A 71,433-nucleotide genomic window follows, 5' to 3' on the forward strand; every position below is an offset into this window, starting at 1 on the left:
GGGAGGTGAAATTGAGCGGCCCTGGCCGTATTATTTCTTCTCCGTATGGGAGCTGGCCTCTCGCGGTCTCTCCGACGCTCTCGGACCGGGAGGGGGTCGCTGGCTCGGTGACCATTACTGCCCCGGGGCCAAAGCAAATGATTTGCCTCTCTGAGGCTTCAAAGGGGAGCAATTACACTTAAGTAACCAAATGAAAAGATAGCCCAGCTTGGCAGCAGTTTGGGGGAAACAGTGGAGGCCTTTGAGGGAAGAGGTACCACACCTCAGGAGTAATATGTAACAGCTCGCATCACAGAGAAAAAAAAAACAAAAAAAAAAAACAGAGAAGAAGAAAATAAACAACAGAATATTCTGCCACTGAATTCAGAAGAAAAAAGGTGCTGAAACTTGCCCAAACCAAAACAACAACATCATTTAGAGTGGTTTACCAATCCAGCCGATAGCTCTTAAAGCAATTGTGGCCATATTGAAACACAGACCCAACCACTGGCCACTTTGGCGAGCGTGTCACATAAACACGTACTGTACGCAACATTACACTGTGGCAAATTTGGAAGAAATTAGATATGACAATTATTTTTATTTGTTTTTCTTCAACTTTGCTGTCTCTATCTGCTTTGTTTTTGTTTGTTACTTGTGCCTCAGAAAAGCTCCAATCACTCTTTGTTTCTCTGCTGCTTGTGTTTGTGCATATTGTCATCACTGTCAGACCAAGCTTTAAAAAAAGATATGCAAACGTCTCGCATCCAATGTTAAAACAAGATATAAATCATCCCTGTGCTGAATTCAACAATGAATAACATTAATTGCAATCTTGAGAACCATGAATCGTGGTTCTGTGAGTGGCACACACAAAGTCAGCCTCTCCCTGCTGATAAAAGACTTGAAAAAGGCCCTATTGAGTGAAGTGGAGACTGGGAGTTTGGTAGGGGAGCTCACCTGTGGAGAGGAGTCTATAGCTGCATAGAAGGCCCAACAGCTGCCAGGGTTGTAAGTCTAGGCACCTAGCAGAGCCGCAGAATGGGAAATGCAAGGCGCTCTTTCAATGCACTGCCACTTAGTAACAGAAGGCATGTGCCAAACTTGCAGAATGAGAATGAAAACTCCCCCTTCGGAGTTCACTAAATATCAGCAGCGACTCTCTTTTTATCCCCTCCCCTGCTCCCCCTCCTTTTCTCCCTCTCCTTTAGTCTATTATAATTCCTCCATAAAAGAACAATGGTTGACTGAAAGACCCCCAAACCACAGAGATATACCAACAATCGGCAGGGAGAAGGAAAAAGAGGGGGGACTCAGCTGAAGTGTGGAAGCCATCAATTACTGAGGGCCTAAAGTTAACATCCCAGCAGGATATGTGCATTAGAATGCAGATATAGGCAGGCTATGGGCAGCAGATGCCTAGCGGAGCGGTCAAAAGAGCACCGTGAGCTCACGAGAGGACATATGCAATGTGGGAGACTCTCGCCTCAGAATCTACAGAAGAATAGAAAATTAAATTGAATGATGATTGTAGTAGCGGCTCAAAAGAGCCATTGTGTGGAACTAACTGGAATCATGGGTTTGAAATGTGACAAACAACTGACATCTCACATTATGGATGCCAGTGCACATGGCTGTGGTGGAGCCTCAATAAATCTCACACATCATCAGCGTGATTGCCATGGATGTGGGGTTCGCCGCTGCAACAAGTGGCCCCGTCGGCTCCAGTCAGGTCAGAGAAACGCACCGTGATTCCTCCGCATGCACTGCCCTAACAGGATTTTCCCCTCTCACCACATCTCTCTATTCTGGCTGCTCAGCAAGACTCAGCCCTCTGGGCTTCCTCGCGCTGCTAATTTACACTAGCCTGCAGGCTACCTTCACAGTCAGAACAGTGCAATTGTATTTTCAGGCTCATTAAGCAATGGCACAGAGAAGGGGAGCTCTTACCCCCCATCTACTTTCCCGTCCACGCTCTGTTCAGTGGGGGAGAAAGGGGAGTACAGAAGAGATGAAAGGTGGGATAAAGAAATGGAGCAAAGTGCTGAATTATAGTTGTGAGGCTCTATCAGGTTGTTTGTGTTTACTACATCGGTTCTTTTGGGAGTCGAGGAGGAGGATGAGGAGGAGGAGAGTGCACAGTCGCCGCTCTCGATCTTCTGAGAACCAATCCGGCTGCTCGGTAGCAGCCCTATTCAGGATCAACCCATGCTTGTTTATTTGAAAGAGACCCCGCTTTTTTAACTTCCCACCCTCTCTATTGTTCCACTTCTCATGGGGAGGACTTTGAAATTGTAATCTCAGGATATTCAAACACACACGTTTATTCTGACCTTTGGTGCCTGCAATAACATTATTACTGTCAGACAGGCATCGCCAATTTGGATCTATGCTGCATTCAACCGCTTTGATTTGAGCCTTTTGTTGACTTGTAAAAGATTTATACGACGGGTTAGATTAAGGAACGAGGGCTGAAACAGGTGACAAACATCCATTTTTTGCCATCAAAATAATTAAAGGAAGTTGTGCGTATTTTCAAAGAGCGAGAGTCTTGCAAAAAATCTATTTAATCCACAACTAATCAGTAACTGCTGAAAAACATTTCCTGTAAACAATCTAATTAGTGTCTTTTGTTGTAATTAACCTCATGCCTGGTCACTTGAACCAACTATCTAAAAAAAAAACACTATAAACTGTCACACATTTAGACACGTGAGATCAGAAAAGACACATTTTCAAGCATAAAACTACATTTTGTCAGTTTCTGTCATTATTGGTGAAATGATTCTTGTTTTCATTTCCTTTTTGGAGCAATAAAACAATACATCTATTATCAATGTAATCCATCCATCATTTTGTGAAATTTGACTGTTCATTCAACTATAAAGAGTGGATTATCATCTCACTTACAGTGTTGAAATGAAACCAAAGAAGAAAATTGGCTGCAACAAATTTCATATATTTCTCTGACTGCCAGCTGATACATTTTTATGACCTGCAAAAGAAAAGATCTCATATAATATATTCCCAATCGCTGTAATTTATTCAATAGTTGCTGGTTTTGGCCTCATTGGGATTTGAATCCAGCAGCGAACGAGAAAATTGATGCTGCTGCCTTGAGTCTTTTCTCTCAAATCTACTGCATCACAGTTTTGGCTGCTAAGAGCGTATGAGATTGTGGCGACATTCTTCGGTTTGTGAATGAGACCACAGAGTAGCCACACAAAGTTCCTCGTCCCCAGTCCTCAACCTAACTCGCCCACTCGCATTGTCTCTAGACTTTCCTCAAGAATGTGGATTTCTATGGCCGACGGCAAGCCAGACAAAATTGCCAATTGCATTGTCACCTCTTGTGGTTTTTCTCCTCAACAATCTCCATTGGCAGCAGAGTTCAGGAGGAACCCTCTCAACGAAAACATCTGTTTCTGAAGATCCTGGAGTGGGAAACAGTGTTAAAGATGTTATTCAAAAATGTAGTCATCAGTGTATGTACACTGAACATTAATTATACATACATACAATACATTAATTTCAGCTTGAGTTCAAAATGCAATCCCCACCACCGTGGTCGAGAGAAATAAACCCCGTTGTGTTTAAGGTTTGGATTCAAAACAGCAGCTATAACAGGACATCTCCTGATTGCTTTTTTACAGCCCAAAAAAGAAGCCATGATGAAGGCAATTTGCTTCCTTTGCTTCAGCACGGCAAGAATATTTCCCTCATTACCCTGCATTCAAACACAGGGCACACTGATGCCACAAGAGGAAGTGGCTTTGGCAGAAAATGTCAAACCAGCGTTTAAGTGCAGGATTGAAGCCGGTCTGATGTGGATTGGATCAACTTGTTAAGTCAAATGAAAGGTCAAGATATTTTTCCACAGCGTTGAGCAACCGTAAGAACAGTTATTTTAACTGCTGTTAAACGGAGAGCGTCACGCTGGTCACCTTATGTGAGGCAGGCACACGAGTCGAGGTGTTGACAGAGAGAGAAAGCTAAAATATTACACAGAAATGTAGATAGTTACCTCTCGATTTCATGCAGAAATATTTCTCTCCTACGTCTAACATCTGATCACTTGAGGCGAACAACTTCAGCACAATATCCCTCCCTCCTCCTGCTGTTTTCCGACAAGAAAAGTGAGAGCGGAGTGATAGCGACGTGTCGGGACGCACTCGCTTGTCCTCATCTGCTCTGCGCTGTCATGTCAGCAAAGTGTCCATCTCGTTGAGGCCTGTAGCTGCAGGTCTTTGTGCCACTGTCGACACATCTCACAGGGATTGGGTTCCACAGCTCGCTCACTCCTCTAAATGATATGTTTGTTTGTCGGAGGGCCTCAATACAGCAGGGAATTCACACATTGTTGATGGAGGACAGACACTAGGTCGTCTGGACTCCCACAAAGTCTGGTTCATCAGCTGGTGCTGCACCTGAAGAGTCCAGTCTCGATTGGATCGTCTTTTACCAAGCAAATATATGCACGTTAGAACTCGTAAAGTCGGCAAAAACTTTGGTACACAACTTTGACGTCATATTTACAGAAACCGACACGTTCTCACTCCCAACTCGTCACATTCAGCAGCTTGGTCAGTAGCCTTCAAACTATGACACCCTACCGAACCCTCTAGCATCGGTTTTGCATGTGAAGAGTTCCGAGGTCAAGAAGTAAAAATATGTAATAAGTAACATCCGGTTAGACTTTTAAAATAAAGCCTGCTGACAAACAGTTCACATATTATGGCGTATGACCTTTTGACTGTTATTAAACAGCTGCAGTTTGGTTAGAAAAAGATCATGCTTTAGGTTAAAAAAACTAAATTCAGTCTTGTAATTTACGTAAGTGTTACGTAACGGAACATTATGTAATGTAACATCAGTATGTCACTTACATAACGTTAACTTACCTACCTAACATAACTTAAGGACAAATCACCCTTTGTCACGAACAGAACGCAAAGCCCAGTCTCTGGAGGGCAGGTCCAGAGTATGACCCATCTAACCACCCCAACTACCCCCTGACTCAGACTTTTCTCGCACTTTCTGCCACTGCACTAGAGGCGCTTCAAGAGGTGAAGCTGGAGTGATAACTGTGTCAAACTTAGAAGCGTATGGCCATTAACCAGTCTGCTGTTTTTGACTTGTGAGTGATAACAGGCTGGCAGAAACATGGCCGACAGAAGTAAATGTTTGGTTGATGGTTAAAAGCTTTTTATTAATTTACCTACTGCATATCAATTTTTTGCTCACGTGATTTGTAACATGTTATTAGGTTGTAAACGAGAGGCCTAGTTAGGAAAGTTATCAGCATTAACCCTGATAACAAGTGAGGTGAAGCAATAAACTACAACACTTCTTCATTGTAGTGCCCATGTTGTCAGAAGCTCAAGATCACAGCAGTGAAGAATGACTTCGAAAATATTTCAAAATGTGACCATCTAAGGAGTACGTGAATGCACTATAAAATTGTTCTCTCGCTTGGCCCTTGCACTTTATGAACTGGTTAAGTGGTTTCGTCGAAGCATGAGAGTACTGAAAACGACCCCCGCGTGTACACGTAAAGAAGTTTTCATTTCTGGTGCCGGCTGAGGGGAAAGTGCTTCCCATCGAGCTCGCACCGACCTTGAAGGACAGATCTGCTTTCAAACTCACTAACACCTTCTGACACAGTTCACTCGCCTGCATGCTGTTACAGAAATGTCTTTTGGGGTAGGGGTGAGGGGGCCCGAAGCTAAATACACTGGACCAAACACCAGGGGAGGAGAGGTAAGTGCACTTCTTGTGTAGATTTATCTCTGGGTGTACCTGGATCGGATGAATCTCTGTATGAGTCTGTGTGCTCCGCGGGCCGACTCTCATCCCCCTCTTGCACGACACTGCGGAGATGAGATAGAGGGAAGGGTACACGGTCGCTGGGATTTAAACCCAAACCAGCTGGGTGAGGAGAGGCCCCCGGTGTGTGAGGAGACAGAGGGCCGGCTTTGTCAGATAGAAAATGAAGGAGCCGGCTCAACATCAGGATTTACTCAAGTTGAATCGTCAAACAAAGTTGTGCCTCTCACCTGATGAGGGCTAAATTGTTCTTTGCACCTGAGGGCTTTAAGAGGCCAGCCGTTAGCTGTCTCAGTACTGAATTTTGAAACTGAACTTTTGTTTTATGTTGGGTTTTTTTAGGAAACAACAGCAAGAATCCAGTGAACTTCTTGTAATTACAATGTGAGTCCAAAAGGTTAATTATTCATTATTTCATCTAATTAAGCAATTAAGTGGGAGGACTCATAAAGTAATTGGGTGGAGTGAAAGATGTTGTAACTGATCAATCCATCTCTCTTGATAACTTCTTAATATACGATACGTATATACGATAGTAGATTGTGGAGCTCTCAGTGGGGTCTTTGGTTGGGTTGGACTAATGATGTCCAGGAGGCCACGGTGTGCTGCTGACACTTTTAATGAGATGTCAGCTGGGACATGCTGAAAGGGAAGAATTTAGATTAAAGACGTCATGAAGTTTAGGGGAGTTAACATCCCCGGAAACAACACAGTGAGCTGTTTGGGGGAGAATTATTATTATGTGATAGAGAAGAAAGAAACTGATAACTTTCAATGGTGAAAAGTAACTGAGTACTTTTTAGTCACATATGTGTGTCTTAGTTTTTAGTTGCTTTGCAGATGAAAACATAAAATCAGCCTCTAAAATATGATTATTGTAGCTTTATCTGTCTGATCTGACCAACTCTAATTGTAAAATGCTGGTAAATGTTCAAGCAGATGTAAAAATGATCAAATAATGTAACAAACATTCTAAGAAGACACTTTTACTTTATTTTTCTGATCCACATTGGTAGTTTTTACTGAAATTAAATCTTAAATGCAAGACTTGTACTTGTATTAATGTACAATGTACTAATTGTACACATTTTACTGACTACGTGAACTTTAATTCAGCAGTAGTTGTCAGAAATATCACCTGAAATTAAAAAAGATGGCTGAGCACAAGAAAATTCAGTCAAATTCACATTACAAACTCCTGACAAAATGAAGTTTTTCACCTGGTGTAACGTCCATGATGATGATGATGATGATGATGATGATGTTGATGATGACTTCAATGAAACATGTGGATGAATCCCTCGTCTCTTTCCTGAGTAGACGTGAAACAGTTAACTGTCAGCTGGCTCCTCGCAGCTCCGTGCGGAGGACTATGAAATATTTGGAGGACAATTGGTTAAGTGGAGTTAACTGTTGCCTTTTTCTCCCCGAGGTATCTTCCTTTTTGATCCCGCCGAGCCTGGCGCCTCGCAAAACACAACTTGTCTGGCTTATTAAATAGTATGACCTGGAGAAAGAAAACGCCTGTTGCTTCTCAACTGAGGCCATTGTGAAGCGAGAGGAGCTCATGACAGGCCTTAAATTGCTGTAATGCTGTGTGACCAACACTCATACCTAATCAATTTCTACCGTGGTGGCTGCGCACCTTTTCTTATTTCATCCTCGCTTTGATTGTTTTACTCGTTTTTAATTTTTAATGACTTTATTCTACCTGTTTTGTGAATTTAATTTAATTTAATTTAATGTATTAATTGATTTCGCGTGCTGTATTAAAAATCAGTGGATTTAATATTTATTATATCTTCTTCTTTGATAAAGCAGCACTTTGATATCGACATGAGACTCTTTAGATCCTGCTCAGCTTTACGGTAGCAGAATAATCCAGTGAATAGCATCGATGGAGTGGTCGGCTAATGGATGTAAATGGTCAAGAGAGTCCTCCCCACTGGTTAATTGCGCTAAAATTGGTCTAAGCTACTTTGTGAGGGCCATCAATGGTCCCGCACCGCATGGGGTCTGTATGATTAACTTCTCCTTCCTTTCAAAGGCCTCTTGATGTTCCCTTGGAAGGCAGCGGGCCAATCAAAACCGCACTCGGAGACGTCACAAGGCCAACGCGAGGAGCTGATTGGTGCGCGCGGGGAGGGGGACCAGCCCCTGTCCTTTTATAGACGACCCCGTACAGCGCGTAAAAGCTACCGGGCACCGCTGACAGCGCGGAGAAGCACATTGGACAGTGTACACCTCAGCGACTCCATTCCTCTGAACGGGCCACACGGAGGTGCATGGCCCCATCCCCCTGTATCATGATGAATCCTGTGCAGGGGTCTCCGTCCCAGGACGCCAAACAGCTTCATCAAAAAGAGGAGACGGATACGGAGGGAGAGGAGGTTCAGCCTAAAGACATGACCACCGAGAAAGGATACAAACTCCAGCGGAGCAGCCTCCCGTTTAGCGTCGAGTCGTTGATTTCCAAGAAGACCACCTGTCGGACTTCTTATCCCCCGTCAGATTTAGCTCTGGTCCTGCCGCAGCCCGTGGCCGGGCAGGGCGGCGCGCAGTTCTCTCCAAGGACTCTTTACGCGGAGAGGAAAGTTTCCGCGGAGAGTTCGCAGGGTGTTTCCAGTAGTTCCTGCGAGGACAGTCCGCAGTGTTGTGAGAAAGATCAGAGCACTTGGTTCCAGACGTCCTCGTTTTCCACTCCGCCTCGTAAGTCCGTCCCTCTGCTGATCTGAACTCTGAAACACACTGCGTTTATTCATGATCTACTGTAGATAGGAGAAGAATATCTAGTGTTGTTAGGTTATCTTTACACAAAATTATATTTTATTTGTTGTTTCATAGTGATATTAATATTGCATGTAGCTCTGCAGACTGTGCGTAAATGTATTTCTGGCATTTAGCGTTTTGTTATGTCCTAAAAAACGCAGATAAATGACGGTAAAGTGTCACTGAAGCACATATTTGGCTGCTGTGCTGGCTCTGTCTTATATTTCTTAATATATGTTCAGGTCATATATGCAATCAAATATAAAAATCTGAGAGTCAGCTGATTAAACTTTACAATTCATGTTTGATCGACGGGATGTTTGTGATGCAGACTGACGCAGCAGTTTTATTTGTCAACAAAAATACAGTAAAGCCTTTATAATAGTGTGTGTTTCCTTGCTGCGTCATGGTTGTGTTTTCATTTAATAATAAAGACTCAAATGTTCATAAGATTTCCCACGACAACAATTGAGTTTCAATTTAATCTCACCTCGGCTGTTTCTCCTCTGTCATTTTTCCTCTAACAGGGAGCTCCAGTCCAACTCAGTGTACTTTAAGGAAACACAAAAACAACAGGAAACCTCGCACGCCCTTCACTACCTCCCAGCTGCTGGCGCTGGAGCGCAAGTTTCGCCAGAAGCAGTACCTCTCCATCGCCGAGAGAGCCGAGTTCTCCAACTCTCTCAACCTGACGGAGACTCAGGTCAAAATATGGTTTCAGAACAGGAGGGCGAAAGCCAAGAGACTGCAGGAGGCCGAGCTGGAGAAGTTTAAACTGGCCTCTAAGCCCGTCCTGCCCGCCTTCGCGCTGCCGTTCCCCCTCGGAGCGCACATGGGGTCCCCGACATGGGGCCCGTCGAGCGCCTTCCCGAGGCCCAGTCTGCCGGTTCCAGGACTGTTCAGTGGACCCGTCACTTATGGGATGTACTATTTGTCTTAGTATTACAGTGTGTGCATGTGTGCTTTTTAAGAGAAAAAATGTCTTCTGTCATGGTTGCAATACACTTACGAGCGAGGATGATGAGTTTTTCTACATCTCGGGAAACATTTTATGTTTTCAGGTTGGAGAGAAATTTTCTAACCTCCAGAATAAAAAAAAAAAAGGGACACATTTTGAATACATAATTGCGTGCGTAATTGGACTCAGTGTCCTCTTGCTTGACAGCGTCCAGTTCTGTGGATTGTGGATTCACAGGCCTAAATTACTTAGGCAATACTCCAAAAGTAAATGTCAGGTTTTTTTAAACGACATGCCTTAAATATCTCATTCCAGTCCGTCCGCCGCGCTCCGCAGCAGTTTGAGAAAAGGGACATTCACTGTGTGTCCAGGCATGAAGGCAATGATGGACTGAGGCGGAGGACGAAATGTTTAAAAGCAACAGAAAAGTACTTAAACGGTGTCAGTGCCTTAAGACCAGTGTATCACTTGAAGTATTTCTCCTCATTCAGCGTTGACTGTTTCTGCTCAAACTGCAGGTTTTTTCCTCACACTCCTGTCACGACTTCTAGATTTTGTAAACGTGGAGCAAAAATTATATTTTAGAAAAACTCTTGTATTAGATCTTTTTTTTTTTTTTACTCTCACAACGTGGCCTTTACGGGAGTGATAATAGTTTGTTGTTTTTTTTGTCTGAGGAATTTTGCTGTAAATGTAAATAAAATGTGTAGTGTTCATAAAGCCCTGCAGCCTCGCCTGAGGAGCAGCAGGAAAAGTGGTATTTATTGAATATCTTTGTATCTGTACTGTGTACATACATCACTCTATCTAAATGTTCAGTTACTTGTAAAAACTGATTTTTAGTAAATAAACATTATACAAGACCTGAAAGTGGCTGCTTTGTTTTGCATCATTCTCCAGTGTTTTTTATTTATTTATTTATTTTTTATATGCATATAGGTCTGATGAGTGAGTTTATTTAAAGTGCTCCTCCCAGAAACACGACATTATCAAAGATAGCAGAAACATTTGTTTATTGGTGGGTTTTTAAATTTTTTTTAATGGAAACTGCTTTTTGGTAAACACGTCGAATATCGGCCATTGTTGCCAAAACCTCATCGCCTGACCGATGTAATTATTAGAATCATCTCATTTGAAAATGGTCCAATAATTACGTAATTAAGTCGTGCCATTAACCTTTATACATTTTAATCCAAAATAGCGTACAGACGTACATTAAATTATTAAACATGAATACTTTTGCGAAATTATCTGTGAAAGTAAAAATCAGCTGCAACAAACACAACTTTGTGTCTTCTTTGGCACTTCACACGTCAATGTTTTCTTTAACTTTTAATTAATTTAATTTAACTTTAAAATTTGTAGCCTGTGTGCAAAAACACCTTTATTTTAATCCAACACATCTCATCGTTTCAAACGCGTTGAAAATCAACGCAAGTGTGTGAAAATAGATTTGTTCATCAAATAGAAAATGTTTCCAATAAAAAAAGTGCAGTTGTAATGATATATAGTCAATATGTAGTTACTGTCCACCTCAAGAGGCCGATGTTCACCTGCTTATTCTCATCATGCCCACAACAGTTTCAGAAATCTTGCGAAATTAGCACATATTGCGGAGAAAACAAACATTTTTATGAACGTGATGTTGATGGATCCATTTTTCATATTAACCTATTGTTCGGCACACTTTAGGTCACACCTTGGTGTAGCCTGTCACTCTGTACCAGTAGGTTAAATGTTATATAATAATGCTGACTAACTAGGCCTATATAAACCAGTGTTAAACAAGGGTTATATTTAAAATATATATTTATATGTATGTAGAATATTTCTTCCCATCCTCCAATTTTTATTTCCACGCTCTTTTGTTCTTGTCACACAGCCTCTGCAACAGAAAGAGATCCTGTGTCGCCTTTATAGCCCAAATAAAATCACAGGGACGCGACTTAAAGTTGACTTTGGTATATTTACAATTCCCCCCACTAAAGTGCAGATATACTGCCGGCTACAATATCATATAGTAATAAAGATATAGTGCAGATGGTGTCTATGAGCTTTCGACGAACAAGTGAAGGTGGTGTGAGTCGCTGCACTCAGCCCGTCCAGCAGGGGGCGGTGGCGGGCTCCCCGCCGCTCCCGCTCCCGATGAAGAAGAAGCAGTTCCGCTGCTCCGCTCTGTCTGTCACAGCCAACACTACCGTACAGCGAGGTGAGTACATTAGCTGAGCCGTCCACTGAATGAAAGAACATCTAATGAAAACCTGTTTCAACAATGACTTATGCGGCGGACACATGTAACATTGTGTGCGAGTTTGCAAAAGCAAACGTGACGCTCAGTCGGTGTTTAGTTAAAACCCTTGCGTCACAGAGAGGCTTCTCTGACCTTGGCTAGCAGGCTAACAGAGCTAGCTACCGTTAGCTTGTTCTGCAGGGGACTTGAAGTGAACAAAATGTCAAGGGCCCTCTGTCATTGTTTGCCTCTCGTCAGAAATGTGCTTTTACCATTTTATCTTCTCCGCTAGTTATTAAAAACATACTTTACATTTTTTGGCTCATGCAGTCGGACGCTTTTTATTCGTACCGTTACTTTAAAACTAGCGTTTAAGTTGGCGTTTCATTGCATTGATGGCTAACAGCTAACTTACTTGTCTACCTGCATTTAGCTTTCCTTGTCAGCGTAGTTTAACGTAAATGTATGATGTCTAACTGAGACACGGATCCTGGAGTAAACCATTACAAGTGAACTTGGTGCACTGAATTGAGTAACTGCATTTTGACATCGCATTGTGCATTAAATCGGTAGGAAACACGTTTATGTCTGTGACTTGGCTACTGCTCTGCTCCATGTTTTAATTAAAGACATTTTAATCAGTTTAAATACACATGAAAGCATTCTATCGGCAGCTTGTAGTATAAATAACACTGCAATGTCAATACAAAGGTAGGCCGCCATTGTTACACCTGCCACACATGAACATATGGTCATTTAAATGCTGGTGCCATATAACTGTACACATACAGTCAGTATCCAGTTAATTAGATGCACCTACCTAAACCAATGTTGTCTTATAGAAAACCATGTAATAAATCCTACCTTCATGAAGGTCACATGCTCAATTTGGGGAGAGTGGGAAAGACAGGAGGAGGATACAGGGATACAGCGGCCACAGTACTAACAGCTTTACTAATTGAGATATGAATATTAATAATACTGAAAGTACAATAATAATAGCAATCATCATAATGATGATGATGATGATGATGATGGTAGAAGTCAAGCAGGACCACAAAAGCAGGGCCAACCACCATCCATGGGAACCTGCGAGACAAGACAGCACAGAGACTCTGGAGAAGAAGACAAGACAGTAAAATGTATTAATGAGACATGAATGTGTACATACAGAGAGAAAGAGAGAGAAGCTCAGTGCCCCGGCGGTCTAGACCTATGGCAGCATTCTACTTTTGGAGACTGTAGGAACCACAAGTAACCCTGCATCCTGAGAGCGCACTGTGCAAGTGGGGCAATAGGGTGCTTGACGTCTTATAATGAAAGTTTGTCTGGACTAAAAAAATTTCCTTCTACCTTTCAGAGAGTCAGGATGGCAGGCCGTCGTGTAGCCCTGAAGGCCATTGATTGGGTGGCGTTTGCTGAGCGGGTTCCACCCAACCAGAGGGGCATGTTCAATGCACTGAAGACTCGCAGTGATGCCATTGCTGCCAAGTGAGTTTTACACCGACAACAGGCTTAAAAAGGATTCAAAGTCCCTGCTGTGAAGTTATCTTCCATGCCATGAGAGAGTGGTGTAGGTGATACAGAGCTGAAGTGTCCACTGCTCACCTTTTGTGAGAAGCTCTGCAAGGTGCTAGAAAGAGAATCACATGTAAATACATGAAAGACAACCTGCACACTAAGATCTATTTATGAACATAATGCAGTTCCTTGTGTGTGGATGTTCCTTTTTGTAGTTACGCAGTAGGGCTAAAGCCAATATTTCATGCTTGACATTATGTGTGGACATTCCTAAAATATAATTTGGCCAAACTGTTAAGGTTATTATGAGCAGCTGAGAACAAAAGATCACATCTGCAGTCAAAAACTGTTAAATTAGCGCACCAGTCATTTTATTCTTAGCTTCTTTTAATGCTTTTATCAGGTCCTCATTGCTAATTGCATTTGGCAATTACTTGATCTCCCGGAAAAATGATCTTCCTACAATATTTGTCTTTTACACACTGTCTAGCTATTGTTTCCTTTTGTTAATCTTTTTACTTTTTAATCAACCAACTACCTTCATTGTCATTTCTTAAACCTCATCTTCTCTATTTATACCAGACTAACTTCCCTGCCAGAGACTCCTGCAGCCATTGACTGGAGTTATTACAGGGGCGCAGTGGCCAAAGCTGGCATGGTCGATGACTTTGAGAAGAAGGTGAGTTAACGCGACTGGGTTATTCAACATGTCATGAAAATTATGCAGTCTGTCCACAATATGTAGATTGAAATATCTCTTCTGACCCTACATAGCAACTGTCGCTTGAATTGTAGGAGGCCTGTGTCCAGCTGTGCTCAGACATTTCCAGATAACATATAAAACACATTCCTGGATCCAAATTAATGGTGAATTAAATTGAGCATAAATACATGGAATCATCTGTAGAGGCTCGTAGAATTTAACTGACCAGTCAAAGGTTGTCACTTTCAGGATATCTTGAATTTCCTTTTTGTCTGAACAACTTGAGGGTTGCAATGTGAATGCGAGTCCCATTTGGGATTTGTTGAACATTTGTTGGATTGCGTTACATTGGTAAATCATAGATGTCCCTCCTACACACAGTTCAAAGCCCTGCAGATCCCAGAGCCTGTTGACACACAGACGAGCGCCATCAGCGCACAGGAGGCTGAATCTGTAAGTGATTGCATCAAACGAATCCATGTATTGCATCCCTGAATTTCAGCTGTGCTATTGTATAATGGGTTGAATTTTACTGTAACAACCAAAACTACTTTCAATTATTTCACTTTTCTGTAACAGAACAAAAGTGCATCAGCCTACGTTGAAGGATCTAAGGCTCGCATTGCTGAGTATGAGGCACAGGTGAGACAGTATTTGCATTAGTTGCTAAAACACTTCATGGCGACTTCAGGAAATCTTTATTTATAATGTCACCATTTATTTTCTGTCTCTCACTCTCTGTTCTTTTGTATGTGGTCTCAGTTGTTGAAGTTCCAGAACATGATCCCCTTCGATCAGATGACCATCGAGGACCTCAACGACACCTTCCCCGAGACCAAGTTGGACAAGGTCAAAAACCCCTACTGGCCCAACAAGCCCATTGCCGATCTGTAATCCTATTACTGGACGTTTACCTCACAATAAAATTATGTATTTTAAAGAGAAATGTTTGATGTCCTTATTTGTTAAACATCTGAACAGAAATGTAGCCTATCTGAGTTGTGTTGAAATCTGGGCCAAATACAGTAAAGGCAGCCTGTGATAATGTAGCTACTGTCCACCAGGGGGCGATGTTGGTTTAGTTTTACTTCGAAGGATAAGCTTGGCAGTCAAAGTGAGTATTTATTTTGAGATACAATATGATGTTACAATTAGTCTATTTTCCTCTTGGATTGGTATTTGTTGCCAAGGCTACTGTCCCTCTGTGATAGGTTTGACGTAATGACTTTCATCAGTGATGAAGCTTCAATTGTACATTAGCATATAATGTATTGTAAGTCAAATATTCACTGATGTCCAAAGTTTTTCATGTGGTCCGATTGAAACCGTCTAAAGTTCATTTGTTAGTACCATATGTCAATCATTCCTTATGATATCCAATCACGGATCCACTGGTTGTGTTCCTCAATTATAATTGGACACCGGCAGTTTATTTACATAGAAGTGGGCGGGACATCTGCCCTTCGCCCCAGCTTTGCATTTTGATTGGTCCATGGTTACAGCGTCTCAGTTATTGATTGGCCAGAGTTCCGGGTGAAGTAAAACAGGAGGGGTTTGATGAAAGCTGATTTCCGTTGTATGTTATTTGACAGTCAGTGACGATTGACGGGAGTCCATCAGCTCAGGTAAACACCTTCTATAATAACCTATGTGTTACTTAATGACATGTTTTCAGTATGACACGTTTCAGCTCAGGATTGTGTGATTTACAGAGAGTGTTTCTTTAGCGTTGGTGAGTAACGAGTGGTGGAAACAGGAGCTATCCGCTCAAGTGTGTCAATAACGGTATAGCTCAGTCAGATTGCGCCTGTGGAGGTCAAAAAGAGAAAACAAAAATCATACGAAAACTTTTCATTTAAACCATTAATGATGATTTGGCGTGTAGCAATCAGCGATAAAGACCACAGCAGACCACTATCGGTAGCATCGGTAGGAAGCTAGCTAGCGTTATCCAGTGACAACGTTAGCCAGAAGAGATTACGTTATGATGTGATAGTCAGCCAGGTGCCCTCTTCACTGGATGCTGGAAAAATGTTTAATTCTGCCGTTTTCAATCCCACAAATTTAGCCAAAATGCTAACAGTTGTATCGCCCTAACCGCTTAATGATCCCCCCAGAAGAAATCACTCACTGTACACTCGTCCGAATATAAACAATAAGGCCTAACTGTATCTATTGAGCCACAATCACCCTACAGGCTTCATGTGACTGTTAGCTAGCTGACGGTACACCACTGCGTCAAAACACCCTCTGCTGGTGTGAATTAGCTACATTTCATACGAGCTTGAGGTTTATTGTAAGAAAGCTGGGCTTTTTAGCCTTCTGTCAAACTGTTCCCCGTCGGCCTGGTGTGTTTACAACATAACTAAAACAATCCTGCGAAGGGTCTTCACGAGGGGACAGTAAGGTAACACCTCTGTGGGTGCAAATTATGCAAAACTATTTTGGCTGGAGGGAAATATGAGCTGATGTCGCCCTCTGAGTTCACCTTGGTCAGTACTTTGCTGCTGTTTTGCATGAGGACTAATGTTATGTTATTTATGTCCCTATAAGGTCCCGTTTGCTCAAGTTTTAAGACGTATATCCATAAAGGTATAGGGTGAAAGTGAAGTGTATGTTTGGCATGACTTCAAGGGTCAAAGGTGACAGACCAGCTAAGGTAGTTGGTGTAAGTTTGAGAGTAGCAAATGTTTATCTTTCACTTTTAAATCTTTAATATATGGATGCAGTGCAGAGTCACAGCATTTTGTAGTGTTTCTTCCAACAATACATCATCCAAATGATGGATTCATACGCGCTTACTGGCTTGTTATTGTGAATGTCATGTCCCAGACTAGAGGGTGTATTGTGTTAGGTGAATACAGACATGGTTGTGTTAGTAGTCGGCCCAGGTCTGCCCCTGGACAGTGGAGTCAACACTAGCCTCATTGTTGATGTAGAACAATGGGAGTAGGCCTGCATGGAGGGAGGCACGGCTAGGAGGCTAGAGGTTGGCTACTGTCTCGTCCCCAGGGCATAGCAGGCATCTGCTTTTCTTACAGTGTTATTACCACACATGAGCCCATGTAGAGACAATCTGAAGCAAAGTGTCATGTGTAGCAACAAGTATTGATCAACTTTCTCAACGAGAATGATGAAAGCGTTGGTACAGAGATTGCTGCACAAGAGTAGAGCGTCCGAAATGATTTTTAGCACTGTCACATCCCCAAATCTACAGAGCTGGGATCAGTTCTTGAAGAGGCGAATTTTAGAATAAAAAATCATTTGCAAATTATGACTGGATACCTGCCAAAAACAATAAATGAGTAAATCCAACCTGCTAGCGTTGATTTCACACTCTGAAAGATTGACAGACATGTATCCGGTCAGCTGAAGATGTCGAACACAAATATCCATTCACTTACACCCTTAATCATTGCATGCAGCATTTTGAATTCTCTTAAAAATGTTTGTTTAGTAGAGACATTTTAATGTTAAAAACAGGTGCTGAACACAGAATAGTCAACATTAATGCTGAAGATTTTCATTTGAGAGATTACAGTGTGTCCCTCACACCAAGCATCCTGTTCTGTGGTTGGTTTGTGACTCACAGGGTTACTTCATGTAACATGACACTCCATTTTCAACCTATCACTGATTGAATTTCAGCCATACAGCAGCACATCCACCCCCTCCCAGCCACTGATGCTTTAGATTAAGCAGGAAATACACCAGATGAAAGATGCAGCTGATGCCAGCCTCTGTTGTTACTTCATATGTAGGCTAGATGTTATTGGGACTTTGCTGCTTTCCTGGGCAGAGATGTTCTGCCAATTTAAACAGTCAGTATCAGCATAAAACATAGTCATTGTTATCAATAACTAAAGATTAGAGCTGAAACTATTAGTAAATCAATCAGTAAGTCAATTGACATTTTCTGATTGCTGGGATCTTTTATTGACCAAACAATGAATTATCTGTTAAGTTATAATTAGCTTAACATTGAAGATATATTGGCTTTTTTTTAATACTTGGGCTTTGTAAATGACTAAAACCATTTATTGAGTACCAAAATAGTGAATTATTTTTCTGTTGCTTGATTGTTGAGTGGTTTTCAAACTGTGGTCCAACAGGGGTCCATGAGTTAGTTGTAGGGGGTCCCCAGCAGAAAGAGGAACAAGGAACAAGGGCAGATATGGAGTTGACCGTTGTGATTGAAATTGTAATTTCTAGAGATCCTATTTTGATCAGTTGACTACGTCGACCTTTTTAATCTTCAAACTTAAAAACAAATACTCAGAGGCAGGGCCAGCAATAGTCTTGGTAGTGCCCTATCGTATTATTTTTAGGGTTAGAGAGGTCTTTTGGGCCCTCTCATGACCCAGGGCCCTGACCTGGTGCCCCCCCCCCCCCATCAGCAGCCCTGACAAAACTGCCTGTCAAATTGGCGTTTCGTGGTCTCATGTGCATCTATTGCGAGGGTCCTTCACATGACACATTTTTGAAACCCCGGGATTATTTGACTAACTGTTAGTTTGAACCCATTGACTGATTATGATTTAAAAAATGACCAAAAGTTTTGTTTGTGTTTGTTTTTTTAACAGCAGTATTCAACTAGACTAACCAGAGTAATAATTCTGAATCAGTTTCATCACAGTGTATTGTCAAAGTAAATGGCAGTCAGTTATTTTTTACTCATTATCCATCAATATGAATTTGAAACACATTAAAATCTTTTAGATAAATACTCAGGACACAGAACCAGAGGCCTATTTGTAGTCTATCCTATGGTTATGTTAATGTCTTTTCTCTAATGGTCTTCAGGTTTTGGCAATTAGCCACGAGACGCCTGCTTGTTTTAAAAGCTTCTTCATGCAAGTGCTGTAGCCTACTTTGTATGCCCTCAGCAAACATAGAGTCCCTGTTGTCAGCCAGCTTGTTTTCCCTCCAGCCTCACTTTCTGCAGAGTGGGAATGGGAAATCGGTGAGCATCAGCGAGCTAAGCTAGCATAGCTGTTTATTTGTCCATAGACAGTGAATGAAGCTTGTTGTCCCAGCCACTGTACACACGGCTGTGTCAGCTGAATCAGTCTCCACTGGCAGATGTGGGCAGCGAGGTGGTATGTAGCCTGCCTGGATGAACTTTAGGAATTATTGCTTCGGTGCAGCAGCTCAGTAACCAGCATCAGAGGATTCTGGTTATACTGGGCTACTTCCAGTACAAGTGGACGGTAATATTAATGTAAAAAAGGGGCAACCTGAGTAGGAGAAATATCACAGTATGTGTATGTGTCTGTTTCTTTGCAGTGGCAGTATTTAGGTGAGTAGTTTAATTTTTTTAAGATTCAAAAACTTTATTGTCCATTAATGGAAAAAATATACTAAATTAAACCAAAGAAAAAATACCACTTCAGTTCTATTAATGCAGCATCAGGTAATATATCAAAGGGCAAAAACATTCAGTTTTTGAAGCTTTCCTCATAAAGACATCAAGTAGTACGGTAGTGACAAACTCTTCATCACTACAGCAATCGCCCAAGCATAATAACATGAACACATAAAAAAATTAACGTGCTCAGAAATTTTAAGAAAAGAAGAAATTGTACCCGAAACTATACTCACAACTTTTTATTTTGTTGTGCTACCTTAAATGATCTCTCTTAATCCCACATACAAGTGTTACCAAGTAATTGGGACAGTAAGAAGATCATCTCATAACGTCAATGGAGAGGGATTGATGGATGGATGGATAAAAAGAGGGGAAGGGGTTACCATCTGGATAGGTTTTTATCTGTCTAGATAGCCTGCTGTGTGTGTGTGTGTGTGTGTGTGTGTGTGTGTGTGTGTGTGTGTGTGTGTGTGTGTGTGTGGGTGGGTGTGACACAGACAAAGCCTGGCTCTGTGTCCTCTGCTGCGAGCGGCTGTAGGATGCAATAATTTGATCCGTCTCTGATTCTAGTACTCAGTCACGGTGATTTTAAGGAGAGATTAAGTATGGTTGTGACAACCAGACCGTTAAGAACACAAATGGAGACTTTCAAACCCTTTGCCCTGAGGCAAGGCTGTGTGCTAATGGCTTTATATTCTCTCTCATGTCTAACAACATTTGCTAGTTTTTCCTCACTGTCTTTGCAGCAGCTTGGAGCTATGTAGTGTTTGTGTGTGTGCATGCATGTCCATTGTAACAATAAGACATTGTCTTGATGGGGGTCTGTGGGTCACAGGAAATGAGAAAGGCCTTAAAAGGCAGATGTTGGGGAGCAGCCACACAATGAAACTCTGCTGAGTTCTGTGTGTGAGTGAATGTTTGATGACGTGAAGTTACAAGTAAGGTAGCATCTTTCCATTGATGCAGCTGTGAAGTCAGGAAAAAGATTTAAACTTTTGTACATGTTTGCATGAGTGAACACAGGGGTGTTTTCTGTGTTGATAGACATTTTTCATAGCAGATATTTTAAATTTGCCATAGTAAGAAAAGCACAAGTGGTGCTAATATCATTAACAAAGGCTTCTTTCTAGTCAAATGTTCCTGTAAGCCATAACAGCATTACAGTAGCAGAAGCAGTTACATGGAATTTAGCCTTCATTGATTTCCATATTCACATCTGTGCTGTTCCTATGATAACATGTCAAAATGTCCTCCATTAAAAGAGTAGTCTGCATGTCTGTTTTTGTTTCCAGTGGCCGTTGATGGAACATCCCTATGAAGAAACAGGGTTACAATGGGACAGAGTACCTCGGAACAAGAGGTCCAAGGAGACATCCCCAAGGTTGGCGAGGTTGGTTTGTTCACTGTATTTGCATAATGATAAACCACAAAACTTACATACATGTACAATGAAAAATGCATCGCTAAAACAGGGCCATCCGAGTTCATAGAGAGTCTGCTCAAAACTAAAGCTGAAACTCACTTTTTTTTTCTTTCTGCACATTATCTTTTACAATTAATTAATCCTTTGGTTTATAAAATGTAAAAAAAAAATGTTAGCAAATGGTCATAATGCCCAAAATGACATCTTCAGCTTGCTGTTTGTTGTCAGACCAACAGTCAAAAACCCAAAGAGCTTCATTTACTATCATAAATCAGAATCAGAATCAGAATCAGAAATCCTTTATTTGTCCCGCAAATGGGGAAATTCCTTAGTCACAGCAGCCAAAGGACAGTATCACACTTAAACAATAATAAAAAGTAAAAAATAAACAATATAATAGAGATAAGAAATAGAATTAACTCGTATATACATAGTATTTACAATATGAACTTGGTATTTACAATATGACATAGTATTTATAATATGAACAGTGTAAGTATAAGCAGTTTGGTATTTTTATTTACAAACATTAAATAATAAATATGGGTATTAAAAAATTGTCCAATTAGTGCAAACCAGAAAGTGTGTGGATATGTGTAGAGTTTTGTATTGCACAGTGCACATGTGAGGTCTACTGGGAGCAGTGCTGGTTGTACAGTCTAACAGCAGCAGGAAGGAAGGACCTGCGATACCTCTCCTTCACACACTTGGGGTGTATCAACCTGTCGCTGAAGGAGCTGACCAGTGCGGTGATAGTGACCTGCAGGGGGTGGGACTCCTTCACCAGCAGCGATGACAGCTTGTCCATCATCCTGCTCTCTCCCACCACCTGCACTGGGTCAAGAGGGCATCCCAGGATGGAGCTGGCCTTCTTGATAAGTTTATCAACTAAATGACAAAGAACATAGACAAAACCTTACATTTAGGAAGCCAGAGCAGCAACATTTCTGCTTGAAAAAATGACGTTAACTACTACCATAATCGAAATAGTTGCCAATTAGTTTTTTCAATCCACAAATCAATTAATTGACTAATCATTGTAGCTCTACTTTAGATACACATAAAGACTGTCACAAATAGACAATATGTTATGTATCTTATGTTAGCTACATGTTAGCTACATGTATATATATATATGTGTATATATATATATGTGTATATATATATATATATATATATATATATATATATATATATATATATAGACATTGAAGCCAACTAGCAGCGCAGAACACAATAGTAGCTCTCATAATAGTAATCTATCTGCCTTACTAGCACCAAACTCAACTCGACCTTTTCCCAAAATTGGTCAGATGAATGTGGCTGCTCTTCCCCAGCTGAGCGTGACAGTTCGAACGACCACAATCAGCGGACATAATGTTCCCACAATGAGGCAGACCTTCCCGAGTCAGTGGGGATTTTGAACTTCCCTTTGAAATGAAGATTTTGTGTTATTTGTCTCTGTTGCAGACCATTAACGTGACAGTCTACACAGGCTATGCTCTCTGTCTTTCTCTTTTTCGCCAAGCCAAACAATTATTCTTGTACTTCGAAAATAAGTTAACCAAACCCAGACCTTAGCCCAAAGCTATACACTTGAACTCGACCCAAAGCCCCAATACATTGTCCAGACCCATCTGACTTGGTTTGGATAACAGAACTTCACATGAGAAAGAGTTATTCTGAATAAGAATTCTAAGGAGGCACATAAATAAATATCCTAATTTAAAGATAGAGATGCGTTGTTTTAAATGTTTTTCTGGTATGTCTTATATGCCCATGATTGCCTTTATCATGTGAGGACACATGACAACATCCTCACACAGCAACATGTGACACATTGCTTATGACACTCAAACTAAAACTGGAGAGAATGCTGTGTTTTTTTTTTTTAGTTACACTTTCAGTTTGTTAATCTTTTGGAGCCATCACGTTAACACTGTGAACACACTCACTCCATGATTTCCAAACTCCATCGCACCGACTTGAAGCCTCCAACCAAAGCACATTTCTGTTGGCACATGCTGCCTATGCACTCACCCATCTGTCAGCCCCGCTGTCAATATTCCCAGTGTCCAGCTTTGGCTTTTTACTGCCAAATAACCTTTAGCTCCTCACACACTAATCAATAACTACTGATAACAGACATGCAGTCTCATTGGCTGTTGGCCAGAACACTAAAAACATATTACTCTACTCTAACAGTACTGTATCTGAGAGCAAACACACACACAGTACAACCAACAAGATTATCTTGACCAGAATCTTTCCACTCCCTACACTGATAGTCCTGCTTTGATGAGTCATTAACTGCTTAGTTTGATGTTACTGAACTTAAGTGATAGAAAATGTCTTTAATGAAGCCAAAGGGAAAAGCTGCTCTGCTTACTATGAATATATTTGCTCTATGGAGCTGTTTGTTTAATCAAAGACAATGCACATGATTAGAAATAAGTAATTTCCTACTTGTTCTTGTGCTCTCCTCTTCTGGGCATCTTTCATTCTTAGCTGCTTCCTGTCTCCCTCTGCCTCACCCAAAGTCCAGCGCCATCAGTTTTCATTACATCTTGTTTGAGCCTATGGGCCTCGTATGTAGAAGCTACATCCTCTCACAGCAGCAGGATTCCATATTAATGCCTTTCTGTCAGACTCCAGACCAGTCAGAGCCTGACAGGTTTTTTTTTTCTGAGGATTGGCTCTAGTAAAGGATAACTTCACCCCAAAATGAAAATTCAGTCATTATCCAATCACCCCCATGCTGATAAAAAGTCAGGTGAACTTTCATCGTCCACAAAACATTTCTGGAGCTTCGCAGCAAAACAGCGTTGCAACAGAAAAACATGAAATGGCTCCATACAGCTTGTCTAGTGTAATCCAGATTTCAGTAGGCCTTGAGATCCCAAATTGATTTGAAGGGATGTTATTTCCACCCTTTTTTAAGCTAAAATCTTCACTGTAGCTGCTAAGCTAAAAGTGTTAGTTCGCATCGCGTCTGATGTTGGTGCACATACTCTTGGGGCTTTCAGAGTCATAGATTCTGCCTGATGAGTTGGGTATGGAGCTATTTCAAGGTGTTTTTTGGTTGTTATTTACATTTTTAAAACCAGTCCTCAGCTACTTCAGTTGTTAAGGAGACACAACACTTTGCATCTGCATGGAGCTGAGCAGATACTGATTGAATTTTGTTTTTTGGGTGAAATTATCGGTTAAGAATGAATTCAGTTTAGTGTTACATGCATTCTCTGGATCTCAATACCTTTTATTGAAAAACTTCACTTACCTGGCCTTTACTGTGCCACCCAGCCCTGCTTTACAGTGTGCCAGATTGTAGTCTGTGAACCCAAAAGCTCCACATCTGGAATCATCAGTCTGCACATAGGGAGTCGAGCAAGGAAGCTCTGAGTGGTGCTTTGGGGTAAAAAGTGAAAGTAAAGGCTCAGGAAACATGATTACACATGTAAGGTGGGGAAGGTCAGATAAGATTTTACATCTTCATCCCCTTCTCTCGTTTCCCTGGCACTATTAACCAGACATTCCTGCCTCCAGGGCAAATCCCTTATTCCCACATTCCATTACACTTCAGTGGAATTGAAGCCTTCAGGCCCAGACTCACACAATCTTTCAATCTCACACCCGCAGCCAGCGGTTATGCTACTGAGCAACTAGCATGCTGCCTGTAGAGGTTGTGGTTGTTTGCTTGAATTAATAATTTGTATTTCTCTGTTAGGACGGGTTTGATAACATCAAGACGTTTGTGGAGGAGGAACTACAGACGAGCATGGTGAGTTTCATTGAGATACACTGGTCTGTTCCCATTGCTTTCATTCAGTTGCTGTTGGGTCACTACTGCAGTAAATCATGTTGCTGCCACATGTTTACCCACAAGAAGAGAACGTCAGAAAATAAGAATTAGCCAAATAATATTTAGAAAGCACAGACATGTAGATGAAATAATTAAATACTTAAATACAGTAAAGTAAATATAACTTCAGTGCAGCATCAATTACATTTTGTACCCTACAGACACACACTAACACTCCTCCTCTTTTGTTTCTCCTCTTCAGATGGTGGGGATGGTGATTGGTGCGGGCATCGCCATAGTCCTTATCGCCATCCTCATCTTCTTCATCTTGCGGAGGATCCAGCTTCGAAGTCAGTAATTGCTAAGATCCCCATCGTCACCAATGCACTGAAAAGAAATAATGATGGTAGTGAAATATGAGATCTTATATGTATTTCTATGGTAATTTGTCATTTGTTATATTTCACAGACCTGGAAGCTCAGGAGGCACCAAAATACCGCTTTCGCAAGAGGGACAAAGTCATGTTCTACGGGCGAAAGATCATGCGCAAAGTGAGTGTGTGGCTGACAAGAAATACTTCAACAGTTAGAATGCATATCACTGCTGTATTTATCATGGGCTGGCGCTGACTTACACTGAGTTACATATCTACTACAACTGCAATATCACAGGAATGCCTTTTAAACCAACATGTCTCCCAACAGGTCTCGCAGTCTACCTCTTCCCTGGTGGGTACATCCTCTTCATCTCGGCCACGCCTAAAGAAGAAGCAGAAGATGCTCAACATTGCCAAAAAGTACATCAGAAAGCTGACTTTCACCAAACTATTAATACAGTCATGACCAGTTCAGTGTTGGTTGTTCACACTCTTCAACATCACTTCTTCTCGTCTGTCCTCCTGTGTTTGTGCTGTGCAGGATCCTGCGCTTTAAGAAGGAGGTGCCCATTCTGCAGGCCAAGGAGCCTCCTCCCTCAGTGCTGGAGGCCGACCTCACTGAATTTGATGTGGCCAACTCCCACCTCCCCTCCGAGGTGCTCTACATGCTCAAAAATGTCCGGTAGGTTGGTCTTCTTTGTGAAGTCTCTTTAATTGTGTTTTTATGTACTAAAGCTGCCACATTTGGTTGATTACTCCAGTGGCTCTCAGCTGGTGTACATGACCCCCACCCCCCGCACTGGGACTTTTAATTCACAGAATCCTGAATGTGCCAGAATGAAAAAAAGGGGTGTTTTTGTGTGTGTGTGTGTGTGTGTCCAATCAGAACTCATGTGCACACAAACTCTCACAAACGCACTCGATAAAATCTATTTTAAGGCAAATTAGTTCACTGGCGCAGAAAATGTATTGATTAAATGATAATGAAAATTGGCATTAGTTGCAGCCTTATTATGTACTTGTGTAAAACAAAATCTTTTAAAGGCCCAAACCTTCATACAGTACAGAGCTGCTTTGCATGATTGATAAGCAACTCCTATGAAACATTGGCGTCACTTCTACAGACATGCCTGTGAGATGTGTAGCTCTGTTATGAAGCGGTTGCCAAGCTAACTGTGCTCATAAAGCTCAGTTAATAGCATTCCACGGAAGTGAACACAGATTTTGTAAAGAAAAGCCTAGCATTTTCGAATATATAAACCCAGGACAGATTCACACCTGTACACACCTGTTTGCGTGTGTGTACAAACCTCCTAACCTCTGTGTTGTCCTTCACTGCAGTGTGCTGGGTCACTTTGAGAAGCCCCTCTTCCTGGAGCTCTGCAAGCACATGGTTTTTGTGCAGTTCCAACAAGGGGAGTACGTCTTCAGGCCGGGCCAGCCTGACAGCAGCATCTACGTGGTCCAGGATGGAAAACTAGAATTGTGCCTTACTGGAGCGGTACGCACTTATCCTGATTTACTGTGAATTTCATGCATGTGACAGTTTCTGTGTGTGAGGATTTTATGCTCAAAAATGTGCAGCATTGAAAACTTACAGGAGCAAATCTACTAAGGGGCTTAACCACGGGAGTTCTGGCTTTAATAACGTATTAGCATCTATTAACATTTGACTAAGATAATCTCATTAGGGAACAAGGGGAATGTGGCTGTTCGCAAAGGTTGATTTCTTAATCACCATAATAATAAGTATCCTACGGACAGTCTCAATGGCATTTAACAAGTTTTAAATAGAATATTTTTCCTTTTTTTATCCAGGTGTTATCTGTATCTCTAAAACATACACACATAAGTTACACATAAGTGTAATCACTCAGAATCTTGGAACACTGAATGAATACAAGTCACTATCCACTGATATTCAAGTCTTCTTCCTGTCTGTCCAGGATGGCAAAGAAAGTGTGGTGAAGGAGGTTTACCCAGGAGACAGTGTCCACAGCCTGCTCAGCATCCTGGATGTCATCACAGTAGGTCACACCCACATCTTGCAACACACACACACACACACACACACACACACACATCCGCACAGGCAGACAACTGCGCTTCGTCACACCTGTACACACACTGGCTTCCCCAATACACACACATACACATTATGCATAATGAATGAGATACATTCCTGGATATGAGTGTGTTAGAGCCTCACCCTCTTCCTTACACCTCACATCAGCCACCAGCTGACTCACCGAACCTTACATACACATGACTTGTACGTTGCTCTTTAGTTGTAATCCAGTGGAAATCCTGCATAAACTGAATGGAATCAATATGATGTCAATATTTATCTTAGACAAAGGGTTTAACATGATGACCGGGAAGATTTTTTTGGTTGAGACTAAGATTAAAAATAACATTACTACTAGAATTGCCTAGAAGATGCAACCCTTCCACATCAGTGCTTCTTAAAATGTGAATGTTTTGTGAGGTATTCTGTGTGATTTTTGTGTGCAGGGCCACCAGAAGCCTTATAGAACGGTGTTGGCTAGGGCTGCAGAGGTTTCCACTGTTCTCCGTTTACCTGTCGAGGCCTTCCTCTCTATATTTGAGAAGTACCCTGAGAGCCTGGTGCGAGTAGTACAGGTGAGTCGAGGGTGTAAATCTACACATTGTTGATGTTTTTTTCTTTTATTTATATATCGTATATACAATGTGAGTGTGTCTGTGAGTTCTGTTTTGCTCTACCGTATAGTTTTCTGAAATATATACACCCATGAAGTAATCAGTTTGTGTTTGATGTATCAAATTACTCACTTCCTGTTGGTTTGTCTCTGTTCAGATTATCATGGTTCGTCTCCAAAGAGTAACAGTCCTCGCCCTGCACAACTACCTGGGGCTCACCAATGAGCTCTTTAGCCATGTAAGTTGATCACACACACACACACACACACACACACACACACACACACACACACACAGACGTCCAGACACACACACACACAGACACACACAACACACAGTGAACCAGACAGTCCCTTGCAAACATCTGGGGGTGATGTGGTTTGGCATTTATCAGGAATTCTGCATCATTAGCCCAGTACACATCCTGTTTTTATTAAGATCTGAGTCACCAAATGTTAATGCTGTGTCTCTCTATCCACTCTACCCCCATCTTACACAAACAATCTCAAAAACAATCTCACACACACACTCACAAATGAACACAAATGTACATCTTTCCATTTGCATTTGTCCTGTAGGAAATGCAGCCCTCACGTCTGCCACCTCCCTCCCCTCACCCGACTCGCACCAGTCCCATCCGCCATGGCAAGCGCTTCGGCAGCCTGACGGTGCCTGAGGAGCACCGGGAAGCTGCCATTAAGGGCGAAGCTGCAGGTAGGGAGCTAGAAAGACTGAGGCAGGATGATTGAATGTTGTTTGTAAATGAATAACTCAGAGCTCAAGTCACTCTAAGAGGTTGAGAAAATGCATCTTATTACTTTCTGTCTAGACTCTCCATCTTCCTCCAGTGATAGTTTTGTGTTTGGGTTCTTGTTACATTCTGCGTCTGTGCTTTACTGTATGTACAGGAGGGGAACAAGGGAAGGATGGCACAACAGTGCCAACTCTGAGCAGGACCATCTCCATGCCAGTGGACATTGCTGGTGAGGGATTTATCTCTTGTTGAGAAATAACGTTTTCTTAATGTTATTTTGTTTTACCAATTATCAGGGTGAGCTTTATTTTAGCGATGTGCTATTCTGAAAAAGTACTTGCATTGAAACATTGTTGAGGAGAAGAGTCAGATTGGAAACGAACACAAGACGTTTCAGCACACGTGCCCTAAAACCACCCACCTGAGCTCTTCTGACGTCTGTCTACAATACGGAACATGTAACTGATCTTTGGGCATGTTCACACCAGTCATAATAAAAGCATTTATTCAAGTAATTGACACATTTAATGTGCTTCTCTTGCATGAACAGTTATCAGCCTCACTGTAGCTGCAGGCTCTCTGTGCTCTTTCGAATAAAGCACAGTGCAGTTAGAAAGACAAGCCAATCTTCAGGTAGGGGCACGTTGGCACAGACAGATTTATGGCTATGATGACAGAGGTTGACACGTGATAGCCAGCAGTGAAGGCATGCCACGGAGGCCTGGTATGACACAATGAAGTGAGGGCAAACTGCAGTCTGTTTACTTACTTCTATTTACTCATGTGTTTGTGACAATTAAGGCAAAGAAGTTCCAGAGATTTGATTTGTTTTGATCCTGTCAAACTCTTTGCCCCTGTGCCCAAAATCACTGTAGCCTCAGAATGAAAGGTGATTCAAACGGAGTATTTTTAGTCATTTGTTTTTTTTACATGGTACATTCCTTCTCTTGCTTATACTCTAATAATTGAACACAGGTGTGTCTCAGAAAGTCTCACAGGAAAATCCCCCTAGCTTCAACAAACTTTTTTATCTTTTTAAAAGACATTTATTTTATCCTTTTAAGACTCATCCTCACAGTATAGTTGCAACATGTTGTTTCTTTTCTGGATTATGAAAACTGATTTGAATTATAGACTGATGATTATGCTTTTTAAAACATGCTACACATTTAACCACTTGCACCCTATTTATTTGTTTAGTTCATGCATTATAATCTCTCAGAGTTGACATTATCAGTGTTTTGTCTGCAGGTATCCAGAAAAGCCTGAGATCAGACTTTGACATGGCATACGAGAGGGGGCGGATCTCCGTCTCTGCAGAGGACGGCAACACTCCTCCTACTTTTACTCGGGTCAGTACGCTGCCCACTCTTGAGACACACATGAGATAAATGTGACTTAATTCACATACAGTTGGGTAGTTGCACTACGATCTATAATGGTGTTTGAGAACAAAGAAGTTCACTGTAGGACATGATTAACAACAAGTAACCCAAGTGCCACAAATATTTAAAATGAAGTCTCTAAGGATTATTAATGAGTATCAATGAGTTGTTGCTGGAAATTATCTATCAATAATGTAATCACATGGACGAAGAAGAATCTTCTTTGCTCTCTACTGTGTGATATTAAAGTATTTCTATTGTTCCAAAACCCAATATCATATATAATATATAGTTTTGAACACGTAAACGTGATGTTTATTGTTTGAAAAAAACAAAAACAGCAACCTATATGATATTATCTGACACCAGATTTTAAGATAAAGTCTTAATCATGTCATCATGAAAATTCTTAGTTTTTTGTAGGAGCAGATCTCCTATCTTAATAGGAGGAAGGAGCCTCATCAAACATTTTCTTATATGTACATATGTGTATCATAACAGTCTATATCCCAGGACCAGCGGGAGAGGAAGGTGACAGTAGATGAGGTTCCCTCAGGGATCTATCTGTATCCAGAGGAAGAGTCCGGAGTGGACAACATTTTCACACCTGTATCAAATCGATCCAGTGCTGCTCTGTTTGAGGAAGCTCAGAAAGAAGTCCTCAAACTGATGAAGATTGAGGTTTGTTGACATTTTTTCCAGTAGGCCACTGACACTTCTGAGAAGAGACGAAATCCCTGGACGGAATTTCCTCGTGTTCTCATCAAGAAAACTGTTTCTTTTGTTTTTGTGATCAATGAAAACCATGTGTAAAGAACAGAGTACATTTATCACACTGCCTACAAAACTGAGAGAACAAATACTATAATAGAAAATGACAGTAAGATAAAGTAAGGTGTAATTTCAAGTCATTTACATTTACTCACTTCTTCAGCCTCAAAAACGAAAAAATGTGTCAGCCCAATTCTTGGTGGTTGTGACTATAGTACTAGATGCTTTCTCTAACATGTCAAACAGTGTTATCAAATATGTTTCCATCATATTACATTAGTATTTTGTTCTGTTTTCAGCTGAAGAGGTCAATCTTTAGCAAGTACTGCAGGATCTAAACATGCTGTTAGTGCAGTGCTCTCCCAATTATGCCATATACTGTAGGACCAATTTAGAAATAATAACAGGCTCATTACATTATTCTTTTCTTTTCTCATTGCATGAATGAACACATTGTTGCGAAATCACCCCTGAGCATCTGCTGACAGATTACAATGTCAAAAGGGGGTCAGTCAGCAGAGGAGCTGTGCCCAGTACATACTGTAGATGAGGGGAGGGAAGGCTGCACTGTCAAGCCACAGTAAACTAAATGCTGAGAGATGAGCTGTTCCTGTGTGTTTGGTAAATAAGCTATAAAAACCACGGTGACAAACCAGAGTTCAGCCGACCTGGATACTAACTGTAACATGTTGTATTGGTCATTTAGAAAATCCAGCTCAATTTCTCTGTGCCACAAGTACGCAGATTAAATTCTAACTCAGATTTGAGCCCAAAGAATAAATCAGCTACTAAGGTTGTGTGTAGGCATTTGATGGAATATGTTGTAAACCCTTCAAACAAGTATTGCTAGACCTTATATTTCAAAACATGATGTTGGAGCTACTAGATCAAACCATAATAGATGAAATTAGTGTTGCAGAATCACGGCAGCTTGAGAAAGAGTAGAATGAAGACATTTCATCCACATTTCTCCACCACTGTGCCTCACTTTTATCACTGCTTGGCTTGATTTTTTTCTGGCTTTCCTTTTTTTTTTTTTTTATCTCCAGGACCCATCCTTGTTAAATGGAAGAGTGACTCTGCACCATGCAAAAGCTGGAGCTGTCTTAGCCAGACAGGGGGACCAGGTACTTGAAAAAAACCTAAAATGGACTTATCTTTCTTCCTTTAGCTGCATTGTAGTAGGAGCAAGTATAGTATTCAAATATAGTAAGTATTGTAGCTGAGTCACTGCAACAACACCAACAACAACAATTCAAATGTGTCAGACAATACAGCACAATACAATTTATTTTTATCCTCCCCTGTTTCTGTGTTCTCTCTTCCTCTTTTCACTCTTTTAGGACGTGAGTCTGCACTTTGTCCTATCTGGTTGTCTTCATGTCTACCAGCGCATGATTAACAAGCAGGACGCAGTCTGTTTATTTGTGACCCACCCGGGGGAGATGGTAGGCCAGCTCGCTGTGCTCACGGGAGAACCCCTCATCTTCACCATCAAGGCCGTCCGAGACTGCACTTACCTCAAGATCTCAAAGTCTGATTTCTACGAGTGAGTCGATCGTCTTTTTGCAGTCCAAAGTTTTTTCAGTCCACTTTCAGCAAACATAGCTTTATTGAATTTGCACTAATTACTAAAGCAAAAATTATATGTCTAACAATGAGTTCACAAAGTCTTTGAAGTTTGAATTTCATGTTGAAGCTTTCTATTCAGACTTTCTGAGCTTTGATTATTGCTGGAACCATTCAGTTTTGCTATGAACCATCTGCTTACAAGCAATATGAATACTGTCCCACCACTGTTGCTCAAGTCTGTGCCTTTGCTGTGTGCTGCCCCCTGCAGGATCATGAGGGAGCAACCCAGTGTGGTGCTGAGTGCGGCTCACACGGTGGCCATCCGCATGTCCCCTTTTGTCAGGCAGATGGACTTTGCCATCGACTGGATGGCTGTGGAGGCTGGCAGAGCCCTCTACAGGTACTCCACTTCAGCTATTTTTTGAATAAACATACAGACAAATATTTAGCAAACCTTACTTGGTCATTTCCTCCGTGTATTCATTGAAAGTTTATTTGTAATGGCTACTTCAGTAGTTGTGTGGGTTTTTTTTCTCTATACATCTACAGACAGGACGACCAGTCAGACTGCACCTACATTGTTCTGAATGGACGTCTGCGTTCAGTCATACGTAAGGCGAATGGCAAGAAAGAACTAGTGGGGGAATACGGCAGAGGAGACCTCATTGGAGTGGTGAGAAACAGAATGTGTTCCCCTCGGCCACAGTATCATTCTGCCTGTGTTTAAAATCTATCAAAAAACAAATATGGAGCCGAAAAAATGAATAAATTGTGGTTATTTTGTTGGGTTTTTGTTGCAAATTCATTGTAATGCGGTATATATTTATTTTATCCCGCTTTTTTCTAAGAAATCTTTTATATACTAGATTAGTAGTTGAAACAGACTTACAGAACAGAGTATACTGAGCACTTTCAATATTTTTTGCACCATTTTGACTAAAATGTTGATCAATTATTTATCGTTTACCTTCTTGCCATAGCTATACACAGGAGACAGTTAAAAATATAAATAATATAATATTAAAATAAAATAAAATAAATACATATCAGGTGCCCATGGAACAAGTGTAATGAAATATTTTTGTCTAGAAATTACACCTATACACTAATAATTTTTTGTTTTTGCAGTTAAATTCAGAAACATCTCAAAGTTTTGCTTCGTACTTTAGGTGGAGGCTTTGACCAAGCAGCCGAGAGCCACCACCGTCCACGCTGTGAGAGACACAGAGCTGGTCAAACTGCCCGAGGGAACACTCAACAACATCAAAAGACGATATCCTCAGGTCAGTGACGACATCTTGATCTGGTTGTGCTTGTGTATGCAGTTGAAATGGTGCTGATGTTTGATGTCTGTTCAGGTGGTGACGAGGCTGATCCACTTATTAGGCCAAAAGATTCTGGGAAACCTGCAGCAGGGTCGCGGGCCGTTCTCAGGTGAGGTCATGTTAATAAGCATTTTATGTGCACCTGAACATACTGATGCGTTTTAACATACAGTATACTTATAGACTGTCTGATCTTGTCTTCAGGTTCACCCCTGAGTCTGCCCAGTATGGCAACCAGTGCCGATGTCACCAACCCCGCCAGCAATCTCTCCACTGTGGCAGTCCTGCCTATATGTGATGAGGTGCCGATCAACGCGTTCAACCTGGAGCTCAGCCATGCCCTCAGTGCCATCGGTAGGACCACAAATGTTTTATTTGTTCCCAACAGCCCTTTTTATATCTGGGATTGCTGGGTTATGCCAGAAATAAACATTACAGCACCTAAAAATTCAACTTTCCTGTTTTTTGTCTTTATGTATTTCCTCTGTTTGACACTTGCAGGGCCCACTCTGCTATTAACCAGTGACATAATCAGAGAGCGACTGGGTGCTTCTGCTTTGGACAGGTCAGTCTAGCAACCACAAAAACATCTCAGTTCTTTGTCTTATTTTAAACATCGTCACGAAAGCTTTCCAACTGCACCATTGTTTCATTATCTTGTTTCCTCATTTCCTGATACCACCAAAGCCTTTTATCATTACATTATTATGTTTCAGTAACCCCAGTCACTTTTCTTTCCTCTCAATCCCTGTAGGTTTATTTTTTTTGGTGAATTAAAACCCTCTTTCATATCCTCATGCCTGCTTTTCTCCTGTACCCATCAGTATCCATGAGTACCGTCTGTCTGGCTGGCTGGCCCAGCAGGAGGACATCAATCGGATTGTCCTTTACCAGACTGACAACAGCATGACCCCGTGGACTCAGCGCTGCATCCGCCAGGCTGACTGCATCCTCATCGTCGGCCTGGGGGACCAGGAGCCTGCTCTGGGAGAGGTATGTGTGTGACAGAAGAGGAAGGAAAATTTCAGCCACTACAAATAAGTACATTTACTCTCATTGTCTCTTTTCTGACTCTTGTCTCCCTCCTCCTCTCTTCCCTTCCAGTTGGAGCAGATGCTGGAGAACACAGCAGTTCGGGCTCTGAAGCAGCTGGTCCTCCTGCATAAAGAGGATGGGCCGGGCCCATCAAGGACGGTCGAGTGGCTCAACATGCGTAGCTGGTGCTCCGGGCATCTGCACCTCAAGTGTCCCCGCAGGGTCTTCTCCAGACGCAGCCCCAGCAAACTGGTAGGAAGCAAACTATCATTTCTAGCAATTTAATTGTTATAGTTATGTATATTACATATGCACTGTATTATGGTATACTACACTAGCTAGAATCAGGCAATCTAGTGGACATTGAAATTGAATACCTTATTTATACTCCTCCCCAAATTTTCATCTTTTCTGGTGGTACTTGTTGGTGGTCAATCAAGGGTCTAAGGACAGAGGGTACATTGTACAGATTGTAAGGCCAACTGAGGCATATTGATTTGTGAATTTGGGCTACATTAATAAATTTAACTTGACTTAAATGTAAACTAAAAACACAGTTATGTCATGATGGTCTGGTAAATCACTGGAACTTCAATGTGGAAAATGTCCAAGAAAACTGGTCTTATGTTGCAAAATGTTAATCAGAAGGTGAAGTGTTTGATGTATTTTCATGTGTATCTTCCTTGTCTGTGCAGAGGGAGGTGTATGAGAAGGTGTTTGAGAAAACGGCGGACAGGCACAGTGATTTCTCTCGGCTGGCCCGAGTCCTGACTGGAAACAGCATCGCTCTGGTGCTTGGAGGAGGTGGAGCCAGGTGAGCCACAACTATCAGTACTGACATGTAGAGAGCAGTGTGTGTCTTACAAATCTTAGTGTTTTGAAATATTGGCAATGGAGTCTGCCCACCTGACGGGAATATTGTGTAATCTGTCAGCAACCCTCAACTTCTCTTTGTGATGTCACAATAAGACTTATTCCAATGTTTCCTCTTCTGTTTTGCTGAAACTGAATTCTAATGATAGTGTACCTGACAGGATGCAAATATTAAGCACTTTCTTTATTTGAATATTCAATTCTGGGTTAATCATTCATAATATATGAAATATGTTGGACGTTTTTCCAATAGAAAACCGTTTTAACCACTGATGTGATCAACGTTCGATGCAAAATCAGAGTAGACTACATTAGGAGTTAAAAGAACAGATAAACACCAAGTTTCTTGAATAATAAACTACAATAACTCAAAATAATGTCTTTATTTCATTCGCTATTTAATAACTGGCCCAACAAAATCCACCTCATTTTGAGGAAAGTAAATGGCTAAAATTTAATAATATTGTAATTTTTAAATTTCATTTTTTTTAACACATTTTCTCATGCCAGTATTTTCTATTTCATTTTGATATATTTGATAAGCAAGTATTTGTAACGTGTAAGAAGACACTTTTTGATCTATTTGTGCCCACCTGTGATTGTCGGGTTCACTATTTTACAATTCATTTTTAACCGGTTAAATTTTTAACATCACTTAATCGATTAATGAGTAATCAGTCAGTAACATCCCCAGTACCTGACTTTTGTCAAACATGTTTGTCATGCAGAGGCTGCTCTCATGTGGGCGTGATCAAAGCTATGGAGGAAGCGGGGATTCCTATTGACATAGTGGGTGGGACCTCAATCGGCTCATTCATCGGTGCACTATACGCTGAGGAGAGGAGTGCCGTCAGAACCAAACAGAGAGCCAGAGAGTGGTCCAAGGTGCAGCACACATCTCTATCCACTATTCAGTCATCCTTGTTTTGCTCATTTGTCTAAGATTAATTTTTTTATGTTTGCACTTAAAATGGAAAATGTTTAATGTACCCTGCAGCCAATAATTCAACTTTCTTTAATGTATTAAAAGGGGAATGCCCGATAACTGACGAGAAACAAAAACCAAAAGACTTTTTGTTGTTCAACAGGCAATGAACTCAGTTTTTAAAACAGTCCTGGACCTGACCTATCCCATCACCTCCATGTTCTCCGGTTCTGCCTTCAACACCAGCATCTATAAAGTGTTCCAGGACAAGCAAGCTGAGGTGAGGGATTTTTTCAAAGATGATTTGTTTTCCACTGCAGTAAGCTCTGCCAGGAAACAAGAAGGTCATGCTTTTGAATCAGTCTCTGTGAAAACAATAATGCGGTTTATGACTCCGTAATACTCTCTGTGTCCTCAGGACCTGTGGCTGCCATACTTTAATGTCACCACTGACATCACAGCTTCAGCCATGCGTGTTCACCAGGATGGTAAGTGATAGCTGAGCACACTGCAGGGGCCCAGCACCCATCTCCGTCAGATTGCTATTGTGATAAAGACTGAAGACAGCACTTTTGTACAATACAGTCCTTTTCGATGTCATTTATTTGATATCTGTAGATCAAAAACAAACAAAAACAAACATGCACAGATACAAAGACATACAATATAAATGGCATGAGTAATTGCTTACGTCTTTCTTAACATTTAACAAAACTCAGTCAATAATCCTGCTCTGAATGACCAAGAACGAATGTGTGAAATTGGCAATGACATCATTTCATGTCTCGAAAGTAATTAAACGTTGAGTGACGCCCGCAGCAGTCAGTCAAAGGTAAAATGGCACAGGAACTAAAGCTTTATTACCTAAGTGAATATATCGACATGTTGTTGCACTCTCTAGAGTTCAGAAGTGACTTTAGGCAGTGTAGCATTTTTTATACAACAGCTCTATAAATTTGTATCAGAAGGCACAACTTGGAGTGTAACACAAAGATTTAACTGGCTTGTGTATCATCTAGAGTGACTGAACTGCCTGCCCCTCAGATTTATGGTTTGAGGCAAGTTTACTCCAAACTACATTGAAGCTGGTGCGTTCTCAAACTGGCGATACAGTTACTACAACAGCCTTGAAAGTCTCGCAAGTTCCTTACAACAAGTTGTGAATATGTTACGATGAGTATATTTGAATGGAAAATTGAATTTATATCACATTATGGCCAAATGCAAGCAAGAATATGATAAAGAGTGGGTGAAATGGAAGTGGCAATTCCTCATATAGTATATTATACCATCCAAGTATCCATGAAATGCATCCCTTCATTTTAGTCGTGAACCCTCTATTTTGCCTCTACAAACATGCCAGTTTCAATCTGGTTTGGAGTGAGCCCCATCGCCAGGGGCTTAGAAAGAGTCAGAGATTTCACATGTACAAAAGAAAACACAGTGTAGCGGTTTATATGCTTGTGTCTGTTTTAGCTCATATGAAGGCAAATGTTTCCTTTTGACTTGGATTAAAAAATGCACCATCACTAACATTAGCTAAAGTAGATTTAGCCTGGAAGGACCTCCAACCAACCCCACAAATCCAGTGTGTTTTCCAGCCCTTTTCTAAGGCAAGTGAATTTGAAGTGTAATTACTGTAATACGACCTTGTAATTATAGTATCGTGCATCCAATTAAGGCATTATTGCAGAATTGAATTACAACATTTCAGGCTGATTACTGGATTTGAGGGGTTTGCAGGGAAACACTGAATGTTTGCATCTTGGCATGTGTATGAACTAACTGCTGGAGCAAAGCCTTTTTCTCTCTCTGTGTCATTGTTCCCATCATCTGCCTCTGTTAATTTACTGTAATAGATTCTTTCTTTCTTTCTTTCTTTTTTCTGTCTTTCTTTCTTTCTTTCTTTTTTCTGTCTTTCTTTGTCTCTTTCTTTGTCTCTTTCTTTCTTTCTTTCTTTCTTTCTTTCTTTTTCTTAATGTTTCTAAATCTTGATGTTATTTTCTGTCTCTATTAAACTTCTCGTCTTTATCCTTCTTAACTTCTTTGTTTCATACCCTAATTGATCAAAGCTGTAGCTTTCTCATCATTTTCTTGTCCATCACATGTGATTATGCCCTGTATCTACAGTATATCTCCTTTATGTCAGGTCTTTCTGTACATAGAGAGACATCACAGAGCTGCCCATCTGTAGGTTACTCTTTAGACAAAATAACCTGTGTAGTCGCTGACCCCGAAATGCTGATTCCCCTCCCACGTCCATGTCAACGTGTAGGATCCAGAACACTCCACCTTTTCTTTCCCTCCTCCTTGCTCCTTAATGACATCCCATCTTCTCTCACTGCTTTACCTCCATTCTGCGCTTCCTGTAGTTTTTTCTGGTGTGCTTCTGTTAGATATCACTATGGTAGTGCTATTATGTCACTTTGGCTCCTGGCATAGAAACAAAAGAGAAATTGTCAGCCATTTTGGTGGTTTGGGGTTGCATTACAGCTTTTGGTTTTATCCAGTGAGAAGAACAGAGATCTGAAACTAAGCACCAATCTTTCCTTTCTTTCATTCTACAGTTTGGAGAATGTAGTTTAACGCCCAACACCTTTTCTAGAAATGGTGGTGGTCTCTCTCTCTCTCTCTCTCTCTCTCTCTCCCTCTCCCCCTTCCGCCCACCTTGCTTGTCAGACCAGACATCTAACAGCGCTAATACTATTTTTTTTTTAATTTGCTCAATGAACTCATGAAACAAACCTTCAGGTTACAAAGGTGACTTACACACATCTGGTGTCATACATCTTACATATTTGTTGTCATTCATATAACATACTGGCTTAAGTGAAATATAGCCTTAATTCTTGTTGTTGTTGTTGTTGTTGTTGTCGGTGTTGTTGTTGTTTGTAGCACATTCACAAAATTTTATTGGGTGTATATTTTGGTTTCCACCTGTCATAATTCTAAACAAAGTCTATAATGCTTCCTTTATTAGCCCTCGACTAGTTTAATCTAATTGGCAGTAGAGTTGTCCCTTTTATCTCAAATTGGCCTCATACTAGAATTTACTACAACTTCAGAATGAGTAAATATTGTTGACATCCTCTCTGTCTTGCTATTGGCAGCTTCGTACACTCTTCTTCTGTATGTTGCGGGCATTTCTTTCTCTTTCCTTCCTATTTTCTCTTTTTTTCCAGCATTCCTCTCCCTCTCTCTCTCTCTCTCTCTCCCTCTCCCTCTCTCCCTCTCTCTCTCTCTCGCTCTCCCTCTCTCTCTCTCTCTCTCGCTCTCTCTGTCTTTCTCTCTCTCTCTCGCTCTCTCTCTCTCTTTTCCATCTGTGACGTGGAGTCCGGCCCATATTTGATGTGTTCCTCCTTCTCCATCTCCATTTCCCGACAGGTTGCGTCTGGCGCTATGTTAGAGCCAGCGCCTCCTACACCCCCTATTTACCTCCCCTGTGCGACCCCAAGGATGGCCACTTGCTTGTGGATGGTTGCTATGTTAACAATGTCCCAGGTCAGATTTTAAACACCCGCTCACCAAAACCTCCTCCTCCCATCCCTAAGTTGACAATCAACCACTCGGCTACCCTCTCCCTCCTCTTGCCCTCCCAAGATCTCACTCGTAACTAACCCCAGGTGGACACTGGGAGCCCATGGTTTGGAAGGAAAGACTAAATCTATATATATATATCTTAGGATTGATCTGATCAGTGCCTCATCTTTCTCTGAATAACGACCAATACGACATATCATTCTCTCTGATTGGCATTTGTTTCACACACAAGCACACACACACACACACAGAGCACACTTTCTCCAGTTGGCTTGGGGCCTGAATTTAATTGCTGATCTTAACTGTCTTATCAGACGTGAGGGTTTTCCCACGCATGTCGGGAAATCTATTGGTGCGTTCAGACCAAATGTGGAGAGAATATTCGCCTTGCGTTGCACGCCCAAAGTTTGATCGCAGGATTATTACTTTTTATTTGCGTTACTCACGTGGCACAGCGTCTGAATGACTGCTGCTTCCAGTGCTAACTGGGGCAGACCAGTGCTCAGTCCTCAGCTGCAAAGTACCTGTCCATCCATCTCCGGTGAGTGGCAGTTTCTTTATAGGTGTGAAAAATCTACAAATAGTAACTGTGACCAGCGAGTAGACATAGATTGAATTCATCTGTTTTACCACATCGGTATGAACCCAAAACAAAGACATTTCGCTGTGATCTGACTGTAATAAATGGAACCAGAGGACACAGAAATAACAACATCATAATGCCGCCGCAACTTTTGAAATGCTTGTTCCTTGAAAGCATTCTGATCAATCAGGACTATGCTGTGCTGAGACCTGTCTTGGCGTCAGCCAAGTTAACGTCATGACGTCAATGTGAATGTCGACACCGGTAGGCTTTCGCACACAGCGTCACATGAAATCCTTGCCAGGTGCAAATACATGCAAATTTGTGCCTATTCACGTCTTTTCATTGACTTTGTATTTAATGTAGATGCGTGAATAATTCCCCTCGAGTTTGGTCTGAATGCCCCTTATGAGTCATAGTGAGATGCATGATGGTCTGGCTTCTACTGCCCCCCTATATTTGCTAAATTTCCCCTTCTCTTTCATATCTATAAAGTTCTGGATGTTGCTTGCATCACAGACGTCTTCACGCACCTCACAGATATTCACTTGCAGGTGGCTCAGCTTGACTGGCGTAATTGATTGGTTTGGATTCAGCTTGGTTAGACCAGACCAGATAGTGTTGAAGTGGAGATAGTGAAGGGCTGCACCATATAAACATTGCATCTGTCTGTTGTTGTCGTTGTGGATCATTGTGCGTTCCGTCGGGCCTAAACACGTCTGTCCGTTGGACTGAATTGCAGCTCGTTTTCCTTGAGGAGGTCCATGTGCTTCTGTTTCATTTCAATCACGTCTACCTACAGGACCATGTTCAGCCTCTCCTACACAGCACCTGTCCTCTCCCCTGGCTTTGCTTGCTTCTATGTGCATGCCAGTGTTAGACACCGTGAGCCAATCTATATATTTCTCATGAATATATATTGATTGCATGTATTACTTGCTTTGTTTTTCTTTTCTTTTTTCGAATTATGCAAGAATATGTGTTCTGGATCCTGCTGTTGCCCAATCGTAGCTCCTGAACAAACTGAACAAAGCCCTTAAGTAACAATAAGTATAGAGAAACAAATGGAAAGCTGTAGGTGGTAATAATGCCTCTAAAGTCATATGTCAGTAAGATAAGTCTGCCTCAACATTCACATATACTCCATGCACAGTTGCACCCCTCGCTTTCTCTGCGGTGCTCCTTATCCTTCCAACCCATGCAGCACCCGGCCTGCTCTTGCCCCCTGCTGGCACTGTGCTGGACTGCAAGACCGGGCAGGCTGGGTGCTTCCCTGCCATGTTCACGGTGAAGGATCTCCAAACACTGTCACAACGCCTGCAGCTGCTGTTTTTCTGACATGTATCAACTAAAGTAGTTAGTCAATTACGATTTCTTCAGTCGCTTCTCTTCACATTATTATGATTGGTTTCAGCTTTAATATACGGCACATCTGGAATTCGTAGGAACTTCAAAAAGGTGCAAATTCATATGATCACAGGCTATAAAGCGCTGTTGTTGGGACACGGTTTGGAGATCCACACAGCCTTGGTGCTCTGTGATGGTTGCCATTTCCTTTTTTACCTTACGCACAAGTCACACAGGGTCTCTGTGCAAGGTAATGAGGTTAGCAGTGGTGTACACCAGAGTCTAAAGGTAGACAGAACCACAGTCCTAGCCTTTGCAGGGATCGGCTACCTTCCTTTGTCCGAACTCCCTCTGGTGTTTGGACTGCGGTCTGCGTCAACACTAACCTGAAACGTATAGCAAACATTATTGAGATGTTATCCCCCCTCCTCCCTCCTCCCTCCTTCCCTCCCTGGTGTGTCAGGCTCTCTGTGGCGCTATGTGCGAGCGAGCATGACCCTCTCGGGGTATCTGCCGCCTCTCTGCGACCCCAAAGATGGCAACTTGCTAATGGACGGTGGCTACATCAACAACCTGCCAGGCAAGTAGAGGTGGTACTTCCCCCCCACCCACCCACTACCACCAACACACAATCCTCAATGTCCATCAAACTCCTGTCCCCCAGAGGAGGGGGGAGGTGGAGTGAGGGACGAGGATGATTATAATGAGGGGTTTTAATCAAGTTGTTTATAGGCTGGGTAAGTATACAGAGGTGGGCTTGTCGTAATGCTGATGGAGGGGAGTCAGGGAGTACTGAGGGAGTGTGCTGACTTTTCCCTGTCTGAATAGTGAGCCCGTTTAGACCATCAATTTGATTAATTGACTCCTAACAATAAAACCTTTTTCAAAAAAAGATAAAAACTGAGATCAGTGAGAAAACAAACTTTATCAGACCCTGAAATTATTCTATATCACTAGATGGGGAAAAGTCAGAATTTATATTTGTATTGAGAGTGGATTGATGTGTATGATGAAAAGGTTTCACCTCAACTAAGAAATACCACATTGTGAAGGGGAATGTGGTGTTTCTCTGTCGAACAGCCTGGTGTCACAAAGGTGTAGGATTAAAAATGAAGGAGGGATTACCTCTAGTATCAACAACTTCCTGAAATTAAAACCAAAGTGTGATTTTCCATATTTTTTAAATGCCATAAGACACCAGTCTGCTTTGATATTCAAGTCTGGTTCCCTTCATGTTTAAATGAGCACTTTTCTGTCGGGCTGGGCGTCAATTCAATATGATTGTTTATTTACTTTCAACAGACTCAAACAGTGGTGATATGATCATGTCACATTAATCATTCTGGCATCAGCTAAACTAATTTGCAACTATGAGGACTTCAGCCTTATGTTTTGCATAATTGATATCAGAAAATGTATTTCTTCATATTGTGATAATAGTCACAACCATATTGCCCAGCCTTGCATTTTATGCTCATTGTACTGAAGCTTTATTTAAAAAACTGTCTTTGCTTCCATTTTGATCAGAAGAAAAATAAATGGAGTCTGTTTAGAATGATGGGAGGGGCTGTTTTTTGTTTTTTTGTCTGTGGACCATTAAATACATCCTCATTACCTGGAAGCATTTTAAAAATGCACCAATGTTTTTAGAATTTGCAGATGAAAACTCCCCCGAATCTGTCTCTGTGGTGTAGTTCCATAAATGAACTCTACTGATGAAACACAGCCATATTTCACAAAGCTCTGGACTGAGCTGTTTGTACACTGTATGGGAATCAAGATCCATCATCTCCCAAGTGATACTTATTCCCAAGCAATGAGGTTTGTGAAATATGGTATTTTCTAGGCCCAAAGATTGATCCAGCTAAAGTGAGCCTTGGAAAATCAAAATCCTTTTTATTTCTGAATTTGGTTATTCTGCTGTGTCCCTAAAGAGTTTGTGGTCCATCAGCTGCATTTATAGTTGTTTTTGGCACACTGGATCAGTCCTTTGGGCTTGTTGGGATATCGTCTTGTTTCTGTCTTTGAATAGGCTCACACCACAAAAATGCTCACCCTCCCCAATGTTTTTTTAACACTAGCAAGCCAATGAGAAAGATCAGGACCTTGGGCCCTGTGCTCGTTGGCCAGGAAAGTAACCATTTTTCTTTTATTATTTCTTTTATTATTTAATTTGAGTGATTTTTGTCACTAATTGGCCAAAAATGCTCTGTCTGACAGGTCCAAAAAAACAGATATTTTTGTGGTGTAAGTCTGTTTCAACCTTGTGGCTCCTAAAATGAAGGTTTAAAGAAATCGATATTATTTTGAAACAAGCTGAATAACACAGGATTTATTGTCTTACCATCTCTGCTGCGGGATTTTGTCGTGCTGTGTTTGTACGTCTGTGTGTGAATGATGGTGTACACGTTACACGTCAAACAGCGGACATTGCGAGGAACATGGGCGCCAGAACAGTCATTGCCATCGATGTGGGTAGCCAAGATGAGACCGACCTCTGTAACTATGGCGACTGCCTGTCTGGCTGGTGGTTGCTGTGGAAACGGATCAATCCCTGGGCAGAGAAAGTAAAGGTACAGTACATAATGGCAGCACAAGGCGCTGGTAACGATTGGTGACTCAGCTGAGTTTTTAAGGCTTTCAATCAATGTTGTATCAGAGAGCTGGAAATGTTTCTGTTGGTGATTTCTGGTAGCGTTCTCAGTCCACTCTCCTCCACAGGTACCAGACATGGCAGAGATCCAGTCTCGACTGGCCTACGTGTCCTGTGTGCGGCAGTTAGAGGTGGTGAAGAAGAGTGCCTACTGTGAGTACATCAGACCACCCATCGACCGCTTCAAGACCATGGACTTCGGCAAGTTTGATGAGATCTATGTGAGTAACATCATGACTGTAGATTGTATTTGTTCGGGTATCTCCAGGGTTTTCAAACATTACACAGATGAAGCACATGAGAGCACTGTTTAAAAGTTTTATAGTCGTGTTAATAGTGTTCAGTGTTAATCACTAAGTGTTCCCACTCTGGCATCGCTATATGTGCAATTATTTCGAAGGCAAAGCCATGTTCAGTTGGATCTGACTCAACTTTTGGTTTAAAGTTATTCTGTGCAGGATTTGTACAGCTCAACTGGAGTGTAACAGTATGTTTAACCTGTGTGAACGTTTCTTTAATAAAATTGCAAAATGAATTTTAGTGTAAACTGAATAAAAAATAAAGTTGTATTGTATTGAATCAGAGAAAAAAAGTAGTATTTTAGATTGTCTTACTGCGATTATGTTCTAGAGCACCAATCAACATTGGTTGGCACCACACTGGCACACAGCCCTCCAGATTTTTTGTGAATGCAGCTGAAGTTCTGTCTGCTATTTGTCCCTCCGCTCTGTGTCTGTGTGTAGCCCACCCCGCCCTCAGTCAAACACACACAGATCTGCAGCTCTTTATGACCAAGAGCAGAAGAAAAAAACAGAGACAGCGGTGCAACCTGGTTCCTACATTTTTAAAGAGTCCCAACCTCAAGTTAGTTGGTGGGGGGTTACACACCACTGCCCAAACGTCACCCAGAAACGTCCCAAACACAGTGAAATAATAAGAAAATAAGAAAATGCACTTGGATGGCAGTGTCTCTGTAGATACAGACCAATGATTTGGTGGTTGTCAGAAAAGACTTCTCAAAACTAGGATGGTGAGGATTTGTATAGACAAGTTATACTGTGAATATTAAAATCCCACAAGTTGAACATTTTAAATGGATGTCATGTTCACAAATGATAAAAAAAAATACATCATAATTCATTCACAGTTGCTAAGCAAAGTGTGCGCTTACGTTTATTTTTAGTACCTTGCATTTCTATTTAAACTTCTTCAGGATGTGGGCTTCCAGCATGGCAAGTTGGTGTTTACTGGCTGGGCCCGAGGTGACATTATCGAGAACATGCTGAAAGACCATCGGTCAGCTGACTACAACGACAGCAAGAGAACTGATGTGAGAAGAGCACACACACACACACGCAAGCATGCACGCACACAGACACACACACACACACACACCATAAATTATATTTAATATGGTTGATGTATAACAACATATACTGTAGGTTCACCATCAAAGTTATTATGTCAGTATATAATAATAATTCCTTGTCTCGTAGTCCTGCACGTGTCCAGGAGCTGACTTCACTGACCTTGCAGAGATTGTATCCAGGATAGAGCCGGTCCAAAGCTACGTAGCTGCAGAAGGTGAAGGATCACTTACCAGTTCATTATTTAGAATTAATTTCTTTTTTTTTTGTGGTTAAAATACTTTTGCCACAGCTTGCAGGCATCCTGTAAACGGTTCTTGTTGCAGCAGTCTCCTCCTCTAGATGTACAGTTCCCCTTCAAGATCATGTCAGATTTAATCAGTGTAATAAATAAAGGGTCCTAGCTTTCACCTGCCGTGTTTTATTGAAATACAGTATGAGATGTCCCTGATGTTTTATGGGTGCTACCTAAACCCAGTGGGTCACTCACGCAATAAATCCCCTCTTTAATGTCTCCTCTAAATCTTTCTTTCAGCAGAGGAGTCGGACTGTCTGACAGAGTATGAGGAAGACGGGATGGACACAGTGAGAGAGGAGGAGGGGGAGGAAGAGGAGGAAGAAGCAGAGGACCCCGAGGACCATTCCCCTGGAGAGTGGGGCCAGAATGGTGTCTTTCAGACTGTAAGCACACCCAATAACAGAAAACATGACATTACCAATACGTGTTGAATACATTATCTTCTTTAATGTCGTTATAGAATTGAGTCAGTTTTTCTTCTATCACTTGCTTTCATTCAGTCACAGCTACTCTTTTTTAGTGCCACAGTAATCCCTAGCCTCAATAGATCATAGCAGACCAAAATTAAATTTACAATTTAAAGCGGTCACTGTATATTGTTCAGGGCTTTTATTGTGAAAAGTACAAAAACAGAAAGAGTATGCGCTGCAGATGTGAGCTCAGTAACAGTTTGTCTCTTAGTCCAGACTAGGGAGTCTCGTAGTATTATTTTATTATTTTCCTAAGTGTGGGCGCAACTTATAATTATAAATAATAATTCTAATTATTATATTTTATTTGTGATTTCGTCTGGCTCCTGATTGGTTGTACAAGAGGAAAAGGGGTCATGATAATCAAGGTTTTTGTCCAAGTGCAAATTATATCTTGTGTGCAGAGCTGACATTTTAGCACTTGAGGGTGACCCTAAGCAATCTTTGGATTTCAGCTGGACTGAACAGGTGAATAAAAACGCTCTCCTCTGCTCTGCAGGATGAGGAGAAATCTGTGAGACAACGCAGGAAACTCGCCAGTGACTCCAACACCTCTGAAGTCTCTGACTGCTGACAGAGGGCCACGGAGGAGTAGGGGGACTTTAAACACAAGGGCCAAATTATGGGTCCATAAACTGTCAAGGCTAAAGACGTGGACGCCACACTCAGCTCCTGCAACTTCTGGAACTCTGAAATACTTTTTTGTCTTTCTTGATGAACTCACCGTTCATCCTCAAATTGTTGAACCTTAATTGCATCAAGTGGCTTCCTCCTCGCTCTCACACTGGATTCTATTCTATTCACATTCTGACCCCACCGTCAAAAATGTGTGGTCTCAAATAAGAATGATCTTTGAAGGTCTGCCCCGCCCAGCTGCTGTTTTGATTCACTTTTACACTAAACTGACCCATTGCCAGAATCCCTGCCTGCCAACTCCCAAACATGCCAAAACTAGGACTTCCACCAGTAAGCAAACCAATGAAAACAGGGACACGTTAAAACTTCCAATCACTCTCCTGTTTCTCAGTTTCAAACAGCCAGAAGGTACCCGACTTCATGTCCCATCTGTGTTTCTGAATCTTTATGTGTCTGTCAAATGTCGGTATGTCTTCATGGCACTCCATTATTGAGGTTTCGATGTATTTAAAGGTCCATCAATTTCCTTTGTGCGCTTGTTCGAATGAGTCTGCATATGTTGCCTCTGTTAGGATGACTGTTGGTACAGACGTGCAAAGCTGTGAATTGTTGAAATAGTAGCAGTAGAGCTGTAGCTATAGGTGTCAAGTAGGGAGTTGGGTAGGGGAAGCTGTAGGAGGTATAGATGTTCGTGTAGACACTAAAGTAGAGTTTATGTTAAATGAACAGAGCAGGACCAGTGCTGGGAAGCAGAGCGAGGATGGATAAGAATTAAGAGGCATTTAAAGAGAGAGACACTAATGAATGCTGTAGAACGTTTTGAAATGTGGTTTTAAGAATGTAAAGTAAATAGACAAAAAAGAGATGGACCTGTAAGCAAAGTGTTACTTAATTTATTTTAAATTCACCCGCAGTAGAGTAGAGTGAGCTTGATGAGCTGTAGGTAGATTAAACCGAACAGAGGATGAGGAAAATGTGTAACGCAAATCTGGGGTGAATGAGATGATTTCAGTGAGTGGATGACGTTGTGTCTGCGTTTTTGAGATATTGTGTTTCAGCTGTTTTGTTTGAGACTAAGACGATGCCTTTTCCACCAGTGTTCAATCAGTTATCAGTGAGCGGTGACTGTCGTGAAGAGAGCGGTTATTTGACTCTGCTCACACAAGGTCACACTGTCATGGTACGTGTCCACAGGATCCGTCATTTCTGTGCTTCCCATTCGTTGTCTGTGAAAGCAGCGGTGCAATGCATCCTGGTAGCGGTGGATTGTGTAAGGGTACGCTCCCACATGCATGACATCGACAGTGGCAAATATTCACCACCTGTTCACTTCAATCATGAATGCAAGCAAAAGGCCAAATAAACAAGTTAGCATCTGGTGGCGAAGCAAATACGCATCTTGGCTTCACCTGGCGATTGTCATTTGCTTGCATGTACGTATGACCGTACCATAAGGCTTTGGTTTTGGCCTGTAAATTGGTTGTGGCTTGGGAATTCGCTGGTCAAAGTCAAAGGTCAAGCGTCAATGCTGGGAACGCACCTGTGGACACGTACCAATGCGGTGCTGAAGGCTCCTGCATACAGTGAACAAGGTGTGTATGACAGCGTGTCTGAGACTTACAGTAATTTAAAATCTTTGAAAACTAGCCAATAAATTATTGTTAAGGGAGAAGTCATGTGCACATGGATAATCCACAGGAACTCTGAGTAATCCCTAACTTCAAGTGGGCAGAAATTCACCTCATGTAACTATTAACACTTAATTAATATGGACCTCTTGTAGAAATTGTAACAAGATTATAATATAATGTACACATTGTTGATATTCATATATGTATATGAGGTGAAAATTTGTAAGTTGATGCTTTGCTGCAAAACAAGGGAACCTTCACCTTTTTTCGCTTAAAATCCATTCTGTTTTATTTATACATGTTAACTACTGGCTTTTTAAAAATGTTTTTTTTTTTTTTTTAATTTGGGGGTGGGGGGCTTGTCTTATTTGAATTAACTTGGCTTTAGCTGTTTTGCACTGAAACATTTGAAGTATTCCTTGCTCAGAAGTTGTTTGGTTTAATATTTGCCATCCACCTTGAGATGCCAAGAGAATCTAAAGAATAAAAACAGAGATGATGATTTAATATGCATATTGGAAAATAAATATAATATGCATCACGTCAGGTGGCATTTGAGTTTTTTTCTTATACCTCTTATACCTTTTCTTGCATGTTATGAGCTCCACCATTTTAAAGTAACATTATGTAACTTTTCTACCCTAAAATAACAGCTTCAGACTCATGTTGATGGTACAGTGTCTTGTAATAGGGTGAATGTTGTTTAATGCCATGACGCTGTTTAAACCACAGCTCAACACCAAAATCAAAATTTCAGGCATGTGAACTTGTAGAAGGTTCAGAACCTCCAGGTGTTTTCTCATTTCATTCATTTTTATACCAAAAACAATTTCATTTAGGAAGTTGTGACCTGCTTTTTTATTACAAACCACTTCCTAATGCCCTTTCAGGAAACCCACTGTACTGGACAATATACTGTTCATCGGCTGATTCTTTACACAATGACATTTTGATAGATTATAATTGATTAGATTATAACATGATGCTACATGTCTCAGTACAAAAAACCTGCTCACTATTGATTAAACAAACACATTTCACTGTTAACATTTATTTTCTTTGAAACTTTGTACTGTTCTGTGTTGTATTCCTGCTGTCGTATTCACTCATTCATTCAAACATCCAACTCCAAATGAGTACAATACTATTCAATGCTTTTAACTGAATTTATTGAAGAGGTTGACAGAGAAAGAACACACGACAGGGAGGCAGCTACATCACTTGTTATTTAAAGGTATTCGTTACTTTTGTTCACACCTCTTTCACTCCTACAGTCTAGATTTGCTTCGATTCGCTTGCGATTTCCTTTAACATGCTATACCAACATATGGGGTGTGTGGGTTTAACCCCATTACCACAACGCGAACAGGGTTGAATGACATGAAGAGTGTGTTAAAATGACTTTTGCACACATTCCGGTGACTTGTTGTGTTTTCTGGTGGCTTAGCAGGTTAAAATAACCTTTGAATTAATGTCGATCTACATAATATTTCATTTCATGATGATCGAGGTCAAATTTAGCTCGATGACAGCAGTATCAGTGATTATCTGCGTGAGATGCTCCAGATGTTTACTCCACTTTCTTGGTCTGCTTGGCCAGAGACTCTAAAATAGTGAACATGTTATCTGGTGTGTTGGTCTCCAGTTTTGATTTGGCACAGAAGAAAGGAGGTATGTAGTCCATTGGGTTTGAATTGCCCAATACCCAGTTGAAGGTGCTGAAATACAAACACAATACAAAAATGAACTTTTAAAATGTTTACTGGTTGTTTGTTGTTATTGTTATTGTTGCTTGCACAGATTTAATGTTTCACAGTTACAAAGACACAGATGGAACAAGAACGGGACATCATGTACGAGGAACAACAGACTGCATACAGCACAGTGTGTACCATGTTGTCACACTGATTTGTGAATGGGGGAATTTGGGTATTTTTAAGCCTGTTCCATGTGTTTGCCTATTTTTGAGTGTAAATGACTTATATGTAAAAAAAAGTTTTGGGACTGGTCCAGTAGATTGCTTCAGCTGGAAGCTGCGATGTGGCTGCCTCTGAGTGTGTGACAACATTATGAAAAAGATCCCCAACACAACCAAACAATCTTTGTTAGTCTTTCAAACAATCACTAAGCCTGGTTTGGAAAAAATCCTTAATTCTCCAGTTTGGATATGAAAATATTCTGGTTCTATAAGCTGATTTCCCCCACTGCTTCTCTGATATCGACCCTCCCTCTCGCACCTCTCCCGATTCATTCACAACTACCTAGGTGAATTAACCAAACCAGAGTTGGAGATTGTTGGGACAGTGGAAAGATGAACCAAGAATGTTCTGGTGAGTTTTATTTTGTTTCTGTAGAGTTTGAATGTGTTTTACAATGATAAAATTATTGTTTCTGCAAATGGAGTCTGGTGGATTTGGCGTGGGCAACATAACAGCAGTTTCTGGCTAAACAAAAAGTATCTGAGCCTGTCAGTGGCAAAAACAAGCACTTTTAGTGGACTTAACATGACTCGCGACTGCTAGTTGAGGCAATCTACTGGACCACTTCTTAAACCTTCTGTACATATTAGTCATCTAATAGGTGACATATGAAAAGTAGTATTACTTTGAATTGTGATGATGATTAATGAGCTGTTTTTCTGATTTGTCAGCTCAGGTTCTCACCTGACAGTGATCCATCCTGAGGCTGGAGTGTAGGCAGTGTAGGTCATAGGGATGCAGCCAATCTCACTGAAGACAGTGGTATACATGCCTGAAGACGTGAAGCACAAGTCACATACGAGGGCCTAACAATAATCAGAGTGATTGAGCTGTACAAAACAACATTATTATTCAGTTACATCCTTCACTTGTAAAACATGCTGAACACAAAGAAAATTTGTCTTATTCATCAGGTGTCTTCTTCTTCAAAGTCTGTTCAGTTTAAGAAAAATGGTGAAAGGTTAAACCAGCTACAGAAAACAACAGTCATGGGTAACAACGGTCTCTTTACTCAACACTCAAAGAGGAAACTAATACAAGGTGCAAGGTAAATGTATTGTCATTTTTTAAACAAGGATTTAAAGGCAGCCTGCCCCTCAACGAGCAGTCCCGTGGCAAACGCTCGCCGAAACCAAATCATTCAAGCTGGGTTTGTATGGAGCGGGTTTGTATGTACGGCCTTCCCTGCTGACACTCTGCCTGTCCGGTCCCTCCTGACCAGAGACACAGCTGTGAGTCGGTGTGTTTAAAGGGGAAAGTCAGCTGGCAATCTGCTCACCACCGCCAGCAAAGGCGGACACACCAGCGCACATGTATAAACGCTCACTACGTCACTTGTGTAGGTTATGGCGTCGGCTCTGCGTAGAGCCTACGTGCAACTATAAACCAGCCTTTATTATAACAACCACATTAAAGTCCCATATTCTACTGCAATCCATTCCATTTTAGACGGTTTAATTAAAACACAAAATTAAGTTATTTGTAAAAAATGTTTAAAACATTGTCAGGAAAAATTATAAAAATACAAAAACACACTGAAGTGGGGCTTCAAAAGACACCCAGATGGACCTGGTTAGAACATCTTGAAATATTTTTTGATACGATTACGGCAGATATTTGCATATGTGATTAATTGCGATTGATTAATCACAAAGCTATGTTGTAATTAATTAGATTAATTTTTAAATCACTAGACAGCCCTAATAATAATATAATATAAACATGATATAAATAAATAAAATGATTTAACAATAATATCCTCTTAATTGATGCTGGCAAAACAGCAAACAAGCCCACCTCACTACATGTTGAAGGATTAATGAGATCAGCAGTAAAATTACTGAATTTGAAATTGGAAGTTGTTTCGTAACTGCAAATGCAAAAACCAAAACTGTCTGCATGGCTAGATACTCAAAAACAAACTTGTAACTGTCCCCTGGAGACAGTTTCCATTGTTATCTTCAGGTCTTGTTAAACTAAAACCAGATTTCTTCATTTAGGATACAGTGTTTTCTCTCACCATTGGGGTGCAGGGCTCCATACCAGGTGTTGACCAGCACACCCATTCCCCAGGAGGAAGAGGAGCCCATGAAAACCTGACCCATCAGCTTAGCATCAGAGGGAACTTGCATGGGAACGAAGGAGTCACTCAGTTGTTTCTTCTTGCAAGAGAATTTGCTCCAGTCGATCTCATAATAGACTTTCTGAAAGGACAAAGGAAGACAATGAATGTTGTCCTTTTACTGTTCATATCTCTGTCTGTCTTTGTGCTGTCTCATTCAGGATGTGTTTTTTTGTTTAATTGTGTTTGTTGAACAAAAGGTCATTTACTGAATATTGGAGAAAACTTTCCTACTAAAGTAAAAGTACCAGAAACATAAGTATCAGAAACTAAATATACTAGCCAAAAGTATAAGTATTCAGTATACATATCAGAATAATATCTATAAAATTACTAGATCAGAATTAGAGGTGCATTAATGTGCTCATCACTATAATGTTGCAGCTGGTAAAGGTGGAGCTAGTTTCTCCCACATTATATGATGCAGTGTAGCTTAATCCAGAAAAACACATAATAATTAAATGGTTAATTATTTGGTTTGATAATCTAAACCTGCAAAGGAACTACTAACTAAAGCTGTCAAATGAATGTTGTGGAGTAAAAAGTACAATATTTGCATCCAAACAGCAGTGGAGTAAAAGTGTAAAATTTCATAAAATGGAAACACTCAAGTGAAATTTAAGTACTTTAAAATTGTATCTAAGTACAGTACTTGAGCAAATGTACTCAGCTGTATACCATCACTGCACCTATTACTCTTCATTGTCTTAGTACATTCATGGTCACAGGACTCTGGCTGTGTTGCAAAATGAGAGATTAGATATGTTGACGCTGGAGCAAAAGTGAAGGCAGGAACACAGAAATTCCTAGTTCAGCAGTTCATGGGCCCCAGTACCACTTCCACCATGATGTCAGATAAGCTGTCATTTACATGACACAGAGGGTGGAACTGTCTCTGTGACAAAGCCCACTCATTACGGTACAGTAAAACAAATCCTTAAAACTATTTTCACAAACTTAACTTTAACCAGAGTTATATACCTGACTGTAAAGCATCAGCCGGTCCACAGCAAACGTCTCATTGCCAGAGATCCCGTAGTTCCTGACCCGCATCCTCTGACCAAAAGCATCAAAGCTGACTTCTCCTGTGGAACTCATTTGTCCGTCACCAGCTATCTGAACGAGACAGAGAGCAGAAAGTGAAGGGACAGACAAGAATCATGTGACATGGGTCCATCCAGGAGAGATTCTGCAGAATGAGACATGTGAGCAGACTCACCACAGACATTCCTCCAGACATCAGTGGTGGAGAGGCTGTGGAAGAGGAAATCAAAATGTTTAAGACATTTATAGATAAAAAAAAATTAAACAAACTATAATATAATATACTCTAATCCCTCATTATTAATCATGTTTCATAATCTGAGCATGCCAGGCAGAGTGAAACTTTACACAGGGAGTCAGTTGCATTTAGGGAACTTGGGATATTAATACCATTTTGCATGTTTAAATACAATACATTACAGCAGGTGTTTGCTTTTGGTCCGTGGCCCACCGTTAAGTTTCAGTTTTGGCCCTCCAAGGGAAGAAGTTTGGGCACCCCTGGTAAATCTGTTTACATGTATTGTTTACTATGGGTCAGATCTGAGATCCAGCATGTCTTTTTCTTTGTAATTAAATTACAGATAAAATACATTAACAATTTGCTACTTCAGCTCTGATGCAGTGTACACCCTTTAAAGTACTACCTTAAGTTATTGAATAAATGTGGTGAGTAAAAAGTACAATATTTGCCTCCAAAATGTCATGTCGAAGTATGAAGTTGCAGAAAAAAAATATTAATATAAATAATAATACAAATAAATAATAAATAAGATACAGTATGGCACTTGTGTAAATATACTTAGTTACATTCCATCACTATTTGATGGTAAATGCAATTAATTAGTCCAACTTCACACCATTACAGCAATATAAAAAATGTAATTTTTCTGTGGTCAGCATGTGTCCGTACTCACAGCAGTGTTTGGGGTCCTGGGCAACAGCCGCAGCCAGCAGCAGGCTGAGGCCGGACAGCACACCGATAAAGTTCATGTTGAGGAGCCTGACGAGGGGAACGTGTGAGCGCTCTGTTCTCAGGGGACGACACACCTGTATATATACACCATACCTGCTCCCAGATAGACACACTCACACCACATGACTTCACAACCCCAATGACGGAAAATGTGACCAAATAATTTACAGCCCTCCTTTGTAAAAGATGGTGTGACATTTGACCAGATTGTATAAGATTGTGCAACGCATCACATGCCTGTTTTTATGTTCAAGCACCGAGCATGTCTGATATCATGGAGATATTATGTTTGCCCTTTAATCTGAATGCATTTTTAGTGGTTGCACCTAATTATTTTCCTACATCAAAGAAGAATTTCCTTCAGATCAAATTCTTTATAATATTCCACATAATAGTTCTTATTTTAAGACGTTTGAAAGCAGTGGGGCATCTTTGCATTAAATGCCATACCGACCTCTTAAATAATGCATTTCTTTAACTTTGAGGAGTTGGTTTCATTGTATGCATGCATTAAAGTGTTTTCTAAACTTGAAATGATTGATTCGCTTGTTGAACATGCAATAATGTCCCATTTCACTCAGTGCCTTGTTCAAAAGCACATATAGCTGCAGATCAGGAGTTCATCCAGTCTGCTTGTCAGTTTGACTGCAGGTGTAAATATTCCCATGTTACGCACCTGCATTTTTCTCAGCCTGCATGGTACATTTATCTGAACCACCACAGTAGCAGTACGTGCCTCCCTACTTTTGTTATACTTCCTCAAATAAACAATGTGAGCAGGTTGTGTGCAGATTTCATAAACAGCCCAGATCATGTGAAAGTTGTTAACGTGCAATAAAGCAAAAATGGAGCCATAGTCAGGAGCACCATCCTTATCTGCTGGTTCATAAAGTCACTGAGATACAGTTCACCTCCACCTCAGTCAGGTCATTACAATTACAGCAAGAATAATGTTAAAAGTGAAAATGGAAATTATTTTAATTTCTACTTAAATATGCAATAATTCATACAAATGATACGAAGCTCGAGAAGTCATTTTTAAAATGTAATATTAAAAATCCATCCATCCATCCATCCACATCTGTAACTGCTTATCCTTTTCAGGGTCACGGGGCAGCTGGAGCCAATCCCAGCTGACGTTGGGCACCAGCTCAATATTCAAAACAACTTTGGTTATGAAAGGTTTGTATCCTGCTTATCATTAAGGATATTGGAAATATAATTTAGCCTAAAATGGCTTTTTTCAAACAATTTTTCTTTGCAACGTTAAAGCACCAGCTTCAAACACATTTATCAGTGGCATTAATACGCAGTGTTAGTAAAGGTCAAGAATATAACTTAGGTACTTCAGTTTAAAGGAGGCTTTTTCAGGTAAAATCTGATTTTTGTCACTTCCACATTGAGTGTATTGGTCTGTATTGTGAAGTGAATGAAAAACATGCCTTGGATTTATTACAGTTTAACAGTTTATGGTTGTGAAGAGAGCCCTTTTTAAAACTCTTTGAATATATTAAATATACTTTATATTTTGCTTTGAATTAAAAAGGTGTTTATAGAATCAGCTTAACAATCATCTGTCCAACAGCTACAACCAGGAGAAAGCACATTATAGTCTAAACTGAAACTAGATTCATTAGCTTATGTTTAGGATATGTTTGGATATGATTACGTTTCCAAATTCCAAACTCTGAACGTTATTTTTATAAACTTGTGGTTACATTTTATTGATGATTTATGCTATTGCTTTAATACTTTATATTTATCTTCGTTTACACTATAATGACGGATAGATGTCCTGTCAGATTGCAGTTACAATTTCCTATTAGATAAAAGGAAAAAAAGGCTTTGCCAAAAAGATAAAGCCGCATCACATGAATGTTCAGAGGTTAAGTATTTTCCAATGGAAATAAAGGCCAGTGAACACTGATAATGATCATAAAAGCTGTGAGCTCAGAGTCAGGTGCTTCATCTTTATCTGAAGACTGACAACGGTTTATCAACGACGCCCATACATACACAGATAGTACTACATTAGATGTGCTGAGAGGGTTTGAAGTGATATATTTATTGATCCAGTGAAACACTTATATTTTAGCAGCATTGTTGTATGTCAATGTCAGCCTGTTGGTCCACAACTTTGTTCCAAAATGAAAATTAGAAATAGAATCAGAAGCCAAATAAGTTTTCACATAAAGGAACCTGCCTTGTTGCAGTTAGAGAAAATAAAGAAAGATGAAGCTTACACAGTAAATATGAAGCTACAACCAACAATTGGCTAGCTTAGCTGAGCATGATGGCTGAAATGAGAGGGAAACAGTTGGTCTGGCTCTTTCCAGCTACAAGCAGCTCGGTAATTAAAACATTCTGTCTCTTTTTCTCTATACAAACAACAAAGAAATGTAAAAACAACCTATAAGACTAAGCTAACCAACTTCTGGCTTCAGTGTGTGGTATCAATTTACTCATCTTACTCTCTCCAAGAAAGCAAAGGCAGAAGCAGTAGGCAGATTTCCCAAAATGTTGAATTATTCCTTTAAAGACATCATCATCTTTGTATCTGTGACTCTGAAAGTCAACTCTCTGCAGGCAACACGTCAACAAGTCCATAATCTGTTACATACATTGGACTGAGAACTGAGAATTGGGCACCACAGACCCCTGAACTTCACTCATCTTCCCCTCTGGGAAAGAGCTCGACTGGAGCTGAGGACTCTAATGAAAAAGAACCAGTTCAGTGGTGTAAACATCTGACTAACCCACCATGACTATCAGTAACATGGCTCCTTCACTGCAGCATAACTATATCATTCCATTGGGATTGAAACCCGCTCACCTTATTTTGTCATACAGGAAAAAAGAGATTGGAGACCGAAAATTAGACGTACAGAGACCTTTCATAACACCTCATTTAGCTGTATGTATATGTGTAAAGTCAGGGCACTGAATGATACTTATTTGGAGGTGGATGCAATAAAACAACAAACACAATATAGAACAATACAAAGTTTGAAAGAGCATATAGTCCTTCCCAATCGTATCTTCTCTTCTATGGATGAAGCATACTGGTGGCAAATTAATCAGTGACGTTCATCCGTTAAATATTTAAACCACACAAGTCCTGTGTCCACCACAGACTCTTGTTTAGTGTAAATGGCTGTTTTCTGTCTTTTAAACTCCCGAGTAGAAAACTGCAGTACTTGCTGCTCTACAGCAGATGGAGGCAGCATTGCTCTTATGTCAGCAGCTCCTGCTTTGATTTATGCATTTTTCGTACTTGTTACTAAATCTGAGGGTTCACTGAAAATAATTAACTTAATGAACCGAGATCAGTCACTCAAGTATCCTATAGGTGGTAACACTTTATTTTAACCCCCCTTTTCAGCATTTAAAAGCAGCATATAAACAAAATATGGTTACAAAACACACACTACAGTACACGACACTTCCTTATATATCTGTTTACAGCTACAATCTCATGTGTCTTTAACCACTTATTGAGCCCATACTGCTTAGAAGTGCTGGATTTGGGGGTTAATGTAAATGGTCAGCCACAAGGCATTGTGACTTTCATTCAAGGTAAATTGATTAAACCCATAGCAGCATGCAGCCCGTGTGATCTGCCGAGTGAATCATCAGTTTGTCCAGTTACACTTCTCTGCTAACACATTTTTCATGTCATGTAATGTAATAGCCCTCCATTTAAGAGTTATCATTTGTCGTTCTGTCTTGAAATATATTTGAAAACTCTGAGTCACTGATTCACTCTCATTATGTCTTCTTACAGCAACGTCTGACTAACCCACCGAACATCAATAATAAGAGCATCTCTTTTTATTGTTGGAGCCTCTTCACACTTTCTCCTTCAGGAATTTGTGAGTCATCTTTTAATAAAGAACGCCAAGGTATTCATAGGTTGCTACCTAACCACACTTTAAAAAATTATTTATCTGTCCTGTGTGATTAAAGAGATGAGCGCCTGCTCTGGAAGCGTTAGCAGCAGTAAGAGCCCTGCCAGTCTGTCCAATTATCAGTCCAATGATTATCTAAGCATGCTGGGACTTTGGCGTAGGTCTGCGCAGGAAGAGACGGCGTTGAGTGTAAAGTCCCTGTTGTGATAAGGAAATTACATTGTTAAAGTCCTTTCTACTTTGCAATTTTACCAGAATTAACTGCACCTGAATGTTAAAGCAGGAGACGCTGATGGCAGATTTGTTAATTTTGTGCCTGAATGCCAGTCGATGACAAAGTCAGGGGAAAGTCGAGGCAATTTCAAACCCTGTCGCCTTAAAAATCTAAAGAGTGTTGCATGAGCAGGCCTGAAATAAAACTCATTTAAAAGTTGCACACACAAACTGAGACAATAAATAACTTCAACACAAAGGTAAATATGTTGAACATGTATTTTTTATTGCACTGACGTGATTTTGTTGTCAGTGAATCAGTACGGCAAGGTGCTGACAACCACTAACAGATTTTAACCCGACTATAAACCCAGTTACACTTGCTGTCCAGCATTGTTACAAAAAATAAAAATAAAAACCCTGGAAAACTGCTGACCAGATTGAAGAAATGTGCTGTGAGAGTTCATGGTAGCAGATCCTGATTGTAAAAGATGGTTTTGGTCATCGTCCACAACTGTAGCACCACCAATTCATTTATATGTGCTCCTCCTTTTAAAACTTTTGTGGCCTTATAATCCCTACATTTGGATTAGTGTTAGAAATTTTTCTCCCTTCATTCTTTCATTGTTATACATCATATTGGTGAAACCTTCCACCGTCCTTTTGTTTGCTTCTAGGTAGGATTTTAACTGGCCTATCTACCTTATTTTTTATTATTTTTTTGGTTCAAGGACTCTTGTAAAGGCTTCTTAGTGTGTTTCAAAATCTGTTTTTTTTTTCTTTATATTTACTTGTTATCGATGAATAAGCTTGAGAATTGTCTGCAGCCATGCTAGCAGCTCTGTGGGGCTGGACTTAATGCTAACGTGACAGTGCTAACATGCTGATACTTGGAGGTAATGTTGCCACCATCTTAGCATACTGTATTAGCATGCTAACATTAGCTTATTAGCACTAAACACAAAGTGCAGTTGAGTGTGATGGGAATGTTGTAAGTTTTGCAAGAATTTGGCCATAAAATGAAGTAGTGGACAAATTAAAATTTGACCTGTGCTACAGAATAAGTCATGGATCACCAAAGTTATAAGGATTGGAGGACTGACACTGACACTGCAAAGGTGCTAGTTTGGAAAAAAAAACATTACATTTCATCAGGGGTGGAAGTAACTAATTACAACTACTCAAATTACTGTAATTAAGTTATTTTTGGAGGGTACTTGCACTTTTAACAGTATTTTTTCTGTCTGTAATTAAGTCTGTAATTGCATGCACTATCTACTTAGTTACTTTCAGAGTCTTAATTGAGTACTGAATACAATTTGAATTAATATCTGAAATTTTCATCTGAATTCTTGTAGCCAATACGGCGGGCCAATGATAACTCTGACATACGGACAAAAAACACAAAACTCTGCAGCAGGCACGGGTTTGGAGAGGTGACCACGACCACTGAGCAGAACAGTGCAGGAGTTGGGAGTAATTTAGATTTGGAGAAACAGAAACCCCTCTGATTTAATGCCTGCTATTGATAATGCATTAAACATCAATGGTTAAAAAGTAACAGATACTCTGAGTAGTTTTTGAAGAGGTTTCTTTGTACCTTCACTGAAGTATTATTTCAATACGAGTAGTTTTACTTGTAATTGAGTAATATTTTGGTAAAGTAACTGTTATCGTACTTGAGTACAGATCTTCAGTACTTTTTCCACCACAGAATTTCACAAACATTATATAATTCACAGCGACACTTCAAACCCTGGAGTGAAAGAATGTTAAACTCCAGTAAATTCTGGATGTTACATTCTTACAGTATTTTGCTTTAAATCTTAGAGAGTTAATGACTTGACTCCACCAGCATGTGGTGCAAATCACAATGACTTATGCAGCAGTGCTTGGTGCAGTGTGATTGTAAATCCAAGCAGTCCCAGTGATTACAGGGTTTCTCATCCACAACTGATGCTTCATCAGATATGTCCAAATGCAAATCAGTGCACGCTGTCATCTCAATTTTGGTGAATTATTGAGCAGCCAGTACTTTTTCCTCGATTAGAGAGTCACACTGTCTCAGAGAAAATGAAAAAAGTCAACAGAGAGAGGAGTCAGCTGAGGCACTTAGTTTTGGGTGTATGCAAGTGGAATTAGAGTGATACTGGAAGATTTTTCATTTAAGATTATTTGGTCATGTCATAATGAAAACCTGACATCTTCTAGCCACATTGCATGATGGATGAATGACAAACATTAATTTGAAATGGTGAGTGTACACAAGCTGTCTAGCTGTTTGACGCCAACACCCAAAGTGTACATACAGAAATTCTTCCCTGATGTAGTAGTACCTCTGTGTTTGGCTCAAAAATGTATGTTGCACAGGATAGCCGTTTTCATTTTGCTGTGCTGACTGCAGCGCTGCATATAATAATGTTTCATCCCCAGAAGTAATTGGGCCTATTTTTCATTGTTCACGTCTTTTGATAAGCTCCCAGTATTACTTTTCCACTGTCACACAGAGCTACTGTATTAACCTTGATTCAAGAGAAACCTGTTATTTTACCTGTTCTGACAGGTTAACTTTCTGCTCTGAGCAGCATGTACCAGCTAAGAAAAAAAACATCAGTAAATGCATGCACAAGCCCACTCACTCACCCACCACACACACAACAAACACCTCAAACACCTCAAACACCTCTTTTATTACTACTCAGTGTACTTATTGAGCACGCATCCAGCCTGATCAAAGAGCTCTAATTACACACATTACTGAGTGACGACTCCACTGAGTGGGTACTACACACACAAATAAGACTCTGTATGCAAGGTTACAGGTTTCAATGTGTGTGTGTATGAGAATGTGATTGTGTTGCGGGTGGGTGTGTGGTTGAGGTTGGAGTGTGGACTGCAGTGCACACAGGAGAGCGTGTGTGTGTGTGTGTTCTCACATGATGTAGCTGCTCCTGGTGCACCGGAACAGTGTTAGTCACTGTCACCCCGCTATTCAGCCGAGGATGATGGACGTCGGAGGGTCAGCCACCAATTATCCTCTTTACACTGATAAGAGAGGCCGGCCCTCCCCTCCATGTGCCTCACTCCCCTCCCCCTTTTCTTCCTCTGTCTTTGTCATTCATGTTCTCTCTGTCTCTCACTGTATGTTTATCTGTAAGGCAGAGAAGAATAATAATAAACTGTCTATACTCGTGGAAAAGATTTCTATTTGGGGTTAGTTCAACTCAACAAGGTCACACAATGTCGTCTGTCTTATATTGTTCTTATATCTGTGTTATATTGTAAGAATTGTGTAATATTATTGGTATAAGTCATGGTAACACTTCACTTTACAGGTCTGCATATTATATGGTAAGTAGGTGGTATTTACCAAGCAACATATGCTTATTACCGATTGAAAAAACAGCAGATTATTATTATTAAATCACGTTGGGGTATTTTTTAAATTCATTTTCAGGTAATTGTTGTAATAGCTGAGGGGTCATTTTAAAGACATTTCAAATACGTTACTTGATAATTACCACATACTTAATGCGAAATTTGCGGACCTGTAAAATTGTTGCCATAGTCACTGTCACCATGTACAGATTTTGCATTTTAAGCACACACAGACACACACGTCCCAGAGGAACTTACATCATGGCCAGTTCGTTAACTGTTTGTTAATCGTTTTATCAGCCTATCTGTCATCAACCACCACCACCAGTGTCTGGACTCCATGGACAGATTCTTCTTGCTTCTGCTCAGGGCAGACGCTCTTCGATCACGAGATCTCCCTGTAGAGTCCAAGCGCCAGTGGCGGTCCTAGCTTGCATGATGCCCTGGGCGGACCTCACCTTCAGCCCCACCCCCCAAAATAAAAGGACAGAAAAAAAACCTCATGCACAAAATAACTTTTTACTAAACGCACAATATTATTGTACAATATCAGTCTGTTGTTGCGAGCACCATCTTCTTCGCAGTGGTGTCCTGGGGTGCGGGCATCAAAATGAAGGATGCTAACAGACTGAATAAACTCATCAAGAAGGCAGGGTCGGTTGTTGGCTCTAAGCTTGTCACCCTGGAGGAGGTGGTGGAGGACAGGATGCTGGCAAAACTGCTGGCTATCATGGACAATGTCGCTCACCCCCTCCACAAAACTCTGGACAAGCTTAAGAACAGCTTCAGCCACAGACTCATTCAACCCCGCTGCCTAAAGGAGTGGCACATCTATCTATCTATCTATCTATCTATCTATCTATCTATCTATCTATCTATCAATCAATCAATCAATCAATCAATCAATCAATCAATCAATCAATCTATCTATCTATCTATCTATCTATCTATCTATCTATCTATCTATCAATCAATCAATCAATCAATCAATCTCTCTATCTATCTATCTATCTATCTATCTATCTATCTATCTATCTATCTATCTATCTATCTATCTATCTATCTATCTTTCTTATTATGACTGAAATGTGCTTTATTTGGAAGCAATTCGTGATGTGATTGACTTTAGCCTACTTATTGCATTAGTTGTGCACTATTAGATGAATCCCCTGCTTCACCACTCCCCTGCACCAGTAGGGAGAGCTGAGATCCAGAGGTGATCCCAGAAAGTGTTTAGGAGCATGTTCCAGGCCATTTGGTGTTGGTTGGCACCTATTTGATTGACACTTTTTTGGATCACATGGTTGGATCTAGGGTTAGGGTTAGGTTAGAGGCAGGCTTTAAAATATTCATGAAAAATACAAATTCCACTAAAATCCAATAAAAACAGGGGTGTCTCATTCAACCAGTATCAAATGCCATTCTGGCATTGATTTTGAGTCAATGGGTCAAATGACGTGGAAGCTATTGAAAAAAATGGCAGATGTTTTGCACCATGAAATGTTAACTACAAATGAAATGACGTGAATTTTGATGTGCCATTATGCACTTTTTTCCCCACCTTACTCATCTACTCACATAATCCCCTCATTACATTGCCTAAAATTGCAGAAGTTGAAGACCATTTAAAAAAAAAAAGTGTTTTTTCATCTCAGCCCTTCAGTCTCCACCACTTGTCATCACAAACTGAGGCCCGTTTGCTGGATAAATGGTTCTTATTTAAAGGGATTCTAATTTTTGAGCTGAACTGGCCTCATTATCCTGCTGATGTGATGGTTATTCACTTGTTTTATGAAGTAAAACCTATTTTTGAGATGAATCAGGTTGGAAGGATGAGGAGGGAAGGCTTCTTCTTTTTGAATGATGATTTCCGTAAACATCTACAGTACTGTAAGCATCTGCTCCCAATGCTATCTTGCTAAATGCTGGGAAATTTACATTATTCAAGAGGGAGGAAAAAAAAGCAGAAGTTAACAGGCAATCACACTTTATGACTTTGCTGAGTGGCTTGTTCTGTGACACGCGCTTGTTCAAACATATTTACACAGCATATGGCCATGAATATGTTTATGTACACACGCAGAATCCCAGGCTCATACACAAACCTTGACATACAGTGTCTGCCATCTGGAGACACAAAAGAAAAAGGACATCATCAATCAAATAGTTTGCATCACATGAACACTTACATAACGTGAAACGGGTACGGGATTGTTCAAAGTGCCCCAGTTGTGGAAGAGTGAAAATAAGAGGGCACAAATACGGGACAGCATGCCATTAGTCTTTTGTTTTTTTAATATCTGTCGCAGTTACTTTTAATGACTGATGGGGTACAAAATGACCAGAAAGCCCTCTAGAGTAAACATATTGTTCTATTTTCTAGAATTATCCAAGAAAATCTTCCCGCATGGGCACCCCATCTGAACCTGTTACCTTCTCACAGCGGGTGACTTTTAGTAAAAAGTTCAACAGGATTAAAAACAGCTTTTCCCTAAGCGTACTATTAAATTCAGCCGCAGGCAAAGCTCTGTTGACAGAGGGTTTTAATCTAATTACATGCCTGTTTTGAGGTTTCTTTACCAATGTGAACAAGTAAGATGAGAGAAGGAATTTAGTCTCCAGACATTTTGCCAACTCTGTATGATTACTGAGTAATACAGATAAAGTCAGTGCAGCAGCATAATTTGGTATTTCATGCTCATCAAAGTACTTGTTTACTTATCTTTCATCCTTAAATGAAAAATTGGAAAGTTTTGATTTTTTTTGCCCAAATTGTAATGAATGCTCTGCTAACTGAGCTCCATAATAATATATAATTATAATTAGCTGTGGTGTGAGGTTCAACAAAAACTTGAGTGTTTTTTGTTATCTTTTTTTTTTTTTTTTTGACATTTTAAAGCCCAAAGAAAGGCTCCAATTGCCTCAGTCACTTTAAATTTAACCTGACTTTAAAGACTGAGGCTGTTGAGATATTTCAGTTGGACCGACTTACAGTATACCATTTTTACACCAAAATTAGTGTTAACATGCAGGTTTTTAAAGGGGGTAAACCTGCTAAACATGGAAAATGGGAAAGGAGTCAATCACCTGACTTCTTTCCCATTTCCAGGAGATGAGTTTGCCTTTCTGCTTTTTTGTGTGTGTGTGTGTGTGTGTGTGTGTGTGTGTGTGTGTGTGTGTGTGTGTGTGTGTGTGTGTGTGTGTGTGTGTTTTAAGAAGTCTTAATATCATTCTAAATTACACATTGTTTTTGAGACTTCTAGCTTAATGGGACATGACAGATGCCTGATCTGTACTGAGGATCAGGCATCTGTCATGGTTCGTGTAGTGACACAGAAGCCAATGACAAGCAATGGTGGCTTTTTTTAAAAAATCTTTATCTCCAGTCTTTTTTTCAAACTCGGCACCAACTGAACGATGTTCGAGTGCTGCTTGAACAGAGACGGAATAAAAAATATTAACAAGCCATCGGCAGAAAGAAGTGTGTTCACCTGGGTGTTGTGTTTCCATGCAGCTGACGCGGGAGGGAATGCCGATTGGACACATTCACATTGAAGACAGAAATCAGATGTTGGTGGGTGTAAGTTGGGTTTTTGTCCAGTGTGAAAGGAGTATTGCAAAAGTCCTTACAGGCAGGTCTTGCCACTCGGCAGCTGTCATGGCTATGCCCTGGGCAGTTATTTTTGGCTAACAAGACCAGGCCTCTATCTTAATGAATGGGGACAGAGCCAGAACTTCACTTCAAGTGGTCACCTGGACATAAAACCGGCATGTATAGAATGACCAGTCAAATGTGAAAAAAAGGTTTGGTGACTTTCACCCAAAATAAGGTTTAAAACACACTTTTCCCACAGGTTACACTTCTATTGGGCATGTGCAAGGTCTCACTACACCAACTTCTTTTACAGCTCAATACATAGCGCCGCTACGTGACGTCGTTATGTGTCTTACAACAGCCTTCTCTGGCATTACAGACCGTTCTATTCAAAATGCTTTACCGCTACCTTGGCTAAAAATGTTCGTTTAGTCTTTATTTCCAGATGATACAAGAGCCTTTAGTTGAATCCCACCATCCAAAGTTACCCATAAAAGGCTTTATTTCACTGACCATCATCGAGTTAATTATTAAACCCTCCAATGTCACTTTCCCCACATGAAGAATTTTCTCACAAGCAATTGAGATTCACAGTGAGAGGACAGGTCAGGCTGAATCTGCAAGGCTAACCCCTCATTTACAGCCCGAATCTGATTACACCATTTTATGGGGCCCTGACCTGTGCTCTTTAACAGATGGGCATGCCAGCACCATCAGATACACACAAGGCCCCAAAATGAATAGTCTAATTGATTTGTGTGGTAGAGTCTGAGCACACTGCGTCATCATCAGCTATAGGTACAAAAAGAGAAACATCTGTGTAATTACTGAGGCACACTACGGGTCTGGAGAGGTCCGCTCTAATTCTCTAATTGCTTGTGTGTCACAGTTTGTGTAAGTGTGTGTGTGTATATGCAAGTGTGAGGGCAGTGTAGGAAATGAAAAACACCCACCACAATGCCTAACCCTATGCAATATAATGCCCCAGAGGCTTTCATCTCACACGACCTAAACATTAGGATTTGAGCACTTATTGAAAGTCCACACTGGTATTTAATTGTCAAAAACATTATCGCATAGTCTGTTTTTTTTTTTTCATTGCTCCCATTTTAAAAGGTCACTCAGCGGCAGTAACATAGCCAAAGTCATTTGAACTAAACTCACTCTTGATAAGCCATTAGAAAGGTTACAGCAACACTTTGTGCGGTTTGAGCCATCAAGCAAGCAGGTAATAATGTTTCAGATGGTAATGAGAGACTGCAATTGGTAAAGTGCAGGTTACTTAAAAATGAGAGGAAGAAAAACACATTATCCACTTGTTTTCTCCTCCTGTTTTAATTGCTTTTGATTGTCTCAGTTCAGATTCTCTGCACACAGTTATACAGACTGAGTGTTTAATGTGGCACCCACTGTTGACTGACCCTCAGACGCTCCCGTTAGACAAATGAACACACTGTGCAGACGTTGTGGTCTGAGACACTTTGCTCTGTGGCACACCATTAACCTGCTTGGTTGCTGGTTCACACGGTGTGGAGTTTCTGTTGATTTATGAACCTCTGCTGAGCAGACAGCGGTATCACACAGTGGTGACGAGAGATCCGGCTCGACATCCGTCATCCAGGGCCCATCACTCATGGTGTCAACACTGCATAACAAATTACACAGCCTTTAGTTTGTTATATGTGTGTGTGTGTGTGTGTGTGTGTGTGTGTGTGTGTGTGTGTGTGTGTGTGCGGTACTCGGTTTCTGTTTATATTCGCATTAAGAGAGAGTGTGTTTGAGCATGATTGTTCTTGTTTGTTCATGTGGGAGGATTCTGTTTTAATACTACCAAGGATTAGCAATATACAGGCGATAGCTGTGTCTAAATTTTTAACGCCATTTCTGCACGGCAGTTGGCCAATAAAAAGTTTGCCATATGAAATATCTTATCAATCAAAATTTTTGACATTTAATAATGTAAAACTGTCACTACAGTTGTTCTGGCTCGGGCTGAAATAAAATAAACATGAAACAAGTCCATGAAAAACTAGAAATAGAAATATCCATTTTGAGTGACACCTTATAAATGACACAGCTTACAGCAGATGATGAAAGTGTTTGTATTTGCCGTCTCTATATGGTCTTCTAAGCTTGTGTGGCCACAGGCCAAAAGCAAACACCTACTGTGTTGTATTCTTAAAATGCAAAATGGTACTAGGACCCCAGGTTCTCTTTTACTTGACTGACTTCCTGTGCAAAGTGACACTCTGCTCAAATTCTGAAAAATAACTAATAATTTGGGATCCTACATATTGAAAGAGCATTTTACCTCACAAAATTAAACAGGATAAAAAGAAATTTAGATCATCATTTTAAAAAATTAATTCTTCATTATTAGAAACACTAGAAACATCTGGCCCGCAGGTCCTAATTTGGGCGGCCCTGCTATATCTATGAAGGACAAAAAGAAAGGCAAGAATCATGGATTAATAACTGTTTGGGCATGTGTTTGCCTATTTATGACAAATCGTGCATATTTAGCGGCTGGTCATGTTGCATACATATTCATTTTTTTTTATTTTTTTTTACTTTGATTGTTGGCTTATTTAGTCATGAATAGTTAATGGTACAGAGACATAACAAACATTTTCATGAGCTATGACCACAAATACTGTAGGGGGCTCAAAACAAAACAAACGGGACATGGCTGAGAGTCGGGGGCAGAGCCAGAGCTTCTGGAGGAATAAACACAGGAGACACATCAGATTTTGCTCTGATCCGGAGCCCTTTAGAGACGGGAGGAGAGCTCAGTGATTACTTTTAAACTTTTGAAATTGAAAAGTGGATTTATCTTCACTCCACTACCTGACTGCAGCAGTGATCCGCAGAGCTGACTCCCATTGTCGGGTGTTTATGTTGTGTAATGTTGACCGCTGACTGGAGCTGGAGGGGAAATGTACTTTACTTCATGAATGTAATGTTACAGAGAGGAGAGGAAAAACGAAGAGAGAGAACCAGAGTCTCTGATGAGGTGTAATCGTTTTTAGACATTGAAGTATCTGCCATTTGTAGGACATGGGCTACAGTAAGCACTGGCAGTGGTTTAAAACATGACTTTCACTTAATTTCTTCAATTTCTTGAAAGTTTTCAGATGCAACAGATACTCTTCTTCCAAGAAGGAGTGGACAAACAAACCAAGGTTTCATCTTAGCTGGTCAGACTTTACCTCGACAGTAAAGGACCCTGGTCAAAAATAAAAAAAAATCACCTGCCATTACCAAGACTGTAATACAAACACCCAACAGCAGATGATGGAAGAAATAATGGACCCAGCCCATCAACAGCCTGCCATTATCCACTCGTTAGTCCTCACATATCCGTTTTAAGTTCTGTTTTCATGTGTACGTGTTAGTCCCTCTACATGCAGCTGCTGAAATAGCCTGCTGAGTGGATGTGTAATGGGGAGCCAAGGTTAAGAATGGGTGGCCTCCATTACCTGAGCTGCTTCTGCTCTCAGCCAGTTTTGTTCAGATGTTCTACACTGATCTGAGGTATTTTTTATACATGGATGTTGCTGTGCTATGCTGTACGTGAAGGAGGTGAGGGTGGATCTAGAGCCTGTCGGCTGGTTTTCAAATGACCTGCGTTCGCTGCTTTCCTCCATCTTTTTCTAGTGACGTTACCAAGGTCGACTCATGTCTCTTTTAAGTGTTTGTGAGATCCATAATAAGCTTGTTCATTTCATATGTGCATTAGTTTGCATGAGTCATGCATGATTCATCACAGTAATCTCCTGGTGGAACGCTGCAAAGCTACAGTCATTACATGGGTCATGTCATCCATACTGCTTTAGCTGTTATCTGGTCAAACAGGGCGGATGGTGATAGAAAGAGAGACATCATTTAGAAACATATGATTTATGGTGGCGGTGGGAAAAATACTCAGATCTTTATTTAGGTAAAAAGACAGATAAATCAATGTGAAATCACTCTGTTGCCTGTCAATAAATCCTAGATTCAAGTTTTTACAAGTTAAGGTATAAGAAATGTTGGCAAAATGTATTTCTAAGCATAACAGTAAATATATGCGCAGTATATGCAGCTGCAGTGAAAAGTTTCGGCTTAAAAAGGGTGTAAATAACCTCTCTTCAAATCAGTTTGGGATCTCCGGACTTCCGGATAATTGGGCGAGCTGTATGAAGCCTTTTTAGGTTTTCTTTTGGTTGTTAGTTTAAGTTTTAAAACAAGTCCCCAGCTACTTCAGTTGCTTAAGAGAATGCTGCAGTGCGACAGCATGGACTACGAAACTTCACCCGACTTTCCATCAGCATGGGGGTGAGTAGATAATGACTGAAATTTTTGGGGGAACATCTTTGCAACACTTCACACCTGTAAATATACATCTGATTGCATGTTTTCATTGACTTTGTGTAAAATTGTGCTGCCTCTAAAATACACTTTGCACTCAGTAAAACAAGTTTAATTGTGCCAGTGCTGCTTCTTGAAATTAAACTGAAAAGCACACAGCGTCAAGACTGTTTTCTCAAAGCAGGTGTAATCATAATGACTTGAAAAAGTTGGTGTAGCCTGAATAAAATTATTTTCAAAATAAAATTGTGGTTAAAAACACATAAGAAGCAGACCGCTCCTCACTTATAATGAGGATATGAATGCCACGTCCTTAAGGACTTAAAATACCATCCTTCAGCCCATGCAAATCTGTCCTCTGCACTAATCATACTGATAGTCTCAACACTGCTCACAGGCAGAAGGACAGCTGACACTCTGCAGATGGTGTCCAGTCTCACAGCGGAGTGGCATACATATGCACATTGTAACTCAGCCAAATTTCCTACACTGAAACCTGGCAGACCACTGAAGGTCTGCAGCCAACTGACTAACATTTACAGGGAAATCACCCACCTGCACTCACAATCCAGCCACAGATGGTGTTGAGTTTCTGCTCAGGAAAAGCAGAGAGGATATGACCAGCGTGTCTGTCAGCGGCAGGCAGCGTGTTTGTTTACACACATAAGAAAGAGATAGTCAGAGGTGGCAGATGATTACAAAGAGGCCTGCTGGGGGTGTTTTCTTCTCAGGACCAGCAGGGTTTTTTGAATTGTTAGCTGTCAAGGTGTTTTGAGTGATATGATGGTGGCAGGGGGGACTTACATTGAGAGAACATCAAAGGGGAAAAATCAGCTCAGCCTCTAATACAGCTGCAGACTTGTCACCTTTTGGCAAAATTCCAATTGAATAGCAAATATGGCACTCATGTGATTCGTGTAGAAGAAGAGTTTTTTTTATCAGTCTGTGCAAAGAATAGATACACCTGCACCTGATGCTTGAACGTGCTCAACCACACGTATGTGATGCAAACTGTTTTCAGTTGCTGTTAAAAAAACAGCTTATTCCAATGTTTATTTACGTCAGGCG

At 40.7% G+C, this 71,433-nt stretch overlaps 4 protein-coding genes across 8 annotated transcripts; 3 read left to right on the plus strand and 1 right to left on the minus strand.

Moving 5' to 3' along the window:
• Positions 1-8,090: 8,090 nt before the first annotated feature.
• On the plus strand, positions 8,091-9,514 carry LOC141004784 (homeobox protein MSH-C-like). 2 transcript variants are annotated; one of them, XM_073476455.1, is made up of 2 exons: positions 8,091-8,518; positions 9,106-9,514. In XM_073476455.1, the coding sequence occupies exons 1-2, from the start codon at positions 8,091-8,093 to the stop codon at positions 9,512-9,514; spliced, it is 837 nt and encodes a 278-aa protein (XP_073332556.1). The 2 variants fall into 2 exon arrangements, with proteins under 2 accessions (XP_073332556.1, XP_073332548.1); XM_073476447.1 differs by having other exon boundaries at positions 8,091-8,514; positions 9,102-9,514.
• A 2,149-nt stretch (positions 9,515-11,663) lies between these two features.
• Positions 11,664-14,932, plus strand: LOC141005869 (ATP synthase subunit d, mitochondrial-like). Its single transcript, XM_073477923.1, has 6 exons — positions 11,664-11,741; positions 13,123-13,253; positions 13,866-13,962; positions 14,368-14,439; positions 14,566-14,628; positions 14,749-14,932. The coding sequence occupies exons 2-6, from the start codon at positions 13,132-13,134 to the stop codon at positions 14,878-14,880; spliced, it is 486 nt and encodes a 161-aa protein (XP_073334024.1). The 5' UTR covers positions 11,664-11,741; positions 13,123-13,131; the 3' UTR covers positions 14,881-14,932.
• A 636-nt stretch (positions 14,933-15,568) lies between these two features.
• pnpla6 (patatin-like phospholipase domain containing 6) lies at positions 15,569-49,344 on the plus strand. 4 transcript variants are annotated; one of them, XM_073471113.1, is made up of 37 exons: positions 15,569-15,611; positions 20,647-20,744; positions 24,505-24,558; positions 24,842-24,929; positions 25,049-25,131; positions 25,285-25,376; positions 25,498-25,638; positions 26,298-26,457; positions 26,903-26,983; positions 27,471-27,599; positions 27,796-27,876; positions 28,217-28,352; positions 28,547-28,621; positions 29,644-29,744; positions 30,279-30,458; positions 31,598-31,675; positions 31,892-32,097; positions 32,389-32,520; positions 32,670-32,793; positions 33,290-33,403; positions 33,479-33,554; positions 33,650-33,799; positions 33,947-34,010; positions 34,270-34,438; positions 34,550-34,732; positions 35,176-35,294; positions 36,082-36,238; positions 36,442-36,558; positions 36,697-36,766; positions 39,663-39,779; positions 42,212-42,328; positions 44,173-44,321; positions 44,470-44,622; positions 45,615-45,731; positions 45,898-45,985; positions 46,304-46,449; positions 47,036-49,344. In XM_073471113.1, exons 2-37 carry the CDS (start codon positions 20,688-20,690, stop codon positions 47,108-47,110), a joined length of 4,179 nt encoding a protein of 1,392 aa, XP_073327214.1. In that variant the 5' UTR covers positions 15,569-15,611; positions 20,647-20,687; the 3' UTR covers positions 47,111-49,344. The 4 variants fall into 4 exon arrangements, with proteins under 4 accessions (XP_073327214.1, XP_073327222.1, XP_073327230.1 ...); XM_073471121.1 differs by having other exon boundaries at positions 46,307-46,449; XM_073471129.1 differs by lacking the exon at positions 39,663-39,779.
• Positions 49,345-49,955: 611 nt separating this feature from the next.
• Positions 49,956-54,970, minus strand: LOC141000415 (ependymin-like). Its single transcript, XM_073471148.1, has 6 exons — positions 54,863-54,970; positions 54,124-54,158; positions 53,886-54,020; positions 52,803-52,986; positions 51,467-51,554; positions 49,956-50,521 (listed from the first exon to the last, which is right to left on the minus strand). Exons 1-6 carry the CDS (start codon positions 54,936-54,938, stop codon positions 50,374-50,376), a joined length of 666 nt encoding a protein of 221 aa, XP_073327249.1. The 5' UTR covers positions 54,939-54,970; the 3' UTR covers positions 49,956-50,373.
• Positions 54,971-71,433: the final 16,463 nt, after the last annotated feature.

The sequence above is a fragment of the Pagrus major genome, chromosome 1 (genome assembly GCF_040436345.1).
Source record: "Pagrus major chromosome 1, Pma_NU_1.0".
NCBI classification, from domain to species: domain Eukaryota; kingdom Metazoa; phylum Chordata; class Actinopteri; order Spariformes; family Sparidae; genus Pagrus; species Pagrus major.

Bases quoted from the DNA above. Each gene is read 5' to 3' on its own strand.
- LOC141004784 (XM_073476455.1), top strand. From the start codon at position 8,091: ATGGCCCCATCCCCCTGTATCATGATGAATCCTGTGCAGGGGTCTCCG. The intron at 8,519-9,105 runs GTCCGTCCCTCT...TCTAACAGGGAG, and splicing joins TTTTCCACTCCGCCTCGTAA to CTCCAGTCCAACTCAGTGTA.
- LOC141005869 (XM_073477923.1), top strand. From the start codon at position 13,132: ATGGCAGGCCGTCGTGTAGCCCTGAAGGCCATTGATTGGGTGGCGTTT. The intron at 13,963-14,367 runs GTGAGTTAACGC...TCCTACACACAG, and splicing joins TCGATGACTTTGAGAAGAAG to TTCAAAGCCCTGCAGATCCC. The intron at 14,440-14,565 runs GTAAGTGATTGC...TTTCTGTAACAG, and splicing joins GCGCACAGGAGGCTGAATCT to AACAAAAGTGCATCAGCCTA.
- pnpla6 (XM_073471113.1), top strand. From the start codon at position 20,688: ATGGGACAGAGTACCTCGGAACAAGAGGTCCAAGGAGACATCCCCAAG. The intron at 24,930-25,048 runs GTCAGTAATTGC...TATATTTCACAG, and splicing joins GCGGAGGATCCAGCTTCGAA to ACCTGGAAGCTCAGGAGGCA. The intron at 44,623-45,614 runs GTGAGTAACATC...AAACTTCTTCAG, and splicing joins GCAAGTTTGATGAGATCTAT to GATGTGGGCTTCCAGCATGG.
- LOC141000415 (XM_073471148.1), bottom strand. From the start codon at position 54,938: ATGAACTTTATCGGTGTGCTGTCCGGCCTCAGCCTGCTGCTGGCTGCG. The intron at 54,159-54,862 runs GTGAGTACGGAC...CCTCTTCCACAG, and splicing joins CCAGGACCCCAAACACTGCT to CCTCTCCACCACTGATGTCT. The intron at 51,555-52,802 runs GTGAGAGAAAAC...TCACGTCTTCAG, and splicing joins TGGAGCCCTGCACCCCAATG to GCATGTATACCACTGTCTTC.